We start from the raw sequence: 72,089 nt of genomic DNA, 5'->3' as shown, positions 1-72,089 counted from the left end.
CGTACTTATGCCTCTGAATTCAGCCAGTCAGTAGCAGCCCATGCTTCTTAAAGCCAGACAATACAGACTGCTCTGGTGGTTGTGCCTTCACAGCTAAAAACCAACAAATCCCTAAATGCTTCCTTGGCTGGATGGTAGCTGATCCCTGAGTTCTATGCTTCTCAAATCCTATATAAAATGATTGTTTGGAGACACAGTGCCTTCTAAATTCAGTTTTTATGTTCATATATATGTTTAATAAATTCATTATGTTTATATATATGTTTAATAAATAAATATATATCCATTTTATGTTTATATATATGTTTTATAAATTCAGTTTTTATGTTTATTTGTTTCAGATTATTTAGGGGTTGAAGGTAAGGATTTTCTTTCATACACTGCAATGGAAAAGTCTGATCCCTCAGAGTCTGATCCCTGTTTCCTGATCTGACCTGGTTGTCATATACACAGCCCGTCAATTTGAGGGGAGGCCAGGTCTCCTTGAGTAGGACCTTGTAATGCCACCACAAATTTATATGATGAATACTCTCCAAATATTTCCCCTCAATAAAACCTGCAGTCATTTTTCAAAGTAGGTATACACTGTAAAAAGAAAAATATCCAGACCAGAGAGACTATCAAAGCCCCCAGTAAGAGTGGAGTTTATGAAAGCCATTGTAAATGGAGTCCTAGCCCAGGTTCCTTTCATGGAAAGCCCAGTAGGTTCATGGATTCACTCTGACTTTTAGAGTAAGAATCATTATTGTAGGAAGGGCTGAGTAAAATGTTGGGCCCACCTAAAATCATAAATTGCAATCAATATTCTATCTTGGGTAAATTTCACAGATCAGTTCTCTCTCAAGGAATTAAAGTGTGCATGGGTTAAGATTCCCAGTATTTACCATGTTTCTCTGGGTAGCAGAAACCAGATAGATCACAGAAGATAAGGGTAGACCATAGACTTAATAAATGGTAGCCCAGTAACAGTTGCTGTATAAGATGTGATATCTTTACTAAAGCAGATCAATATAGCACAGGAACTTGGTATGTAACTGTTGATATGGCAAGTGCATTCCCTCCTACCTTGATAAGTAAAGAGTTAAGTAAAGGAGTTTGTTTTCACAAGTGACTTTACAGTTCACTGTCATGTCCCAGGGCCATATTAAGTTTTCTCCTGTTTGTGACATACGATCTGTAAGGACCTCAACTGTCCTGACAGTCTTCAGAAAATCACATTTGTTCACTATACTGATGATGATATGTTCATTAGACCTGGAGAGCAGTGAGTGACAACAAATCTCAACACCCTAGAAAGATATGTTGTGCATCCAGCTGGTAGATAATACACCTCCAAAATATTCAGGGCCTACGATATCAGTGAATTTTTAAGGGTTTAAAGATATGGAGGATGTTCTCTCCATAGACACACCATGTATCCCTATGACTAAAACAGCAGTTCCTGGTATATTTCTGGATTTTAGAGATAACATATACCACACTTAGGACCAGTGCTCTGATTCCTACTCTGTGACTTACCAGGCTTCCAGATTTAGGTGGAGCCCAGAGCAAGAAAGGGCTCAGCATCAGCCTGCAGTACAAGCTGTCCTACCAAATAACCCAGTAGATTCAACTGAGCTAGAGGTACCTAATCATAGAAAAGTGTGACTTGCAGAATATCTAGCAAATCCTGAAATTTGCAGCATAGACTTAGAAGTTTGGGTTTAATTTTTTTTTTTATAGTACTTGAATATCTATCTGGTCCTGTTACGTTCTTGGGGCACAGCAGAGCCTCAGCAACTGACTGAGATGTCAAGAGACTCCAAATGGAGTTGTTCACAGTGAGCTGGTATTGTCATCTCTTCCAACTTACATTGTTGAGCAGGAGTATCACCAATCTGCCATATGCTAGAAATGACACATTTGGCCTGGAACCTGTGCAAGTTCAGAAGCCAAAAGTAAAATTACATGGATAGTTGGCCCAAAGCATCCATGCCATCCACCATTAGTATATTACAATACCACCTTCAACTTACACGTAAGGCTTCAAGGGGTGGGGGTAGTAGGGGTGGTGGTGAGGTGTCTCCAAGCAATGGATGGAGAATAATACAACTCTGCCCTGGTTCATCTCTATATGCTGGTGTGAATAAAATAGACTGCTATTTCATTTAATTTCACTTGTAGGTAGACAGATACTCTAAAGACAGCAGCAGGGAAACTCCTCTCAGGAAGTAGAGAAGTACACTTGTTCATTAGTTTTACGTGGGGGAGAAATAGACCAAAGTAAAACTTTCCGTCTTGTGTGTGTGCATGTGTGTGTTCAGTAGAGATATCTTATATATATCATATATATATATATATATACCGTATATATGATATGATATGATATACATGATATGCCATATATATGTATATATATGATATATATGTGTATATCATATATATATCATATATAATATATACACGGACTAATGCATACATATTTATGTATCTTCATGTATATGTGAAATACATATGTGATACAGATATATACATACATATGAGAAATATATATTTATTTACAAATAAGTTAGTATTCTTCTTAAATAATAGAGGCAAGGAAGAGTACTTCTGGAAGTAAGTAGATTCATTGATGTAATTTTTTCCTTTTTTCCAGTGATAAAAGTAAATGGGCAATCATATCAATGCAATCCGACAAGGTCAAGGCAATCAAGGATCAGCAATAAAAGTTTGGATTTCTTCACCAGGCAAATAACTTCGATCAATTGATGTGGGTTTGGATGAGTGAAATCTGAGTGATGGAAAAGGCAGATGATGAATATCAATTATAGTCACAAGACTATAGCTCGTCCCATTAACCCTCTTAATGTAGGTCTTTTTTCTTAGCAATCACTATGAACCATGAAGACAACTGATTAATGTGTAGAATAGCCTGTTCCAAATGGTTGTTATGCATCACCCCACATCCTCATTACCCACCTGAGTTCAGCACAGTACAGAGCCAGCACTACTCATCAGATGGGTACCATGATCTCAATCTACCTCTCTCTCTCTCTCTCCTTCCCTCCCCCTGTCTCTGTTTCTGTCTATCTCTTTCTGTCTCTCTCTCTCTCTCTCTTTTTCTTTCCTAGGCTTGCATCTTTCTCCGGCTACTCAGGTGGATAAAGGCTTAATCTAGAGGTTCAGAGGAGTTAACATTCATGAGGCAATCCTCAACAATGCCATTATATAAGTATTTTCCAAATAGGATTTTTGGACTGTACAGCCTCAAGGAAGCAAACTATTATTACCAAAATTTCTTACTTTTCTCTTCTTCCTGAACTTTTTCTTCATTTAATGGAGCAATATAATAGCATTCGAATTCCAAGCCAATCAAATAGTAAAATACCATTAGTTTTCTGTATTAGAAAAAAAATTAAGGAGTTACATAGGTAATTCTAGTTGTATAAATGTGGATGGAATACATAATTAGGCAACATAATTAGGTTCAAAAACTATGATTAAACAGAAACTTATGACAAAACTATCACGAGACCATTTGCTTCAGGATGTAACTAACTTCCATAATGCGATCTTTTTCTTTTGGGAAAACCCAATATGTTTCCTTGGATGTGACTCTTATGCGTGAAGTTTTGCAAGGTTTTCCATTTGAGCCAAGATTTAGAAGCCAAAGACTATTACCCAAAGTAAGGTTTCTTCTTCGATTGCATTAAGCCTTTAGATGGCCACATTCAATATTCTGTGGATAAAGGCATCAAGAGTATTGGCAGAATCACAAGCTGTGGAACCCCCAAGATGCATCTCTGAATGCCAATTCCAGTTGTCACCAAGTTTTAGTTTTTATAAAATGTGAATTTTAATACTTACTCAGTAGTGTTCAACCTAGTTGTCTAAGCCTTAGTTTTAAACTTTATTAAAAAAGCAATAATCAGACTTTGTCATATTGTTGTGAGGATTATGTTAAAAACACCACAGGAACATAATATTATATATAAAATAAACATTTTAGAAATATTAGATCATTTATCCCACTATATCTGAGGAAGGGTATGTTCATGGCGAGGCAGGCTGTTGAACTGAATAATGTTAAGAAGTAATTACTTAAAACTAATCATTAGTTAAACAAACTTTAAATATATCTGTAATGATATGGAAGGGGAGGTCCAGAATTTATAAATTTATTTGCTACCCAAAGGAAGGTGCTAGCATGAATATTTTGAATGAGATGAGGAATAAACCATTTTAATTAACTTTTGTTTTTCATATTGTGTCTAACTTCTAACTTCTGAATAATGTCTCACAGAGGTAAGTACTGAAGTATTTAAGAATTTCAACAAATAAAAGCACTGACTCTCACATAATGTTAAAATATACACCTGGAAATTATTTTATCCTGAATAATAAAGACACATTGCTAAGTAAGGGACTTGTTAATGTTTACCAAAGTGACCATTTAGTTATGTAATTAGAATAATTGCCAGATATTTTCTAGTGATTATACTTTAAACATAAGATATTTCTTAGCATCCTTACAAGGTTCCAAATCAGTTTAATTAAATGCTGTTATGATCTAACTATAAATAATCATTACTATTAACAAATACTTACATGAAATAGGATTTCAGAAATATCATGTAACGAAACAAATAGGTATAATTAGATGCCAAGTCTTAAAATCTTTGCTCTAAGTGTCAGTATCAGAGGTCTAAACCAGTGTTACTCAATGATTCACAGACTGCACTTTGAATAGCACATTTCTGAAAAACCCAACTACTTAAATAAAGTAGTTGAAAGTACCTAGATAAGGTTAAAAGTTAAATCTGTTTCTTTTAGACCTGGGCAAGTTCTTATCCAATTACTACAATGTATAAAGTGAAGAAACAAGACAAAACAAAACAAAACAAAACAAAAACCCAATTCCCACTCCTCCTCCCCCAAAAAATAGTGACAGTGACAAGGCAGTGGAAATTTCATAAAAAATCCGAATTATAGCTTCCTATGTGCTAATAATATGAAGCATAAAATTAAAATTAAAACAGTCTGGAGGGGGCGCCTGGGTGGCTCAGTGGGTTAAGCCTCCGCCTTCCGCTCAGGTCATGATCTCAGGGTCCCGGGATCAAGCCTTACATCGGGCTCTCTGCTCACTAGGGAGCCTGCTTCCCCTCTCCACCCAGCTGCCTCTCCGCCTACTTATGATCTCTGTCTGTCAAATAAATAAATAAAAATCTTAAAAAAAAAGAAAAAACAAAAAAAATAAAACTGTGGAAGACCTCAATGGATACATTCCCATGGTGACAGCTAACTTTATGTGTCAATTTGGCTAAACTACAGTGACCAGTTGTTTGGCCAAACAATATCCTGTATGTTTACAGAAGGTATTTTGAAATCAGACTAACATTTAAATCAGTGAGTTGAGTCAAGCAGAATGCTCTCTGTAATATGGGTGGGACTCATCCAATCAATTGAAGGCCTAAATATAACCAAATACTGACCTTCCTCTAGCAAGAAGGAATTCCATGGCAGATGGTCTTTGGACCTGGACTGTCACATCAGCTTTTCCAGCCTGTCAGTCCACACTGCAGATTTCAGATTAATCACATGAGCCAGTTCCTTAAATCTCTCTCTCTCTTCTCTTTTTATCTCTTCCTATATACATCCTATTGCTTCTGTTTCTCAGAAGAACCCTGACTAATATATCTATAATTAAATTTTTCTTCTCTATGTATAATAAACAGATTAATTAGATTCAAAAGTCATTATAATCACCTTCTTGTACCTATTCAGAAAGCAAATGGCAAAAATTAATTAATTTACAGCCAGGGAAAACACAGACATTATCAAAGGAAAGGAAAAATTCTTAAACCTAAAATGAAATATAACTCATCCTTCATGTTGGGTTATATGCTTATTTTCTCAGGTTATTGATAATGAGTGGCTTTTATTGAGGAATAGGATCCAATCAGTGGTGGATCATAAGGCATAGTACTCTCTCGTCCCTTTGGACATCACTGATTCCCTGTATAGACATTCCAATCTATCATAGTACTGATCATTGGCAAAAAATGATGAATAGTCAGTAAAAGGCACCACAGATAGAGGAAGAAAGGCAACCTGAAACTATTCAGTAACGAGATCAGAGTTTTAGAAACTGGAGGCTTTGTCCTTAAAGAATCCTAATAGAATCTTAGATTTTTTAAGGAGTTTTAGCAGTTTTCTGGTTTAGTATCTCATCTGGTACTTGAGTCCTATCTATGACATGTTTCCCATGATTCTGCTTGTCATGCTTAATGAAGGTCACCCTATGGGAAATCTGCTAATATAGTAAAAATCATCTCCTTTTCTCCACTAATCTTACTTCTACTCATTTAAGATACATGAGACAAACATAATTCTTATCTTCAGATGTTCAAGTATTTGAAGACAGTCTGAAGAAGTTTCAGAAGAGATAGGCACCCAAATATTTCCAGATTTCCATTCTCAAAAATGTCCTTCTCAGTGTGATCTTATGGACTTAAGCTTATTTAGGCTTTACAAGACAGAAGCCCTGTGAATGCCTTTTTCATAGTAAATCTTAGGGATCAAACAAAATTTCTAGTATTGAACAGGATGGTGTATACAAAACTTTTGGTATTAGAGTTATTTTACCTGACAGACAATAGTGGCAGATACAGGACGAAGTGTGGGAGAAAGATTGTATAGAGAAAAAAGGTACTTCAGTGGAATCCCAAAAGGGCATCTTTGACAGCACTTAATTCTCCAGAACAAATTTTCTCTCAGTTAAAATGAGTTTTTAAGTAACAGTATATTACATGATCTTTTTACATGGAAGATAACACCTCTGATGGGATTAAATTGTAAATAAATGTTTCTAATATTCTAAAAATTAACTCAGAATGAAACCATGCTTCCCATTGAATGAGCACTGTCCCTTTCTGAAATAACTAAGGGACTATTGTGTGTTTCTCCTATTGGTAGATTTCAACCTGTATCTTCAAGCTAACTATATATCAGAAGAAGAGTATGATTAGAAGTTTAACTAGACTATATCTTACATTACTTTGTTTGAGTACGACTAGGCTTTCTTTTATTTCCTTTTTTATTTAATATTTCAAGTGTGTTCATATTCTGTGATACAAATATAACCAGACAAGTCAAAGATTCAGCAACCGAATGCTAGTATAATACATATTTTTTTTAAAATGTGATTGAGTTATTTGTACATTTACAAAGGAAAAGAAGATAAATAACTAGATTACAGGCCACAGAATCATGGCAACAGCCCGGAAAGCCCGTGGGAACAACTGAACATGTAGTAGAACATCTTCCTGCCTGTCACTGCTAGATAGCCACTCAATTTAGTGCATATGCATGTGCAAAATTTATGGAAAAACTCCACTCAACCAATACACAACAGATTGTACCAAAAGAGAAAATATCTAAAGGAAATAAAATATGATCCTAAAAAAGTTAGTGAATTTAAAAAAAAATAGTAGGGGCATTTCTTTTCTCTCCAAAGCGAATCCATCTTAATGGAACTACTACTTTGCCAGCTACATTATAGGACCCTCATGAAAAACTAACAGCTGTATACATTTGAGGGATGAAGAGAAAAACATTTGATAATGATCATTTTAGATCCAATGTCATATCAAATTCAAAAGATGGAAACTACAGGGAGCAAAAAAGACATTTTGTGAGGATTACGGAAATGGTATTTCTACTGTCATTCAATGGGGCATTTTTATTCCACAAATACTATTTTTGCCTTATTTTTCTTTTAGGCTCAACTTTGCCTATTCTATAGGTGAAGAAACTCATGTAAATTATATGAAAGAAACAGGGATAAAGTGTAATTGGGACAAAGGCTATGGAATATGTGACTGCACCCAGAGGGAATACTGTAACTGAACAACAATAATAAAACATCCTCCACCCCTTAACTCACCAATTAACAATTCTGCTTAGTATTATCTCTATCCTCACCTTTCTTTAAAAAATTAAATACTAAATACCACAAATCTCTTCATCCATTTCTATTGAAATGTTGTGACAAAGTAAAAAAAAAAAAAAAAAAAAAAGTGAGATGGTTATAAAGAAAAGCAATCCCCGTACAATAAAGGTGGTGCATGCGCCAGAAACAGAGTAAACATGTAACAGAAGTTTCAGATCTCCAGTATCAGTTCCCAATGTCTGGCCTGCACTGGACACTGATGGAGCCTGATACAGATGAGCCCAGGGAGAGCTCCAAAAAGACTGACTGTGTAAATACGACAGACCCGCACCTGTTTACTTCAACATGTCTCTCTCCTTTAGAAACATAACTGTAAGTCACTTTATATCTCAATCACAACTGTTATTATATTTTTTAGTCATGAAAAGACACAGATGGAGTGAGATTGTGATTCTTGTGGAAAAATGTTTTATACAGAAGTTAAATCTGAGGTGAAGTTTAAAGCGGTGCGTACTTACAGAGACGAGTGTGGAGGGCATTCCGGAAAGAAGGAATTTGAAAATTAAAGGCATGGAGACTGTGGGCCAGAATGATTATTTGGAAAAGGAAGGAAACTAGAAAAGAAGGGAAATTAACATTTATTAAATGTCTACAATGCTCCAAAAACTGCAGTAAGTGCTTCCATGTGTCATACAATTTAATACTCACAAAAACTTTTCAAGTATCATTATCCCCCATTAGTGTGAAGATAATTGTATACCAGTGAGTTATTTAATATCTGCATTTTACAGATAAGAATCCTGACTATTCAGAGAATATCTTGTGTGACAGGAATTTACAACACACACATGAATATAAGAAGCAGCTAAAAAGATAACTAAATTAAAGAAGCCTTTGATTTCTGTATTAGTTTTGTATGGCTGTGTAATAAATTACCACAATTTTAGTGCTTTAAACAACACACATTTATTATCCCAAAATTTCTGTGAACCAGGAGTCTAGGCACAGCTTAACTAAGTTCTTTGTTAGGGTCTCACAGGCTGCAATCAACATGTGGGTCAGCTGCATTCTCCTCTGGAGGCTTAACTGGGGGATATCCCACTTTCCTGCCCAAAGTAGTGATGGCACAATTTTTCTTGAAACTTTCGGACTGAGGATCAGTTGCTTTTGCTGACTCTTGGGCAGAAGCCAACCTCAGCTCCCAGCTGCTGCCCCCAGTTCCTGGAGACCTACCACAGTTTCTTGCCTGGTGGGTTACCCTGTTATGGCCACTTACTTCAAGGCACCAAGAAGAGTCTCTAGAGTATTACACTAGCAGAGTGTAACATAATCATGGAAATTATACACCATCACCTTTGCCATATACTATTGGTTAACAGCAAGTTACAGACTCCACCCACATTCAAGGTGTACACGGAGGTGAGGATAAGTGGAGACAACCTAGAGTCTGTCCAGCATGATTGCTATGTTAGGAAAATTAAAATTCTGTCTGAAACAATTAGGAATTCATTCAGGACTTCTGAGTAGGAGTGAGAAATGATCAGAGTTGTGCTAAAAAAAAAAAAAAAAAAAAAAAAGAATGAGAAAATTTAGCTTTGCTTCCAAATAAATATAGTCATTAAAGAAATAGAACTTGAAGGTACTGCCTTTATTGCCTCTCTAATGTCAGGCCATAGCTCATGGACTGCTCCAGAAAGCACTGTCCTCTGGTCATTTGCAAATTGAGGAGCCCATGAGTTGCCTACGAGATGCCCATTCCATGTGAAGCATTAACACCATCTCCTCCCTGTGTGTCCTGATGACCATGAATAACAAGTTTAAGAAAAGCAATAAAGGAAACTAGCATGCTCCCTTGAGAGACTCCTGGTTGCTAAGACACATGCAGCCTTGGGAATTCAGCATTGATTGAATTTTGCACAGTGGTACAGTTTGTAAATTGGTCTGTGGGGTCAAACAAGACCCAGAGAAAATAGCAACTTGTAGCGAGGTGACATGGGAAATTTAACCAGGGAACAACCTCAAGTAAAGTCTATGCCTAGGTTCCCAAGCAAGAGAACAGGGTATACTAGAGGAAGACACAGAATGAAATAAGCTAAGGAACCGATTAACCTAATCATAAACCAAGCATGTGGCAACTATACTGATAATTGCACTCTAGTGAGTCACTTATAATGCCATTACAGTGCACATTAGTCACCCTACTGCCCTACTTGCCCAAAATACACTGCAGATTGCCAGTGTAACAGCTGTTCTCTGCTTTGTAGAGGTTATAAATGTTGTGGAAACAAAGAAGAATAAAGTAGATACCTTCTTGCACTCTGCTAGCTTGATTGCTAGGAGTAGCTCTATCTTTTCTACTTAATAAATAAAAATACATCCCATGGCGAGACTCCTTATTTTTACAGATGTTTAGGATTTAAAAAAAGAAAAAAAAAAGAAAAACAAGTTTCCCAGGCACTACTTTTAGTTTCTGTTATCCAGTGTAACTTTTCATTGACAGGACGGGTAGTGAGACTAATGAAAACGACTCCATAATGGGGGTGATGATGTAGGGCATCAGATTCTCTGTCTTAGGGGAGATTTCTTGGTGAAATTGCTGATGTAAAAACAAGGCAAGGACCCAGAATCCTCTGAAAAATTATAAAAGCACCTAGATGACACTGCACAAGGTGTGAAATAATTATAAAATCTAACCTCTTTGGGAGATGGGAACAGAGTTTTGAAAATAAAAATTTGTTCATTCAACCAATGTTTCCTGTGGGCCTGAATTTTTAGACACACTGTATTATACATGGGAGCTCTGAATGAATTAAACATGGTCTTTGCTCTCAGGGATTCATAATTTAGTAGCAATAATAAATATGTAAATAAATAATAAAAATAAATTGTAGTAGTATTTCAATGAAGTATGCACATACTACACCAAAGTTAACTGTTCTTGCTATAGACAGATTTCAGAAAAAAAGGTGGTATCTGAGCTGGATTTGAGGGGAAAGTATGGTTTTGACAGATAGGAAAGGGAGGACAGAAGGTAACATTTCTCATGTATTCATTTTACGGGACACCAAGCAAGATGTTTTTGCTTACATGATCCCACTTAATCCTTGCATCAGATGGTCAGTGCTATTCTTAGTCCTTTCTCAATAACTTCCAACCACCAGTTTCTTTCTTTCTTTCTTTCTTTTTTTTTCATGTCACCATACAGTACATCATCAGCTCTTGATGTAATGTTCCATGATTCGTTGTTTGGGTATAATACCCAGTGCTTCATGCAATATGTGCCCTCCTTAATTACCTATCATCGGGTTAAACCATCCCTCAACAACCTCCCCAAAACCCTCAGTTTATTTCCTGTAGTTCATAGTCTCTCATGGTTCATCTCCCACTCTGATTTCCCTCTTCATTTTTCCCTTCCTTTCCCTAATGTCCTCCATGCTATTCCTTATGTGCCACATATGAGTAAAACCACCGGTTTCTGCACCTCTATACCTGAGGCCTTTATTGCACAACTGTGAAAGGCAGTTCTTTCTCCTTATCTGAAAGGAATAAAGGCTAAAAGGAGTAGCTTTTAACTGAAAATACTTATGAGATGGCATATAAATATCTCAGCTCCTTGCCCTTCAGGTGGTCTAACTAACTTTATCATATATATACACATATATATACACACATATATATACACATACATACATATATACACATATATACACATATATGTATACATATATATGTAACATTACTGTTATAGCAGTAACAAGCACTAGTAGAGATTTTGTGTGATTTTGTGTGTGTGGAAATCATATATATGTACGTATATATACATATATGTACATATGTACATGGGTGGAAATCATATATAGGTATATATGTGATACGTACATATATGTATGATATATATGATATGCATCATATATATGTACACATATATGTACATATATATGTACATATATATACATATGTATATTATTTCCACACACCCAAAATCTCTACTAGTGCTTGTTACATATATATGTACATATGTGTGTATATATGTATACATATATACATACATATATATATCATTTCCACACACAAAATCTCTACTAGTGCTTGTTACTGCTATAATCATATACACCAAATACACCAAACTTAGTAGCTTAAAGCAACGCAGAGTTCTGGAATTCAGAAGTCCAAAATAGATTTCATTGGGGTCAATATGAGGTGTCAGTTGGGTTGCATTCCTTCTGGAAGCTCAAGGGGAGAATTCTTGCCTTGCCCTTTCCAGCATCTAGAGGCTGCCTGCACTTCCTGCCTTGTGGCCACATCACTCCTATACCTCTGTTTCCATCATCACAATGCCAAACAATGCCCCAGGTTTAAGCTCCCACTGCTCAGCATGGTGGCTTGTTCAACAGCGCAGTCCTTATGAGCAGGTAGTCTTTCCTCCCTGTATCACTTCCCCACTTCCCTCTAGTGTTCTTCATACTTCCCCCAAAACAAACTAATTCTAGTTTTACTTCCAGAAAAACCCAAACTAAAATAAAATCTATGTGGTAGGCCACTGCACATTTCTTTGTGATGATGGGGAAATAAAATGTAGAGAGATTAAATATCTTCTTTAAATTTTCATAGCTGGAAGCTGTAAAGCCTATTCCAAGGCCCCTCACTCTATGAGCACATCACTCTGCTGCTTATTGCTAATACAACAGTAGGTGTAGTGGTAGCTTCAGTAGTAATAACAGCAACAGTAATGATACTACTACTAATTAAAATTATTAAGAAGCACAACAGTAATTACAATAAACAACCCCCCCAAATCTAGCATCCTAACATGGCACAGCTCTTCAGAATCCACACAGTCCTTTCATGGGCATCATATCATTTGAGCTTTGCAATAGGTGTATGATATCACCAGGTAAATGTTTCAGGGGGAGGAAACAGCACCTATTCTGATGCTTTAAGTTATGTAGCTTCAAAGCACAGAGGCATGAAAGAGAACTTTGTCTTGTCTTTTTTGTACTATTTGCAGAAACCTGGTTGAAATGCAGAATGTGCAGTAGCTTGTGCAAAGTGATGAGGCTGAAAAAACACATATACAGTGCAGCAGTGCAATTAGTCCACATCTCAGAACACCAACATATTTTTTGGGAACCCACCCCCATATTCTGCCTCAGAACCTCTTGAATATTTTTTTCTAAAGATTTTATTTAAATTCAAGTTAGTTAACATATACTGCCTTATTAGTTTCAAGGATAGAATTTAGTGATTCATCAGCTGCATATAACACCCAGTGCTCGTTACATCAAGTGCCCTCCTTAATGCCCATCACCCATTTAGCCCATCCCCCCATCTACCACCTCTTCAGGAATCTTCAGTTTGTTCCCTATACTTAAGAATCCCTTCCCCTATGTTCACATGTTTTGTTTCTTAAATTCCATATATGAGTGAAATCATATGGCATTTGTCTTTCTCTGATGTATTTCACTTGGCATAATACACTCTAGTTCCATCCATGTAGTTGCAAATGGCAACATTTCATTCCTTTTGATGGCTAATATTCCATTGTATGTATATGCACTACCTCTTCTTTTTTTCATTCATCAAGTGATGGACATTTGGGTTCTTTCCATGTTTTAACTATTGCGGATAGTGCTGCTATAAACATTGGGGTATAGGTGGCCCTTTGAACCACTACTTTTGTATCTTTTGGATAAATACCTAGTAGTGTTATTGCTGGGTTGCAGGGTAGTTCTATTTCTAACTTTTTGATGAACCTCTATACTGTTTTCCACAGTGGCTGCACCAGTTTTCATTCCCACCAACAGTGCAAGAGGGTTCCCCTTTCTCCGCATCCTCACCAATATCTGTTGTTTCCTGGATTGTTAATTTTAGCCATTCTGATTGGTGAGAGATGGTTTCTCATTGCAGTTTTGATTTGTATTTGCCTGATGATGAGTGATGTTGAGCATCATTTCATGTGTCTGCCCATTTTTGGCTGGATTTTTATTTTGGGGGTATTGAGTTTGATAAGTTGTTTACAGATTTTGGATATTAACTCTTTATCAGATAGGTCATTTGCAAATATCTTCTCCCAATCCATGGGTTGACTCTTGGTTTTGTTCATTGTTTCCTTTGCAGTGCAAAAGGTTTTCATCTTGATGAAGTCCCAATAGTTTATGTTTGCTTTTGTTTCCCTTGCCTCTAGAGACATGTCTAGCAAGAAGTTGCTGTGGCTGAGGTCAAAGAGGTTGCTGCCCGTGTTCTCTAGGATTTTGATGGAATCCTGTCTCACATTTAGGTCTTTCATCCGTTTTGATTTTATTTTTGTGTATGGTATAAAAAAGTGGTCCAGCTTTATTCTTCTGCATGTTGTTGTCCAATTTTCCCCAACATCATTTGTTGAAGAAACTTTTTTTTTCTATTGGACATTCTTTCCTGCATTGTCAAAGATTAATTGACTGTACAGTTGAGGGTCCACTTTTGGGTTCTCTATTCTGTTCCATTGGTCTATGTGTCTGTTTCTGTGCCAGTACCATATTGTTTTGATGATTACAGCTTTGTTATAGAGCCTGAAGTCCAGAATTATGATACCTTCAGCTTTGGTTTTCTTTTTCAACATTACTTTAGCTATTTAGGATCTTTTCTGGTTCCATACAAATTTTAGAATTCTTTGTTCCAGCTCTGTGAAAAATGCTGGTGTTATTTTGATGGGGATTGCACTGAATGTGTAGATTGCTTTGGGTAGTTTAGACATTTTAGCAATGCTTGTTCTTCTAATCCATAAGCATGGAAATGTTCCATTTCTTTGTGTTTTCCTCAATTTCTTTCATAAGTGTCCAACAGTTTTCAGGGTATAGATATTTTACCTCTTTAGAACCTCTGGGATATTTGATATCTCTCCTTGAACAAACTTATAATTGTGAGAGCTTAAATTAATAAAGCAAATCAAGTTACACTCTATTCAGATTGGTACAAGAGCATCTCAATTTAAAATATTTCATTAAAAAAATAAAATTTGTATCTTTCGGTTTGTTATAACAGTTCCTATGGAAGCTTCCATGGATTCCAGTTTAAATCCAGAAGTTAGATCACATGATCACTAAAAAGCTTCTCTCATTCTAACATTGTAAAATAGAGACATACCTAATACACTCAATTTGGTTCCAAATTCCCAGGCCCAGGAAATGACTTATGTGAACATAAACTGTATCTTCCAGAGGCCATAAGACACCGTTTCTCAAACTTTAATGTACATTGGAATCACCTGGGGATCTGTTAAAATGCATATTCCAATTCAGTAAAACTCTGGTGGTCACTCAATTCTACACTGGTGATGTCCATTGTTGCTCAGATCCGAGTTTATCTAGATCTCCAAACTCGACTCCCCTCAACTTAAATATCTAAATGTCTTCCCTCTCCTTTACTTATACTCTTTCTACATTAATTCTTCACTGTTATTTAACCAAGCGGGTTTATATTCAGGCAATGGTAAGGAAAAAAATATCATTTTACAACTTAACAATGGGCACAGTAAATATTCATTTAGTCAGCACTTCATCCAATTTATTTAAAGTATACTATGTCCAAAACACTGTTAAAGGTTCTGTGAGGAATAAAAATATGAAGATGATGTAGCCCATGTAATCAATACATATTATCTGTTAGGCAGTCAAAAGGAAATACTGTGGAAACATGTTATTCTAACATTTGGGAGTTTCTTTGCTTCAGATGTTTATTTTTATCTGCCATGATGCAGAAAATAAATAATAAAATGGGAAAAAATAAATACTTGGCAATGGAAACTGTTCCAGGTAAGAGTGATAGCTGCATTAGTAATTCTAGCCAAGTCTTAGGGGAGCCATTTTTCACTGCAGTGACTTTTCTTTTTTCTTTTTTCTTTTTTAATTATATATTTTTTTAAAATTTCTTTTCAATGTAACAGAATTCATTGTTTTTGCACCACACCCAGTGCTCCATGCAATACGTGCCCTCCATAATACCCACCACCTGGCTCCCCCAACCTCCCACCCCCCCACCCCTTCAAAACCCTCAGATTGTTTTTCAGAGTCCATAGTCTCTCATGGTTCACCTCCCTTTCCAATTTCCCTCAACTCCCTTTTCCTCTCCATCTCCCCATGTCCTCCATGTTATTTGTTATGCTCCACAAATAAGTGAAACCATTTGATAGTTGACTCTCTCTGCTTGACTTATTTCACTCAGCATAATCTCTTCCAGTTCCGTCCATGTTGCTACAAAAATTGGGTATTCATCCTTTCTGATGGAGGCATAATTCTCCAAAGTGTATATGGACCACATCTTCCTTATCCATTCGTCCATTGAAGGGCATCTTGGTTCTTTCCACAGTTTAACCATGGCCATTGCTGCTATAAACATTGGGGTACAGATGGTCCTTCTTTTCACTACATCTGTGTCTTTGGGGTAAATACCCAGTAGTGCAATTGCAGGGTCATAGGGAAACTCTATTTTTAGTTTCTTGAGGAATCTCCGCACTGTTCTCCAAACTGGCTGCACAACTTGCATCCCCACCAACAGTGTAAGAGGGCTCCCCTTTCTCCACATCCTCTCCAACACATGTTATTTCCTGTCTTGCTAATTTTGGCCATTCTAACTGGTGTAAGGTGGTATCTCAATGTGGTTTTGATTTGAACCTCTTTGATGGCTAGTGATGATGAACATTTTTTCATGTGTCTGATAGCCATTTGTATGTCTTCATTGGAGAAGTGTCTGTTCATATCTTCTGCCCATTTTTTGATATGATATAGACCCTCAACTTTATGGTCAAATAATCTTCGACAAAGCAGAAAAAAATATACAGTGGAAAAAAGACAGTCTCTTCAATAAATGGTGCTGGGAAAATTGGACAGCTATATGTAGAAGAATGAAACTCGACCATTCTCTGACACCGTACACAAAGATAAACCCAAAATGGATAAAAGACCTCAATGTGAGACAGGAATCCATCAGAATCCTAGAGGAGAACATAGGCAGTAACCTCTTCTATATCAGCCACAGCAACTTCTTTCAAGATATGTCTCCAAAGGCAAAGGAAACAAAAGCAAAAATGAACCTTTGGGACTTCATCAAGATCAAAAGCTTCTGCACAGCAAAGGAAACAGTCAACAAAACAAAGATGCAACCCACGGAATGGGAGAAGATATTTGCAAATGACAGACAAAAGGTTGATATCCAGGATCTATAAAGAACTTCTCAAACTCAACACACACAAAACAGATAATCATATCAAAAAATGGGCAGTGACTTTTCATATCTCCATCTTCATTTGTTATGTGTTGATTTTATAACATAACATTCAGAGGACAAGCCTTATTCTAAGGTCTTCCCCATTTTTCTTCTTATTTAACAAACTTTTACTGAAAGATAATAGTAGGTAACATTTATGGAGTTCTTTCCATGTTCCAGTCATTATTCCAAGATTTATGTGTATTAACTCATTTATTAATATATCACAGGTATCACCTTAACTTTTCCCTATAAGTAAATGATGACAACTCAGACCAGAATTCTACAACCATATCTAAACTTCTGTCTCCTCAACAGGCATCTCTACAAGATATCCCACAGTCCCTTCAATCATATGATGTCCCCAAGAAGATTCGTCATCTTCTCAGAAAAATTGTCCCTCTTCCTTTAATCCTATCTTGGGGGAGGATTTCACCACTAATAAGCGGACCTCACCATAGTCTTCTTTCTCCCCCTTTAAGTTTGCATTGGATGAATTTATCAGGAAGTTCTATAGCTCCAATTATCAAAAGGCCTCTTCATCGATCCTCCCATCATTCCCCCACCACAATACCTAACTGGATTATTTCAATGGTCTTGTAAAATTTTCCCCTGACTCCTTGTAGAAAACTTTCACTGCCAGAGTAATTTTCTTAACATATTTATTTCACTCTTTTGCTTGAAAATTTTATATATTTCTCCATCACATACCATTCAGGGATTCAAAAAACAAACTTTATATGTAGATATATGCCAATCCATGCCCACCTGGCTCTTGTATAGGGCTACCTTAAATTGTGTGAGTCGTAACTTTAAAACTTGATTTAATTACTGGACCCCAAGCATGAGTCTTTGTTTATTTTTACCTGAGGTTCATGAAAAAAAAAAATCCTTAAAAAAGTTAGGATTTGAAACTAAGTGCTAGGACACACAGTATAAGGGATACTTTCTATAATTCACTCATTGTCAATGGATCTTCTAATGTCCTCATTAGAGTGTAAACAAACTTAATGACTTGATTTTCAGAATTTGATTATTAAAACTAAATTATTTGAGTTAAAAAATTTGTATTTTTAAAATTTAAACATTAAAATGTTAAAACATCAAAACATTAAAATTTGGCATCATGAATAACTCATCATTTAATGCAATATAATCAAGTGACATTTAAGAAAATGGATTGTACTATTCCAAGTATTTTGCTAATATTCTCAATATCCTTATTTGCTTAAAAACAATATTTTAAGTAAAATAATTAAGCTTCATTTGATTTTTTTTTTTTTTTTAAAGATTCCACTCATCCACCTGACAGAGACCACAAGTAGACAGAGAGGCAGGCAGAGAGGAAGGGAAGCAGGCTCCCCGCTGAGCAGAGAGCCTGACCTGGGGCTCGATCCCAGGACCCTGGGACCACGACCCGAGCCGAAGGCAGAGATCTTAACCCAACTGAGCCACCCAGGCGCCCCAAGCTTCATTTGATTTTTTTTCTTTTTAAGATTTTATTTATTTATCTGGCAGACAGAGATCATAAGTAGGCAGAGAGGCAGGCAGAGAGAGGAAGGAAAGCAGGCTCCCCGCTGAGCAGAAAGCCGGATGCGGGGCTCGATCCCCGGACTCTGGGATCATGACCTGAGCTGAAGGCAGTGGCTTAACCCACTGAGCCACCCAGGTGCCCCCACTTCATTTGATTTTTGATGTGGTTCCAAAGAAGCTATAAAAGCAAATGAGACACTACATTATGAAATTTATCTACTTCTCTTTCTACATTGAAAAATACATGCATTGTACTTTCATTGAAAAAATAATAATAACTTTAGATTGAGATATTTTGAAAATGAGGGGTTTTTCTGCATGATGATTATAATGACTTATATAAGATAACATACAGTTTGTTGACTTTATTATATTTTTATACATAGTATTTTCCTGTAATGTGTAAGCAGAACTGCCATGCCCCTCATAAGACTTGATGCAACCTGTGCTTCTCTTGAATTTCTCTCTCTTTTTCTTTATTATAAGCTGTTAAAGTATGTCTCAGTAGAATTTGTGACCCAGTCCTTGACACACAAATTTCAGTTCCAGGTAAGTTCTTGCTTTGTTATGCTTCACAAACATTTCAGTGCAGTTTCTATCAATAAACTGTTACAAACACTAGAGGATCTGAATATTGTTTCTAACAATGCATAACTTGTTCTTTGTGAAATATGTAGAATTTGTCAATAACAAATCTGCTTTAGATACCAAACATAAGAGACTACAGTCACCTGTAGGACCAGAAGCATTGTAAACAGAAATATCAGTATACTAGAGAAGGCAATCCAGTGAGCTCCTGAAGGTACAGTTTCAGTTTTTAGCTACGTAGCTATATAGTCTTACTAGCTCATCTTTACTATATTCTGATCCTCTTTCAGAGGGGTAGTGTCAATGAGGTGAGGGGTAGGAATCTAAGTAGAAGTTTTGCTTCATAATCTCTCTAATGCCCCATAAAGCCTCATCTCCTTCTCTATGAATTTCCATTCTTCATGCTCCCTTTACCCACTGTTGTCCCGTTGTCAGTATTTGAATGTTCTGTGCCAAATAAGGTTGAAAAGGAAATTATTCTGAAACTAATTAGGCTTAAACAACAAGAGAGTTAGGATTGGAAGTCAAGGCACATATTAATATAGCCAGGGTGGAAGGACTATGTGTGTGTGTGTGTGTATCTAATATCTTCCTTATCTCTCTATTTATCAACAAGAGGGACAGAGGGAGAGGAAGAGAGAAAGAGAAAGAGAGAGAGCAAGCAAGTGAGCTATTAAACTATAGGCAACTATCTCAAAAAGGTGATTGAAATGTGGATTCACTTATGATTTACAGATTAAATTATGGGGTAAAGGGAAGAAAAAACATTGTCATATGTTGAACGGAGGACAATGTATTCTTCTTCATTGGTTATTTTGTAGTTTCATCAGTGCAATGTCTGGAACAACCTTACTTCCTTCTCTTGTTAGCACTGGGGTGCTGACTGAGGGGCGAGAGGAGCAGAAATTGTGTTTCTAAACTGCATCTGTCACGGATGTTGAACATTTGGGTGAAGAAGGGATGAGAGTGAGACTTGGACTAAACCTGGTTAACCCAGATTCCAATGTAATGCATAAAAATTAGAATTCTATTATGGAAAAATTTGTGTGTGGGGGAAAATAGTCTATCTTAGCAAAGAAAGGGTAATTTTTTCCACTGTACATAAGGAAATTTATGTTGTCTTGAGTGCTCCATAACTATTGTATTTCTTTTAAATTTTACATTTTGAGGTGATTTCTATAAAAATGTTTTCTGCAAATGTGTTTTTAAATGCAGGATTTAATTTTAACTAAATAAATCTATGTTAAATAACTTTGGTACCCATTTTGACCCAATCTGAACAGGATATGATTTGGGTTTATTCATAACCTCCATTACATCCAGCACAATTATTTGAGAACTAATTGTAATTATTTTTTAAAATAGTGTACTACTACTAAGATATTTATTAATAGTGATTTATAATTTACAGAGCTATTTATATACATGACTTCATTTCATCTTCACTTTTGTTCATTGAGATGAATAAAATTATTGTTTCCCTTTTACAGGAAACAAACCAGAGACAGAAAAATTAAGTAACCAGGGCACATTTTTCAGGATCCGAGTGAGGCTTTAACTGTAGAATTAGTGACAATTAGACAGTGGAAATGTGGTTTTGTGGAAAGGGTCAGAGAAATGTGGATTCAGCACCATCCTTTGAAAGTTACTGTGTGACCTTGGTCATGTGATTAAACCCAATAAGTTTGAACTTTATTGGCTGTCATATAGAGATAATAATAATTACCTCACAGAAATATCATTAATATAAAATTAATTAATATAAAGCCAATTAATATAAATTAATTTTACATTAATTTATATTAATTTTATTAATATAATTTATTAATTTTATAATACTTAATTGATATAAATTAATTAATATAAAATATATTTAAAGCAAAGAGTAGGGGCATGGTGCCTATTATACAACCAATACATTTTTATATTCATATTCATTATTCATATTACTGTTACTACTCTTCCTGTGAACACACAGTAGTGTGTCTTTTCTTCACATTCAAAAACCATGCACATCAGGCTTCACATCGTGGGACCCCACTCTGTCCCAGTGCTGGAATTTAGTCAATTAGGCCTAGAGGAAAAGCTCCTGGCTTTCACACTTTTAAAGAAAAAGCACAACTTTTCTGAAAACCTTCAGCTGAAAAGTCTCTAACTCCATGGGCAGGGGTAAGTTCTCATTTTTTTAAATGATAAAAAGTAAAACAGAGTAAAGAGCCACACTGGGTCTTAGACACCTTAGAGTCTAAGACATCCTTCACTTGCTTGGTTCCAAAGATGCTCATGGAGGCACCCAGAGTAGACCAAATTAAGAGACTTCACGGAGGGGTCCTTAGACCCAAGACCAGCAAAAACAAAGTTGTATAAGCTTAATGGAGAAACAGTCTCACAAACCTGTGAGTTTCAGAGAAGCCATTATACCACCTTGGGGCCAACAAGAGAAGAACCTCTGCCAGGAGATTTAGTGTTGCTGGAGAAAGAGAATGTACTCTGAGTTTCTTTCTTTTTAACAAAATGTCTATAGTAGACATAGTATTCAAAATATTTCAAAGGAAAACTGGTGTCTTTCTCCCTGGCTACAGCATGTTTCTGAAACCTAAAAAAGCTAATAGGTAAGTACCTTGGACACTTAGTGTCACAAATGTTTGTTTTTAATTAATTAATTAATATTGAAAACCCAACAAACAGAAGACCAAAGTAAAGAGAAGTTGGATATCCAGTGAAAGAGAGCCCTCTTTTAACTTTAGTGAATCACACCATGAAAACACAATGAAAAGTTCAAATATTACTAGCCTACCTAGGCATCAGAAACAACAGAATCTAAAAGTAGTGCTGTTTTGATATTCTGAAGAGGTTTCTCAGGTTGAATTGGCAACACCGGACTGAAAGACATTCAATTAACTTTCTCAGGTCTTAGCTTGTATTCATTTATCTTAGAACAGAAATAGAAGGAAAAAAAAAAAAACAAACTTTACTCTTTTGTAACATCTTATTTCCTTACTCTCTATTCCAGATGATGCTTCAGGTATCATCATCCCATAATTCATTTGTATGTTAAGTCTCCTTAATATCTTCACTAGTAGATTACCTGTGTCATTATTTAATTAAAGAATAATTATAGGACGTCGATATAATAAAGCACTCAGATGAATGAGCAATTCACTGTCAAGTGAAAAGCATTTGGACACATCTGTGCAACTGGAAAGTAATCTCTTTGAATGAGAAGAGCACAGGCTTGGGGAATGATAGTGATCTTCAGAAACAACATACACACATTTGACTTTGAAAGGGTAGAAACATTCAGAATCTCTTTCTCATTTACAGAGGAACAGAAATTCCTAATTATAAGCATAACTTAAACGTGCCCTATTGACTTAGATACAGGGATGTTCAAGATCTTTTGCATGTTTTAGAAATGACATAGTAGAGAATACAGAAGCAGATAATAAGATTACAGAGCAAGAAGTGTTCTACTGCAAGAATTAGGTTAGCAGACAGCATATATATATCAGGAATCAGAGACTTATATTTATATATATACTAAACTAAGCCGGTTTATATGGGTTGACAATTTTTGTGTCAGAAGCAGAGATTCCAACATAGTGGAAAGGATTCATGACAAAACATCGAAGCAAATTATACAAGTTCATCAGATTTTAAGTAATGGAGTTTTAAGAGGTCTCTATTGTGCCTTTGGAATTGAAGATAGGATTAGCATTTTTAAGTATGACTATCAGGGATATTCCAGGATAATCACACTCTTTGATGTTAGTTCAGGGCTGGGTCCTAATTAGTAAAATTTGATGTCAAAGAAAGCTATTTAATATAGATTCTTAGTAGCTTCATTTTTAAAATCAAGTGCATGTTGTATTTCAATATGGTTACAAATATGGTCATGATTAATTATATTCCTTACAGTGTAATTGTGAATTTCTGTTTGGGGACAAAAATGCAAAATTTTCCACTGTTGGGGTGCCTGGGTGGCTCAGTCGATTAAGCATCTCCCTTTGGCTCAGGTTATGATCTCAAGGTCCTGGGATCCTGCCCCACAAATCAGGCTCTCTGCTCAGTGTGGAGTCTGTTTTTCCCTCTCCCTCTGCCCTACTCCACTGTTTGTTCTCCCTGTCTCTCTCAAATAAATAAAATCTTTAAAAAAAAATTCCACTGTCTTCACCAATAGGGAATGAATGGACCTAAGAATAACATTATTTTCTATAAATAAGATTCAACTAATAATGTTATAACTATGTAAGTGGTAGAAGTATGATGCATGTCATAATATAGGTTTTCTGGTCATTTTTAAGTAGGCTTCTCTAATTTATACTGTTTGTCATACTGATCAGGAATCAATATTAAAAATCAGGTATAATTATCTTTAAAAATCTACTGCATCTTGATAGAATTTTGAAGGGTCTAAAGTCATGCATCCTATAGGTAGTCACAGGACAAAAACAATTTTGTCGTTTGTGTCCACATAGGAACAGATTCTAGCTGTCTAAATTGCAGTTGACCATTAGCACATCTAAACTTGTGCTTATGAAACGATCAAAGAATGACTAGCACTTTGTAGTCTGATGACCTATCACAAGCCCGGCCATTCTTCATGTCTACTATTCCTTCTACCCCCTACTCCCTCTCTTCTATCACTTTTAGCAAGTAGGAATTAAGGCAACAATGAGCCAAAGAGAAGGACACACATACACACACACACGCACACACACACACCAACCAATGTCAAAAGCAATAATACAATACCAACATTTATAACTTAATTAATCTTATGTACTAGATATTGGATACAAACTTTATATCATAGTATTGTTTGGTAAATTAAATGTTATAAAGAATGTAAATGGTTTATTATTTACTCTCCCCATTTATCAGAAGAGGATACTGAATATAGAGGTATTGAATGACTTGCCAAGATCCCACAAGTTGATAAGCTAAAATCAAATGTTGCTATTTTCACTCCAAAATTCAGATTACACCACTATGCTTGAATTTGAAAATATCACAATCAATTTTTTAAACTGCCTGAAAATAGGTAGAATGGTTAAATGAATTATCAAGGCCTAAAATGTTTTTGGTCCTCTCAATTATGTGGTGTACTTAAACGGAGAACTAAAATAAATCTGTTAAGTTTCCTCCTTAAAAAAAAAAAAAATGCTGTGTATTTTTCACTCAGTCCAATGAAAATATATTCATGTATTCAACAAACACAGTTTTAGAACCTATTACACAGTGTCCCATGTACTACTTGAAGTACTTCAGATAGTAGTTGAATATTCCCCACCTTTGTAAAGTGACATTCTTTTAGGAACTCAGCCTTCTCAATGTTAATACTTTGCTAAGGGCAAAAGCCAATCTTAGCCTGACTCCCATAAAGTACATATACTTTAAGAAATAAAAAAAATTCCTCTGGAAACTTCCTTTATCTCTACCCCCTAAGATATATGTTGGGAATCATCCCCCAAGCATATAACCCACCAATATACATCTGAAGGGTCTCATGACTAAGGTTTTATTAGACAGTAATAAATGATGTTTTCCTAACAGTAGCTAGCCCCCCTCAAGGTCCTGGAAATCTTACTTCCAAAATTCCTTAGATTTACACTATCCCTAACTCCCTCCCAACTTGAAAGTATATCATTGGCCATTCTTACTAATCCCAGTGCAGCTCTTTCTGCATCCCCATGCTTTAATAAAACTGATGAAGTTCTAGAATCTAAGTGAGGTTCAGTGGGTTGAGGTCCAGAGCTGATGACCAAGAAAGAATTCTTGAGACATCTTTGATGCAAAATGGTTGTTTATTAAAGCAGGGGGACAGGACCTGTGGGCAGGAAGAGCTGCTGCCCCAGGGTTGTGAGGGGTAGCAGGTTATGTACCCTGGAGTTGGGGGGAGGTAAGGAAAAGGGAGGCTTCAATAGATCTTTCATATGCTAAAGAGGACCTATAAGACACCGGATACCAGAGGCCTTGCCATGGCCAAGGTTGTTTTGCCCTCTAGCAAGGTATTAACATTAAAACAGGTGGGAGATTCCTAAAGAATGTCACATATGTCCCACCCAGGAGTGGGGGTGGGGGAAAGTTGGAGGGTGTCAGCTTTTGCTTTGTCCTCAGCCAGCCTTCTGTCCTCTCATCAAAACCACCTCTTTGCACCAAAGACGTAATAACTATAATGGGCTTGAAATCAAAAGAATATTTTTAAGATATAAATGTTAGCATATTCGAATGTTTGATGGGCTTGACCCAGGAAAGAAAACAATTTGCTGATATAGAAGAGACAGAGGAAAATTGCTTGAACAACATCTCTGAGTAAGAGAGAGGGGCAGGACCTAGTGAAGAATTTACCCTTAAGAGCAATAGAGTTGATAACACAAGTGAAGCCAGAATGAATAGGTAGGAATGCTGGTAGGAGAAATGTGCTGGTGGGCATTCAGTGGCTTGATTTTTTCCCAGCAATGCAGAAAACTAAGACATCCCTGAAAGGAAAAGGACTATAGGACCTCATGAATTAGGCAACATTTTTGGTTTTCCTTTTGTCCTCACCCCATTGTGGCACTGCTTTTATTGCTGTACAGGTTGTATGTGGTTTGGTTTTGTTTTTGTTTTTGTTTTTCCCCTCATCCACTTCAGTTTTAAATGCCTTTAACATTGTTCTAAATGACTTGAATGCATTAGGTCTTTTGGTAGTAAATACCCTCATTGAGAATTGCAGCACCAGAGAAGCCTCAGCCAAACTGGAATTCAGCCAGAGGCACCAGGAAACCCTCTTAAATCTCTGACTTTGCATTATTTTTAGCAGTAGCAACTTCCCACAGGGGGTGAACACTGGGGTTCCTGGCAATAGCTGCTTAAGGTGAACATAACAAAGAAGACAGAAAAATAACATTAGGGGAGGCACTGTTGCACAACAGGAGGTGTCCCTTCAAAAAAGCCCTCTTCTTTTCAGTGTTAGTCAAGTTGGGAGAAGTACCCAAAAAATCCATTATAACCTGAGATGGATGCTGTGCTATTTTATTTATTCCCACTATTAACAGTGCAGAATTTAATTCCTCTGACCCAAGAGGTAACTGTAGCCAACACTGAAAATTATCCAGTTTTAGCCTTGTTCAAGAAGTGAGGATACAGGCAGAATTTATTGAATTTATTTATATTCAAAATAAATTTCAGAAGCAAATGTAGCCACTATTTCCTATGAAATAACTTAAATGACTCTTCCCTTGTTTATGTAAATCTTTCATGTTACTAGAGAGTTTGAAATAGTGGCGGACTCCTTGTCCTTAATTTAAGAAAAATAAATACCTCTTCTGGGTTTACAAAACCCATTTGCTGTTTTGCTAAGGGCAAAATGAAAAGTTGATCTCCTATACATTTTTTAAAATTTTTCTTTAAGCTTTTTTTGGGTGAAGGATATTGTCTCTGACACAAGATTCTTACTGCAAACCGTTCTTATGTTCAGATTCTGCTAACAATTTGGTCTAAGGAGAGAAATAATATGCATCCTCACCACTGACAGCTATAAAGAAGTGAAATGTATCTGTTAAATTCCCCTCCATTACCTCTATACATTTGCATATTCTTAAATGATTGGCCTAATAATAGGAGCATGGGAAATACTCTAATTCTATCACTAATAATTTTTCATCAATTTTTTAGCTTAATCATTGCATGTAGATGTGGACGACTGAATATGACATAGAATTAAGCATTCAATCTACAGTTATTAATAACAAAGAAGGTACGACTTGACTTATACTGGCCCATTACTTATCTTTAACTTTACTCTACTGATATTTTTTTAAAGTTCAAATAAGTAATATAAAAAAACACTGAAGTTCAAATAAAGATTTAAAGAAATTTTACACCACAGTGAGTTGAGTCAAAAGGAGAAAAACACTTTTACATTTACATAAAACACCTATGAATCATCAGTGACCTTTCAAAAATTGTGTCTTAAATATCTGCTCCAAGACTCTTTTGCCTAAGCCATGATCAAATAGCAATAAATGGTCTGCATGAACCTAACTATAATTTGAAGAATTTTAATAATTCCATCTAGATGGTAATCTGCCATCTCAATAAATTCATCATTATTTAGATGTACCACATCAATATATCACCCGAGGAACCACCAGAAATTATTTATTGGGTGTGTGTTGTTTTTCCCAAATGGGTTCTAGAACAGGGATTAGAACCTTTCAGTATAAATCTTGTTTGTGACACGTAACCTACAATTTCAATCTCTTTTTATATACCTGTTTTTAAAAATACTGGATTTACCTCAATCACCAGTGAGTTTACTCTTTTTTTTTTTTTTTCCCCCTGAGACTCCTTTTTGTTTGTTTTCGGTTTTTCTTTCAGACTTTCTGGTGTAGTGTCTAACTTCGGGAGATGTGCTATGCCTGTTACACTCCAAGCTTCTAGGAGGATTTAATCAAAAGAGAGAAAAATGTTATTTTCAAATGACTTAATGTAACTCTCTTAGTAGTATCCTATGCAGTGCTGCCATATTCTTAGCAAACTAACGGGCACTTGTTTTTTAATACACTGTGATTTCTCATGACGGTTCTTTTATAATCCTTGTATATTTAGCAAATTTTTCCTGTTTTAATTACTTTTTTCTACCATCAGTCAGCTATTCCCTTCTCAACTCTGTTTCCAGTGTCATTACATTAGGCAATATATGGGTTCAATGACTCATCCCTGTCTCTCAATCATCCCTTTTTTTCATGTAGATCATGTTCTCTTGTTCATTTTTTTCATTTAGACTCCCTTTCTATCTACTATTCACCTTATGGCTCTTCTCTTTGGTTCTTAGTCAATACAAAGAAGAGAGAAAGGCAAGAAAGAGAACTAACATTTTGAACTCATTCAACCAGGAAGGTACCATGCTAGGTGCTTCCTGTCTACTGTGCAATTTGATTTACAGGCAAACATATAGAGCATGCAGTATACAACTGTATATATGTTATATATGTGTGTGTGTGTGTGTATATATATATATATACACAAGGAGTAAAAAACTCACTCAAAATTATAATTTATCCAAGTTACCCATTTATTAAGTGGATAGAACAGAATTCAAACCCAGGTCACTTGTCAAAATTTGTTCACCTTACTTTGCCATTGTCCTACCACTATCACTAGGAAAAATTTAGATACAAACCAGTTCTTTGTCTATTCCCAGCAGGGTCCCTCTGCCTACTGGAGTGCCACTAGGACTTCCTCTTTTAGACATGGCTACTACTAGGCAGTTGATACTCGGAGGCTCTAGGTGTCAGAAAGTGATATGCTCTTTGAAACCCTCCACATGATTGTAACCATGTTTACTCTGTCTTGTGCTAAAGAAATGCTTTTCTCCATTTTATTATTTTACTTTTCCATATGGATTACAAAGAGTGTTGTTTGTGCCCTAATATTTACACATAATTTTTGTTTTAGTAAAACTTTTTTTAGCACATAAGACTAAAACATAAGCCCAAAGAGATATGGGTCTGGCAACAGATCTAAATGACCATCACTGAACTAGAAACTAAGAATTTATAGGGGTCATATTTGTTCACTTGACTCTCCCTTCTCTTATGGCACCACCCATCCTGGTGTAAAATTTCTTTAAATCTTTATTTGAACATCAATGTTTTTTATATTATTTATTTCAACTTTTTAAAAATGGTGTATTTCCTTCTAGAAGACACCTCAGTTCCTCAAGTAAATGTGCTTCTGTTAAGACAATCTCATATCTATCATTTAGAAGAAAAATTACTAATGGTAATTTATTTAAGTAATAATCTATGATAATTATTGTTTTAAATCATAAAGTGGGGAAATACAGTTCTTAGCTATGACAAATCTCTCGTATATCTAGAAACAGGCTGCAGGAATATAAATATAATGATGCTAAGAGGTCACAAGAATCAAAGGCATTCAAACACAACTGTACTTAAAGAAAAGCACTGTGACCCTGAATTTGGTTCATTGATCTGGTGTCTTGATAAACCATAATTCACATACTTTCATACCACTTTTCCATGACACTTCCTACTGTTCTGTGCAAGTAAGGACTAAGCTTTTGTATTCTATTCACGAACCCCAGGACATGAGCACACAACCACTCCTTACATCTGAAATCAATACATATTGGTCCATATGGAGAACTCAGCAGGAAAGATGGTGGGGATGGATAGTATCATGGCTCCGTATGTGTTCATAGAACCAAAAATGTGTTACTGTCTTATTAAATTTGTTAGACATTTCTCATACATTTTAAACCAACTTTTCAGGTACTATCCTGTGAAATAAGTATCCTAAAAAATGTTTCCACATTCTTACCTTAGGATTGTCAGAACTAGTTGTGCCCATTAGAATGAATGCAACGTTATAGGAATTAATAAATAGAGAGGATAAGGTCACTACCAACCTCTCATAGAATGTCCCAGAATGGCGTGATGGTGGAGGGAACTCATCCTAAAGAAGGAAAGAATCAAGGTGCTTTGACTCCATCCTGGCAGAATTTATGAGGAATAGCATTGATGTGAGAGTATCACTCAAATATCCTCATACCCAGATACAGGAAAACTTTCATAGGTTCATTAACTTTTTCATTAACAAATTCAATCATTTATTCATTCACTCATTCATTTTTATTGTGAACCCACTGTCTCAGTAAATCACAAAACAGACCATGTAGTTGCTCAAACTAAAAAACTACTTACCATTCCTGATTCCTCTCTTTCTCTCACTCTTTCCCTACATTCAATTTTCTGGTTTCTACACCTACATGCCTCAAACATCACTACCTCCTGAAGGGATCTGCAATCACCACCCTGACCTAAAATAGCCTCCCATGTCCAATTTATTTCCATCCCATCTCTTTGTTTATATATATTTCCTTCTAATTGTTATCACCATCTGTCAGTATCACGTTTGTTTTCCTTCATGTTCAATATTCCCTAAAAGTGACCTAAAAACAACTTTCAGTATTATGGGTATTGTATACATACTTTTTGACTGGATGTTTTTTCTAGATGTCTCAAGTTATCAAATTATTTAAGAGGCTATAAGGCTGAAGTGTTGCTGTTCATTTGGGAGACAAAAAAAAAAAGTGAACAAATCTATTAAGGAGAAAGCCCTCTGTCTCCTTGGTGGAAACAATACCTGGGTCAATGTAAAGAAAGACGATACCACATCAAATCCCAGTAGCAATGTCTTGTTTACTTTGGAATGGTAGTAGCAAAGTCAGTCACAGTTGCATACTGAAATACCACCTCATGAATTTAGAGTGTTATGCATGATGGAAAAGGTGAAAGACAATGGCAGTCAAGAACCCTAAAGAGGAAGGACAGGCTCAGAAGTTCAAGATGATTTCACCAGAAGGCGACTTAGAGGGAAAGACATTTCCTCACCTTGTGATCTAAGGGTCACCCTTGAGCATAGTCATTTATTCAACATATATTTATTTAGAATCCACAATGTATTGCTTGTTGTCATATTCCTAGCATTTAGCTGATATATCATGAGGCATATCCTTCCCTGAAGGAATGCATAGATTTGCTTGTGGTCTGCATTTTCTCTTGCTCGAGTTTTAGCTAATTATAGTGTCTGGCATAAAGTAAAGGATGTTGGCTTTACCTATGTTACAATCTGTAGAGAATACACTATATAATCCTTCAACCAAAAGGCTTATTTCTTAAAAAAAAAAAAAAAAAAAAGTCTTGTGTCTTAACTTTAACTGAGGGTACTTGTTTAAAATCAAACATATCAGAGGGGATGGGTAAAATAGGTGAAGGGGATTAAAAGTACACTTATCAAGATGAACACTGAGTAATGATGTACAGAATTGTTGAATCACTGTATTGTACACCTGAAACGAAAATAATACCGTGTGTTAACTACACTGGAATTAAAATAAAAATATTAATTTAAAAAGGCTTATTTCTGACAACAGGAAATCCCTGATAATTTTTACACACTAATATTTGTAAAAAAATTAAAATATGATTGGGGTGCCTGAGTGGCTTAGTTGCTTAAGTGTCCCACTCTTGATTTCAGCTCAAGTCATGATCTCAGAGTCATGAGATCAAGCCCCACGATGGGCTCCTGGTTCAGCACAGTCTGTGTGGGATTCTCTCCCTCTACCCCTCCCATGGCTCTCTTTCTCTCTCAAATAAATAAATAAAATACTTAAAAAAATTAAAGTATGATTTGTACACATCCAATTGGAGCCTTAACTTTTATATAGGTAACCCTGGTATGTTTCTAAATTATAAACCTTAGGAACACAGCTATACATATACATATATAATATACATAATTACTCAGCTTCCAATTGGTCAGAATTGGAGCACAATTATAATTACCAACTGTGAAGTGAAAAGCAGATATCTGCCAATCTAATAAAATAAGGCAATGCTTCTAAACTTTAATGTACAAGAGATTACTTCAGGATCTTACTAAAATGCTGACTCGGTAGCGCTGGAGTGGGGCCTGGGACAGAATTTCTTACAAACTCAGAGATTTCATTGGTGCTGCTGGTCCACGACCACACAGTGATTTGATATTTGAGTTACTGGCTACTGATGTGAAAACTAAGAAGTTCAAATGTGAGGTTATTATTATATTTTTTGCTAATTTAGATAAAGAAATTGCTAGATCTTACTGAAAACTGTGGAGGCCGAGAAAATTAAGGCCATCCCACCTCAAGTTTAGCTGATGTGGGAAACAAGAGGCAGAAGAAAATCATTAAAATTCCTCACCTACCGACAAGCCCTTGAAACAGACAGAGTGGCTGTCCCCTGGGGACTCAATTGCCCTCACCTTGAGGTTTTGCTAAGGACAATCCTAGCCTGACCGGCCCCCTACCCCTACAGGTCTGTCCAGGATCCTGTAAGTCTACTTTAACAATTCCTTTAGGAAACTTTATCTCTAAACCTCCAAGATAATGTCGAGAATCATTCCCAAGCTTATGGCCCACTGATACACATCTAAAGGGTCTCATGAGAAGATTTTTACTACTGGTAATAAATAAACTTTCTCCCAACAATAGCTAGGCCCTCAAGGTCCTGGAGACCTTGCTTCCAAAATTCCTTAGAGACTTACACCATCCCTAATCCCCTTTGTCCTCACCTACTGCTGAGTCCACCCCTACTCTGCCTTTAAAAACTCTGACTGTAATCTGGTTTGGGGTTCAGGTCCCTACTCTGCTGTGCCGGGTATACTTGGGCCCAAGCTTAAGCTTGTCAAATAAACCCTCGTGTGACTGCATTGGTGCTTGGCTCCTTGGTGGTCTCTCGGACACAAAAACTCGGGCATAACAAAAACATGTTAAGAAAGAAGACAAAAAGAAACAACAGGTGAATCTGCTCTTACAGGAGAGAGCTCCTTTCCAATACAAGAAAAGTGGTCACAAGTAAGTTTGCATCCAGAAAACGGATGCTTCTAAAAATTTACCTTGTGACTTACTTGAGTGATTTCCCTGTAGATCCCCTACTTGGAATTCAATTCTGATACAGAAAATTGGGTCGGCATGAGAGACAGAGAAGGCCCACAAATGTATCAAACAACCTGAGCTTCATCCAGTTCTCACTGAATGACTGCTTGTTTCTACAGAACAGTAACTTGTCACTAGTAGTCACTTCCCTACCTAAGTTTGTGTTTGTTGACATTCTTCCCCCACAAAGGGATTTTGTTCAGAGACCCTTGTTTAATGACAAATCTCCTGTGACATCACAGGAAGAGGTAACTTACTGAAGTAGAAAAAAAAAAGACTACTAGTGAACTTGACTAATATTTTAATACTAAGAAAACTCAGGGTATTATGTTTTCATGAAGTTACACGGGGTGAAATCTCTTCCAGAACTAATAACTGTTCAACTAAAATATATGAAGATGTATATTCATTGGATTTGGGGATGTATTCTATTTCATATTTTTTTAATATTTTATTAAAGATTTTATTTATTTATTTGACAGACAGAGAGAGATCACAAATAGGCAGAGAGACAGGCAGAGAGAGAGGCTCCCTGCTGAGCAAAGAGCCTGATGCGGGGCTCAATCCCAGGACCCTAAGATCATGACCCGAGCTGAAGGCAGAGGCTTAACCCACTGAGCCACCCAGGTGCCCCTGTATTCCATTTCAGAAGCCATCAGTAAACTTATGTTGTGGCTTAAGCACTGCCCTCACACTGGAAAGTTAACATGGTTTAAAACATGATTTGACAAGAGATTTCCATTTTGTTTCTGCCTCACTCGAAGACCAGACTCCTCCCTAGAGAGAAAAACATAACAACCCAAGAGATCCTGAGTGTAATCAGCCTCTTTGTAAAAAATCTTCTTCTATGAAAGGCCATGTTTTCTATGTCCTCTAGGACCATTCTTGCGCTCTTGCAATTCTTCCACTTACTGTTTTAATAATGTTATTGCGGGACAAAAGCACACACAGATATTGCTTATGAATTCACAAGGACTATCATGGTTTAAAGGTATTCAGAGTGCATATGAGTATTTTCAGCTTGGCCATTTTACTTACAAAGGATCTCTGAGACCAAAGACAGGAATTCTGGGCAAGGAATTCATACCCTCACTTTCCATTTATTTTATCATTTTATTATTGATAAGAGGAAGTATGTGAGGGAATTCTAGTCTTCCAATTTGGTATCCTGAAGAGTTGTCAGGATTCTTTTTTTACCTGGCAGACTCAAAGCTCAAACACAGTGCATATATATATATATATATTTTTTTTTTTTTTTCCCCAGCTAACCAAAAAGCTTCTTTCTATGCAGAATGGTGACTAAGAAAATATCTATGCCTTGCTTCCAAGGACTTAAAATGTTTCCACACATTAACCATTGACCCAAAACTCTCATAATGTAAAATAATAATAACAATATTTAAAGGTGAATATCCCACTTTTAGGCATTCGGGGACTAAGACAATTAATTGCCCAAGGTTGTAGAGGCAAATTGGTATCAATGTTGAAGCAAAACAGAATGCTTGGCTTGTAACAAATTTCAAAAATATTTATGGCCTAGATTATTTGTGAACTGACTTGAGCCCAAATTCATGCCTTAATAGTTTTTGTTGGTGGTAGTATTAATTTACCTCCCTCTTACTTAAGAAGGTTTTTATTTTTTAGATGTCATTAGATACTCAATATAGAAGTTTCTAAGCCTCAGGCTATGTCTCATTTAGACTTTTCTTTGAGAAAACCTCGTTCCATGTCTACTTTCATCTTAATCCATGGATTTATATATAGGTTTAGTCGAATTTGACACTTTCCCACAATTTGTCTCCTTTGGTTGTTGCACATTAGGGATTTTTTTTAAACGGTATTTTTAACACCAAATATGCCTTGTTGCCTTGATAGAACATGGTCAATAACTCAATTGTATTGGATATACCTAATCCAAATTTATATATGAGTTCTCTTCCTGATTCAATGAATTGACTGGTAGTATTTCTAAAGAACAATTTGATTGGTTGATTTCATTTAATTCATTACTTGTTTAGGGATTCTTTTCTGCATATACTCCATTAATATTAAAATATTAAGATTAGGACATTTATTGAAGCAAGTTGCAAATATTTCAGGATAATATAAAACAAAATATAAAACCTTACTTGCTTTGTTAACTAAGGGGGAGAATATCCCCTTTGAAGGGGATGTAGTGTGCTGTAGGGAAAGAAAACTAGGAACTTTGGTTCCAATCGAAACTTTTCTACTATTCAAATTATGGAGCTAGGAAAAGTTAACAAGTTCTTTAAACTTTATATTTTAATTTAATTTAGACTTAGAGAAAAGTTGCAAAATAGTACAGAGAATTCTTGTATATCCTCATTTAGCTTTCCTTAATGTTAGTACCATATGTAACCATTATACAACTATAAAACCAGGAAATTAACATTGGTACTACACTATTAACTACATTGCAGATTTTATTCAAATTCCACCTGTTTCTTTTTACTATGCCTTTTTTCTCCTACTGTATTTTTCCACATCTTCTTGGTCAAGGATCATATCTTAGGTCCTATGTTGTATCTGTTATTTCTCTTAGCTCCTCTCCAATGTGTGACTTTTTCTCCCCTTTCCTTTCATGAACTTGACATTTTGAAAGAGTACTCATTACTGATTTTGTACAATGTTCCTCAATTTAGCTTTTTCTGATGTTTTGTCATAATTAAAATCAGGTTATGGTATTTGGTGGAAGCACAGCACAGAAATGATGTTTAGTGTCATTTACTCCATTGTTAAAATAAGATAAATCTGGGGCATCCACACAGCTCAGTCTGCTGAGCATCTGCCTTGGCTCAAGTCATAATCCCAGGGTCCTGAGATTTAGCCCTGCAAGGGGCTCCCAGCTCAGCATGGAGTCTGATTCTCCCTCTCCCTTTGCCTCACCCTCTCCACTTGTGCTTGTTCTCTCTCTTTCTCTCTCAAATAAATAAATAAAACCTTTTTTAAAAAATCTCCAAAAAAGTAAGGTAAATTAAAGGTTTTTTTAAATATCTTTTATTATTTTGTTCTGTTTTGCTTTTTTTTTTTTTTGTATTGTTAATCTCTTTAAGAGAAATTGACATTTAAAGAAAAACAGGGGTGCCTGGGTGGCACATTCAGTTAAGCACCCGAGTCTTGGTTTTAGCTCAGGTCATGATCTCAGGGCTGTGAGATGGAGCCCCACATAAGTCTCCCTGCTCAGCGCAATCTACGTGAGAATCTCTCTCCCTCTCCCTCTGCCCCTCCTCCTTGTGTTCTCTCTTTCTCCCTCTAAAATAAAATAAATAAACCTTAAGAAAAAGAAAAACATATTTTAGTATTATTGTCCCCTTGGGATGGAGATACTACTTTATTAATCAATTGCACCTAGGATTAACACACTATTGGCATTTTTTTTTAACAAAAATGCATAGCTTTTTCAAGAAAGCCATCTTTTAAGAAAACATATCCAGAGATCTTAGGAGACATGCCATAAAACTAAATTAGCTAAGTTCACCCAAACTATAGCATGACTATGTATTTTTTTTTCTCTTTAAGCAGCCTATTATATTAACAGGTTTCTTCTAATTATTGGTCGTCAACTTCCTAGTCATTGCCAACTTGGCTTTATATCACTTAATTTAGTATATTTGAAATGATTATTATTTACAATTATATCTCATGAAATGCCTTATCGTTTGGACAGAGATACAGATATTGTTAGCATTCCATTAATCAAGAATTGCCAATAACTTGTAAGGATTGAGCATACATCAAAAGTTAAGAATAATGCATATAAATAATTATAGGCATTACCAATGCTTGCAACATAAATAACACTTTTAAAAAAATAGAGAAAGTCTTAGTATAAATCCAAAAACTTCCAAACACCTATCTAAATTTAAGAGAATAAATATTCTATATTTTAGTGGAAGGATAATTCTAAACATCTGCAAAAAATCACAGGAAAATATAAAGTGTTTCTGAATCTGATCTTGCTATTCTTTCCTTTCTCCCTCCCATCCTTCCTTCCATCTCTTATTCCTTCCAGTCTTATTGAAAGAGACGTTACAAAACAATTACAGTGTAAAAAGTATTATAGAGCTCTACAGAAGACACTATGAGAACATTAAAAAAAAATAAAAAGGAATATTTTTGGGATGCCTGGGTGGCTCAGTCAGTTAAGTGTCTGCCTTTGGCTCAGGTCCTGATTCAGGAGTCCTGGGATCGAGCCCTACATCAGGCTCCTTGCTCAGAGGGGAGTCAGCTTCTCCCCTGTCTGCTCTTTAGGAAAAAAAAAAAAAAAAAAAAGAATATTTTATTTTACCTGAAACTTTGAACTGTCACTGCTGGAATATTAAGGGGAGAGAAGGTTATAGCAGGGATGAAGCAAGTAGTTTTCATAGAATTCTTCACTGAAATGTGTAGACTAATGCCTACTCTTTGTGGCATGGCAAACTTCCAGGATCCATAGACACAAATGATTATAGCAAAAAGTCTTATGGACAATCTTTACCTATTCTGCATGTGTGTTATCCAGAAGTGGTAGGATAATCTGATTATGTAACCAGTTTACAAACTACATCCATCCTGGCTTTACTGTAAAAGTGAACTGCCTGCTCATTAATAGTTTTAGTAGATACTTTCTTAAACACTTGCTATGTAACATAACAAAGCTGAGAACTTTATATTATCTCAATTAAATCTTACAAAACCACCCTGAGATGAATATCATTACGATGGCAATTTTACAAATGAGGGATTGAATTTGGAAAGGTAGGATAAATTGCACAGAGTTGCATAGTATGTATCAGGGTTGATATGTGACTGAAGACAATCTGACTTCAAAGACAAAGATTGTCTTCATAATAACCATACGTTATAGACACATTTCATCTCCAAGAAAGCCAGTGTACTTATAATAGGTACAATCATGGTATCTAAACTCATGAGTTTTTTGATTCACTAGATTCATAATGTTCAAATTTGGGACTTGATAGAAGAAAGATAATTTTTTTAAAAAAAATTTTGTTAGTTCATTCAGGCTAAATAAAGATAAAAAATCAATGTAATGGATGAAAAAATCATTTATAAGAAATAAAGGGGAGAAATAAATTTGCATTAGAGAATTCTAAAGTCAAAATCTCTCTTTAGTCTGATTAATTTACTTTCCATTCTTTAAACTCTCAAAATGGAGGCTGTTCAGGATTTGGTCTCTGTAATTTTTAGAAGGGATTTCACAATCATGATAAATAGAGGATCACTCTATTTTGATATACGTATATGATTTTCATGTGAATGCATGAAATCACGCTGTATTTCTTATTCAAATACTTAAGTATTATGGTGAAAATTTTTCTTTGCCCAGAATTCAACATAAAGTATGTATGTTAAGTAAAGCCACACTTCCTCACTATCAGCTTGCTAACGGCACTGTGTTCAAAGATGAGTCAGGGTTCCTTACTCCATCTCACTGGGAGAAGACTGTGTTTCCATTATTTGCATATTATACCTGTATTAGTGAGGAAGGACTAGTCTGAACTTTTCTAAAGTATATGAGCAACTCTATGAATAGCTTCTTTGAAAAGATAATTCAGGATTCATGATGCATTTAATCCCCAGACTTTGTACTTGGTCCTGTAAATTGAAAGACTTAACATTTTTCAAGAACTATTTTTGCTGGGTATCTGTCCAAATTATCCAATATCCTGTGCCCTTAAACAGTAAAACTTTCTTGGGGAAAAAAAATAAAAAACTTAAGGAGAAATAAGTTGATTAAAAACTGCAATAAATAATGATTATTATAGTTAGAAGAAGACTTGTGTCCCATGTCAAATATAAACCTTGCTCTAATTCCCTATCTTATGGCAAATTCAGCCTGTACATTCCCCACACAGTTATATTTAAGTCATTGCACATTTATGATCTATTCCATAACTTTGTTATGCAGAGATTAAAAAGACAAGTGAAATATGGTATCTGCTAGGACTCTTAGAATTTGATAATGGAAAGAACAGTAAGATAGATACACAAAATACAAAAAAGGTAAGTGCTTAAGAAAAATACAGATAAAGAGCATAAAGAGAGAAGAGACAGAGAGAGAAATAGTAAGTTTGGGGTAGCTATAAGAAGCTTTCTGGATGAGAACTGTTAATTAAGAAGGTTAATGTGAAGGTAAGTAGGGAAGAAAGGAAGACATTCTAGAGAGCAGGAGGGGAAGGTTAGGAAGGAGGAAGTTCAGAGTACAGGTGTTTTCACGTCCTTTGAAGACTAGAACGCATCGGTGAGGTAGGTGATGAAGTCAACAAAGTAATAGTAAGAATTTATAGGACTTGGTAGCTGAAAGTGTAGAAGGGAAAATTAAAGATAAACTTGTGATTTAAAATCGACATGCATAATGGTGTCTTTATTTAAAGAAAAAAGCAAGGCAGGATCATGCACTGATTTTAGGAGTAGGAAAGTGATACACGCTGTTATCAAAATGTTGAGATTATACGCAACGGATGAATTACTGAACTCTACATCTGACAGTAATGATGTACTATATGTTGGCTAATTGAACTTAAATAAAAAAATAAAGTACCTGCTTGAACATTTGGGCTTTTGAATTATGATTAAGAGACAATGTTGAGAGAATTGGAGCTGGAGTTATAAGATTTGATATCAAACTGTCTGGATCTTCTTAACTGTATGACCTTCGGCATGTCACAAACTCTTTGAGCATCATTTTATTTACTGTTAGGAATGGAGATTAAAAGTGTATTTCAGTCCACTGCAGGCGCCAGGAGAAGCAGCTGCCATGGCTCTGTGCTACCCCATGGCCGTGGGCCTCAACAAAGGCCACAGAGTGACCACAAACAGGAGGAAGCTGAGCCACAGCCACCAGCACCTCACCAAGAAGACCAAGTTTGTGCAGGACATGATCCAAGAAGTGTGCAGCTTCACCCCATAGGATCAGCATACTATGGCTACTCAAGATCTCCAAGGATAATCAGGCCCTCGGGTTCATCAAGAAAAGGGTGGGGACATACATCAGTGCCAAAAGGAAGAGAGAGGGGCTAATGTCCTGACTGCCAAGAGGAAAGCAGCAGCAAAGAAGGACAGAACCCCTCCCCTCTGCATGTAATAAAGCCTTTTTTGGTGGGGGGAGGAGTTTTTTTCAATCTATAAAATTCAACAAATCCAAGATGTTATTGTTGATAAGTTCTGCATAAAAGAAACAGTTGAAGCCATTATTAAAGCAGAAGATTAGAAGAGGTCTGAAGAGGGGTTAAGGCAACTGATAAATGGAAAAGGGAATTCCAGCTATCATATGGAATTTTATTTTTTGATACTTGTTTTTATAGTTTCATGACCCACACATACATACCTACACAATATATGGCTTGACTTTGTTTTTGAACTTCATAAAAGAGTACCATAGAGTAGGCTGTCTTCTAAGATTTGCTGTATTGCCTTACTCATCTCAGACTATGATGCTAAGATTCATCCATGATGTTTAATTACAGATCAATATTTACTGCTGCATGCTATTCCATTTTATAAAAATTCCATAATATAGTTATTCATTCCACTACATATGGATGCTTTTGTTGTCTCCAGTTTTTTGCTATTATGAATAGTGACACGATGAACAGTTTTCTTAAGTCTTCCAGCACGTATGTATAAGAACTTCTTCTGGATATATACCTGGAAGGATGGTATATATCCAGAAATATTCAACTTTATAAAACAATGCCCAAATTGTTTTCCAAAGTGGTTGTATCATTTTATACTCTTACCAGCAATGTGTAAAAAATCCATGTTCTCTCCAAATGTCGGTTCCATAAGATTTCTTAAATTCTATTGGCAAGTGATGAAGAATGACATCTCATCATGTTCTTTATCAACATTCTCCCAAATACAAGTAAAGTTGGGTGATTTTTCAGAAGTTTATTGGCTATATATATCTTCTGTGATGTGTCTATTAACATTTTTGTCTATTTATTAATTTTCTATATTATTTTAATTTATATGATCTATGTATACTTGATTATAGTTTGTTGACTATAAGAATTTCAAATAATTTCTCACACTCTCCTCACGCTCTTTAAAGTGCATCATGAAAAACCAAGGCTCTTAATTCTCACGTCATCTGATTGTTCAGATTTTCTAAGTTCTATGCTTTTGAAGGTTTTTATAAAATATTCTCTGACTCAATGTCAGAAAGGCATGCAACAATATTTTCTTTGAGAAGTTTTAAAGTTTCTTATTTTGTTTTTTAAAGTTCTTAATCGAGGGATGCCTGGGTGGCTCCGTTCATTAAGCCTCTCTACCTTTATCTGAGGTCATGATCCTAGGATCCTGGGATCAAGTTTGGCATCAGGCTCCTTGCTCAGCAGGGAGCCTGCCTCTCCCTATGCCTTTGCCTGCCACTCCCCCTGTTTGTGCTCTTTCTCTCTCTGACAAATAAATAAATAATATCTTTTTAAAAATAAAAATAAAGTTCTTAATCTATATAAAGCCGATTTTTATATAGTTTTTGTGATATATACAATCTCATTTTTTTCCTTATTAATGACCCATTTTTAGCTCTATTTATCAAATATTTCTTCCCTTCTTCAGGAATCTGAAATAAACCTCAGTGATATATCAAAGTTTTATCTAAATAAAACTACCATATGATCCAGCAATTTCACTTCTGGGTATTTATACAAAGAAAATGAAAACATTAATTAAAAAATATCTATGCACCCCTACGTTCATTGCAGCATTATTTACAATAGCCAAGGTATGGAAACAATCCAAGTATCCCCTGATAGATGAGTGAATGAGGAACACACACACACACACACACACACACACACACACACACTCTAGACTATTACTCAGCCATAGAAAAGAATGAAATCTTGCCATTTAAGACAACATGAATGGACCTAGAGAGTATTATGCTAAGTAAAATAAGTCAGACCAAAAAAAGACAAGTATTATTTCATTTACATACACAATCTAAAAACAAAACAAATGAACTGAACAAAATAGAAACAGACTCATAGATATAGGAAATAATCTGGTGGTTGCCAAAACAGGGGAAGAGGACTAAGAGGTATAAACTTGCAGTTGTGAAATAAGTAAGTCACAGCAATGTAGCAAAAACAAAACCGAAGTTTGATCTAAGAATGAGTCTTTTCTTGGATCTCTGTTTAGTTCCTGTAGTTGGTTTTGTCCTCTTCCCACAGCAGTATCATTCTGCCTTAATTAATATGTGACACAGAGCAATTTCCCCCAACCTTCTTCTTTTTCTTAATTAACATATATGAACCTACTTTGTGTCAGCTCTTATTCAGATAAGGAAACCATGGCATAGTGAGGTTAAGTAACCTATTTAAGTTACAGTGTGTAGTTACAGTCCCATACGTGGGATTGTAAACCAGGCAGGCTGGCTCCAGAGAACATTATTACCATTAACATGCTATACTGCTTCTTTGTCTCCAGAAATGCTTGCTTATTTTTGGACTTTTGCTTTCATATAGATTTTATAATCAACTTACTAAGTGCTAAGAACAACCCTTCCATGATTTTGTGATTCTTACCGAAGTCCCATTTTACACACACACACACACACACACACACACACACACACAGTTATTTGGGTATAATCAACCATATTAACATTTCTGCTGCAAAAACATACTTAGGAATATTATCGGGAAAAGCAGGATAAGTAGTATCATGAATTTCTTCTGATCAGTTCAGGTTCAGTTTTGCTGCCAAATCTTGCTGTTTAGTCCTCTTCAGATCTTTGGAATTACGGAATGTGTCATTGTTGTTTAATAAATGATGGGAAAAATTCTCTGGGAAGTTAAATAATTAGATCAAATCAATCTACATTCTTTGTTGATAAACTGCCTGTAGTTTGCTCCAGGCTTTTTTTTTTTCCCTAAAGAAATATTTTTATATGAATTTTAAACCTCAAAGTAAGAATATAGCATTTCCTTTGGATCTGGATCTATGATTCCAGATCTCTGCCCAATTTACCTTGTTGACTAACGTTTCCCTGATCACCTGTTCTTTTTTTAATTCACCAACATCCAAGCATTCTCTGCTGGCTAGTCTGTTAGAAACCAATGAAACAAAACACAATTGATAAGTAAGTAATGAGAATGCCTTTGAAGCGTGAATCTAAGACAAAAGATGACTAGATGTAAAGACCCCACAGAATTTTATTTAATCTACAATTCCAATTCTAGATTTTGTAACTTAAGTAAAGGCTATTTTAGGTAGATTGTTTACCCTAATCTGTTCACATTTCCAAATAAGTGATGTACCTTTTTTCCATATTGAAATTCTGTTTTCTTTCCCATTCTGTCATTCCCTGGCTTTTAAATGATTTTTCTGTGTTAAGTTATTAAAGTTTTCCCCTTTTAAAACAGTAACTTATTTTTCCATTAAGGTGAGCCAATTTTGTAGCCTCTTACATTAGAAAAAGAGCATTATTCACGAGTCACTGTTCATTTGTCTAGTCCCTGGCACATTGGAGGTATTCAATAAATGCTTGATAAATGAATAAAATAGAATGGCTTCTTAAAATGTTGATGTCTGTTCATACCAAATTGAAGTTTAATTTAACAATAGCTTCAGGATTACATATTAAAGGTCTTAGGAAAAAGTAATAAATGGAAATACTTGTTATCCTGCTACAGACTGAAATATAGGTACTGAATTTTTCATTGAGATACAAGTGAAGCCTGAAACACAAATGGTGCAAGGGCAGAAATATAACAGACATTCAATAACATTGTTCATTTAAATTGAATACCTGAAAGTGTTCAAGTTTGAAACTTTAGCACTCACTCATACAGCACTCTATAACTGTAACTGATAATGCTTGAATGTAACTGATAATGCTGAATTATCATTCAGTTTTATGTTCTTGCTTATATTTTCTTATATCTTATATTTTGTTATATCATTCTTTTATCTTTAATCTTTCTTATATCTTACCTGTGTTTTCATATATCTTACAAGAAAATTGTAAAAAATAAATTTACACTCCTTATTGTAAAAAATAAATTTACACCCCTTAGGCCCGTGTGCATTGAAGGGTACAAAGCTATACAGCATAACTTAGATCAGCAATTTCCAAACCACCCTCTACTGGGGAAAAAAGAAAAATATGGATCTCTGTGCCCTATTCTCATCTATTGTAACATAACTGTGAATGTGGGGTTTGGGATTCTGTAGTTTTTTGGTTTTGTTTTTGTTTTAAGATTAATTGATTGATTGATTTTAGAGAAAGAGAGGTGAGCCCGCAAGTCAGGGGAGGAGCAGAAGGAGAAGAAGGAAGCAGACTCTCCGCTGAATTGGGAGCCCCAAGTGAGGCCCCACAGGGTGCTCCACACAGAGCTGATCACATGACCCCAAGAGCATGACCTGAGGTGAAATCAGGAGTCCGTCTCTCAAATGACTGAGCCACCCAGGCACCCCTGGTATTCTACGTTTTCTTAAAGCTTCCTCAAATAATCACTAAGTGCCAGCTGGCATTGGCCCGTGGAATAATGTTTGGGAATAACAAACATTGTGCCTTAAGTTGAAAATCTATCTCCAATCACTCCACAGAATGTTAACAGATCTATTCACTTGTACAGAGGGTTATAAGATGCCTGGTTTGGATCATCCTTTTTAATCATAGAGGGAAAAAAATCAGTTTGCAAATGACATAAGATCATGGAGATATTCAAGGTCTGTTCACATCCTAGGGCAGTAGAGTAACGACATATGCTCCAAAGATCTCTTTTGACTTTGACCCGTGTCACTTGTAAGACCCTTCCAATCATTTGGGAAGATCAGTGGGAAAGAAAGTTTTGTTCAGACAGGAGTTCATCTAAGTACAATCCTGAATCTGGTCCTGTTAGAAATATTTGGGGCTCCTTTTAACACTGGAGTCATAAAATGCAATGTTTACTACAGAATTGGACCCCATCTGTCAAACACACTTGTGGAAATTCACTTAAGTCACAAGAGAAAACTGAGAAGAAAATCAGTTGAATGTTTTTGAAAAATTCAGAATCACACTATCGGTAGATACCTTTGTTAACAAACTAGACAGAATATTCTGGAAACATGATATTCACTCCCCATCTGTTGTCTCCTGACATTGTTTAGCCATGAGTGTCAGAGCGAACAGTATGAGCTGGTCTCATTTCACCCCTTCATTTGCCATGAAGTCACAGCCTGTAGATAGATCCAAAGAAGGAACTTCCAGTCCCAGGATGAGATCATTACCTGCACTTCGTTCAGGTGATTCAGTTCTGCCAGGGGATGCTACGAGAACAAGCTATAGTGCTTCTTCCCTCATCCGAATCGTATACCGTCTGCCCTAGAACTGACACAGCTCACTGTAAATCAGAGAAAATTTGATGCCTCTTTCACAACACTTTTTTCTCTTTGTCTGATTTTTATTAAATCCTAGAGCCATTTTTTCCTTTTGGAACACCATTTTAAAAATTGGTAGAAGCCAATGAGAAAATGATCCAAATGATAGATATTCTCTTTATATCCTTTCTTCTTGGGATATGCCCACTTCATAAAGCACCTGTATCAACTGCTGAAAGAACTATATTCATCTATCTGACAAAAATGTAGTCTACTGCTTGGCCATAATCTCAAAGGTATTTTCCGAGTGAGTTAAAATATTGATGTTAAGATTACAGTATTGAGAAAATCAGATTATTACCTAGTCTGTAATATCCAGGTATGAGTTTACATTATTCCTATGTCTTACCTATTGAATTTCAAGTACAATCTAACATGTCACATGATATTCTAGGCCTTGTTAAATTTATTATCATCTTTAATAATCACAGTAACTCCATTTGTATGCATACTTGAGTGGGCAGAGAAGATAGATATAACTGTCTCTATATTGTGGATGAGTAAACTGAGGTTCAGGAAAGGTTAGTGATTTACCTAAAATCACTAAATCAGTCAGAGACAGACTGACAATTTAAATACCCATTTTCTCACCCTGAGTTTACAACTTCTTCCTTTACCTTCTACCCTCATTTCTCTTGTGATGTTAATAAATAATCACATGTGAATTTGTCTTTGCCTTTCTAAAATGCATGCTTCTGCCCATTGGCTTTTTTCTTCAATTAAAGAAATAAATTGACTTAGCTATTTTCTGTGTCCATTCTTCTTTGAACTCAAACGTTAACATTTAGATCATAGTTCTTTCCCCATCCTTTGCTTCGCAACATGGCAAAGCCCCAAGCTTTGAGGTAGTGACCTGAAAATGTAATGTTAGCAGCTTTATGGAAGAAAGAATAAAAAAAAGTTGAACTGAACAAGGTAAGACGTTTAGTCATTGTTTTAAAAAGTCATCTTTTTAAAAGTGGGAATCCTGGCCCCCTTATATAAAAACTAAGTGAGAATTTAGATTTTAATTATAGACTTCTGCAAAGTTCACTCTTTGTACTAACCCAATAGGAAGTAGCTTTTTATAGATACCAATTTATTCAACTTTCTTTAACACTCCAAACTGAACAATCACTTTCATGGGCTTTTTTTATTATTATTATTAAAAGAAGCTTCTTTTTGAACGGCTGCTATAATAAATAAGGTAATGCTTCCATTCAGTTGAAAGTTCTAGAACAATACAAACCCCCCCCCCCCCCCCCCCCCCCCCCCCCGGGCTCAGGATTTAACTTACGGTGAATAGTGTCAGAGTGACAAAGAGGAATAAACAAAGAATGGGTAACCATGGAGCCCAGAACACCAGCAATTCCATTGGTCTTAACCAAGTAATTGGTACATAATAGTTTGGAAGTCATCTGCAGAGGTTCTACTGCCAGTTCTCCTACAAATCACTGTGCAGCCTTTTCAAAGTCGTTTTTCTCTGGGTGTTGGCTTCCCTCAGCTATGAAGTGAAAGTTGATCTATATGTACTCAAAGATGCCTTGCAGTGTTAATATTCTAAGATTCCAAATGTTTATGAAGAGAATGATTTAAGAATCACTCAGCAATGATTAAATAAGGTGGAAAAAAAAAATACCATGGAGGCTGGAAGCATTCAACCTCAGATGTGAAGTCCTCTAAAAATTTATTCCCACCCCCCGCCCAGTAGGCTGGTGTTGTTAATAAGAGGATATTTGTCAGACTCAAGATATAATTTTACCTTGATTGAATGTTTGTGATGCTGCTTCAAATCATGTTACTCATGTTGCCTGATTTGATTGTCTGGTTTCTGGTTTCACTTTCTACTCCTAGGAAAGTGTATCTTGGTGCTATTTCATAGCTATTTCAACTAAAAAAGCTAATTTTTAAAACAATGCAGAAATTCCATACATGAATTATTCTGCAAGAATATTATATTTTTCAGAGTTCAGTACCCAGTGTAATGTGATGAATGTGCTAAAAATACTGACAAAGTAAATGATGTCATATGTGATTTCTTGCATTGATGAGAGCAATAATACATGGGTGTCTTTATTTATTACAATGATTTGGTGATTATTCATGTTGTACATATTATGATAACTTAATAAACCATTACTACATATTGTTACCATCCTCCTGAAAGTCAGCAATGCTAATAACTCCTTTTAAGCTATCAGCTATTCACTGAGAAGGTTAAAGAGTGGAGGCTACAGATAAAAAAAAATCCTCTATGTTGTTTTCCAGTATAAGAGGCATATAAATTTTACCAGACACCGTTGTTTTTGAATTTATGCTTCTAGAAATCACAATACCTGGGTTCTAATTCATGCTTTCTGCCAAATTGGATGTGTGGAACATGTCATTTAGAGCCTCTGAAATTCAATTCCTCTTCTGTAAATTAGGTGATTCATTCTGTAATTTTAAAAATTCACTTCTTTATATTCTATAATTATCTTGAATCTCTAGGTTTCTATGAACCAAAACAAAAAACATCATTTTATAAGTGATACTTAGTATGTGACAGTTGACTCTAACTTGCTTTCTCAATAATTCTAAAATTAATGGAAATTAAAATAGTCATTTTTGGAAAGGTAAAAAAGTCATATAATCACTATCATTAAGATTGCCTTTGGAAAACAAAGGTTTAAATACATGTCATTGTGTATTTATGGGATGTGAAAGGAACTGTCATTGTATGATTGATATTCTTCATGCCTAACGGTTGAACTCAAAAAAACATCAAATGTCCCATAAAACTAAGCCTTATTTATTTCCTGTATGTGATACAGAGGAAATCACATGCCTTATCACTCTACTTTATGTGAATTTAGGGCATTTTACAGTATATTATATTTATAACTCTAAGTACTACATAAATACAGTGATATTATTATGATTAAATAATGTATGTGTGCCACATACACATTATATTGTCTGTGTGTGCCACATACACGTGTGTGTGTGTTAGGAAGGAGAAGACAAGAAAGAAAGAAAGGAATGGCAAGAAGTCTAAATTAGCATATAATTGGAATGTGTTAAAAAAAGTGATCTTTTAAAAAGTTGTGTTTTGATGAAAAGACTTTAATTAATCTGCATTTAAATTTACTTCCATTTAGTAGTGGAAAATAGTACATCATGATTTATGTGTGAAAGAAAGGCACATGGTGTGAAAATGTTAGAATGTATTGTAGAGAAAAGGGGAAAAAGAAGTTATTGGTACACTATGCGGTTGAACTGAATTCCTGACTTATAGCACTCTAAATTATATATCACAGTGCAGGCATGTATTCAGGGCAAATTCATAAATCAGACCCGGTCTGACAAGGAAAACAAACAGACATAAAACTTGTATTCAAATACAAAAGCTTGGGCTTTTTTGGAATAAAGAACCTCTTGTGGAAAGAATTATAATAGATGTAAACTGCATCATCCCAACAAATATCATTGTTACAAGTACAGAAATTAAAATACTTAAACATAATAGAAAAGCAGTATTTGTAATTCATTTTCAAGGGCAGGCAGTTAGCCAAGTTAGCAAATATATTTACCACTTATGAAATAGTCTGCCTGAAGAACCTGTTCTGTTCTGATAATACGGTTTCCTGAAGCAGTACTGCTCCCAACACCACCATCCTAACTTGAGAACATCTTAGAAATGCAAATTCCCTGGCCTTAACCCAGACAAAATGAATCAGGAAATCTGAGAGAAAGTCCACCTTCTAGGTGATTCTCGTAGACATGGAAATTTAAGAAACACTAGCTTAGTGGTACAGTAAAGAGACTGGAAACTAACTCTTTTTTGTCATCATGAAACCACTACATACTGGATTTCATACCATTTCTGAAGTACCTTCAAAAAATTCTGAGATTGCTAGACAAATAAAGATGCTTCTTTAGATTATTATATTTTATTATTGTATAAGTCATCAGATGGTTAAGAAGCTTTTACCTGCTAAACAACAGTCAATGGTTCAGTGAAATAAAATACATGCAGATAACTTCCATGTACTGGGCATTGACCTTGCTTGCAGCCAATATCCCACCTTCCCTGATTTTTTACATAAACCCCATTAAGCTGGCCAAGGAAAAGAGGAAGGAATGTGGGCAAAGAGGGCAGTGAACTGGAGTTCATCCAGATTTATTTATCCTGCTAAATAAAGTGAAAGTTAAGTAACCTTAAACTTCCTTCAAACACTTTCTTGTGTGTCTAGCTGTAATAATACTGAATAGGAAAAATTTGACCAATAATCTTGTGAAAGAATCCAGTGAGAGAATCTAGAAGTGACATCAATTTCTGTGTGATGGTTAAATTTCTCATTCAAAATTCTTAGCAATCTATATAATTTTTATAATAATGATTACATGGTATATAAAAAAGCCTTCATCACCACAGTCAGAGTTCAGTAACATATGGTACTTCTACTAGATAAAGAGAAGGTAAGAAATCCACAGTGGACAATTTTTATGGTCCAAAAATACCGTGACTTATAACCTTTTTTTTAAAAAGCTGTTTAAAAAGTGTGGGGGGAAATGGAGTAAGTTTAAAATGTTTCATAGAAGCAAAAGTTCATTTTTTTGAAGATGAGTTTATTCCTTGCACTTTAAATTATTACACTTCAACACATCTTCGAATTTTATGAACATGAGGGTTGCTCAGCATTATAGGCTAAGGCGCTCAAGTCATTTACTAGATCCTTTAAGGGCATTATGTACTTCTATTTGTCATGGAGACCCTCCTACATATTTTGTATATATATTTTGTATATAAGTAGTTAATATCATGATACCTGAAGGTATATTAAAGTGTTTGTTCCATTTGCTTGTATTCTGGTTACCATATGCTCAGAGACAATATTTTGACTGGAGAAAAACCTGACTTAGAACTCTCACCAGAGCTGTCCAGTGCTTGGTAGGATTTTTAAGAGTATACTTTAGAGCTTCATGCATTCAGGGATTTAATTTTATAAGACACAATCACTAAGAAAGAGTGGTATTGCAACTTAATTTTACTTTTTAAATATCTATTTCAAAATTGAATTGATGACCTATTACAGAATTCCACCTGAACCCTGACTTGCCCTCTCACCATAATCACAAACTGGACAAAATATATAGAGCCACTGTTCTGATACACTGGGCAACATTCAGCATACAGTTGCGATCCCTCAGAGAGAGGAAATCAATTAGGTGAACCCAAAACTCACCCAGACTGTCTTTGTGGAGACACTTCCTGCACTGACTCTAAGCAGACTATTAAAGACTCACAGTGAATATACTACAGGGTTCAGACATGGTAGAGCACCATGTCAGTAACTTACATCAAGTGATTTAGGAACTTAAAAAAAAAAAGTCTTGAAGAGTTAAAGACTGGAGTTCTGGAAGGCAGAAGCAGATGGAATTTATAGGGCAGAGCCCTGCAGATCACAGAAGAGCATAGAGAAAAAGCTCCAGAACTCTACCTTGGACTCCCACTAAGGTTGTTGTTGAATACACAAGGATCTTTCAGTAAGAGCACACACAGGAAAAAAAAAAAAAAAAATTTTAATTGAATTGGACCTCATCAAATAAAAAAATTTGCTTTCCCATAAACACCTATAAGAAAATTAAAGACAGGGACACCTGGGTGGCTCAGTGGGTTAAAGCCTCTGCCTTCAGCTCAGGTCATGATCTCAGGGTCCTGGGATCGAGCCCCGCATTGGGCTCTCTGCTCAGCAGGGAGCCTGCTTCCCCCCCCCCACCTTTTCTGCCTGCCTTTCTGCCTACTTGTGATCTCTGTCTGTCAATTAAATAAATAAAATCTTTAAAAAAAAAAAAAGAAAAGAAAATTAAAGACAAATGAAGAAACAGGAGAAAATACTTACAATATTTATACACAATGAAGGAATTGATTTCCAAATATAAGAATTCTTACAACTCAGTAAGAAGAAAATGAATATCATGATACAAAATTAACAACATATTTGAATGGACACATCACAAAAGAAGATATATGTATAGCTAATAAACACGTAAAAGCATGCTTGAGTCATCAGGGAAGTACAAATTAAAACCATAATGAGATATCATTGCATACAATCTTGAGTAGTAAAAATTAAGAGGGCTGAAATTATCAACTTGATGAGGATTTGAAATATCTAGAACTCTCAAAAGTTGCAAGTAGAAATATTAAATGATATGTCCACTTTGGAAAATAGTTGGGCAGTTTATCATAAAGTTAAATATATATATATATATATATATATATATATATATGTGTGTGTGTGTGTGTGTGTATATGTGTGTGTGTGTGTGTGTGTGTATGAAGTTAAATATAATCATAAGTATTGGCAACTCTAATCACAAATACATGCCCAAAAGAAAGAACAGTATATATCCAGTCCAGAAAAAGACTTGAAAATGAATGTTCACGGCAGCTTTATTCCCAACTAAAGATAATCAAAATGTCCATCTTTGATGAATGGATAAACAAAGTTTGGTATATAAATAGCAAAATTTACAACAATAAAAAAGAACAAACTGATACACTGAACATCACAGATAAGCATCAAAATCATTGTAAATGAGAAAAACAATCCAGCCACGGGAAAGGGCTCATATAGAGCAGTTCCATTTATATAAAATTCCACAAAGGGCAAACCGTACTTTAGTGACTGAAAACAAAAGAAATTGTCCATGATCATGTTATGTGGGTGGAGAGGTGGACTGCAAAGGAACGAAAAGGAACATTTTAAGGTTAAAGAAGTGGAGATGCCTGGCGTAACTTGATCTCAGGGTCATGAATTTGAGCCCCACATTGGGTGCAGGATTACTAAAAAATAAATAAACCTAACATGAAAGAAATTATCTATATATTGATTGGTTTGGTAGTTACATGGGTGTATATATATTTATCAAAACTCAAAATACACTTAAAATAGTTTCATCTCATATAGGTATGTTATATTCCAAAAAAATTGATTTTAAAGCCAAGTATGTAGTTAAATAAATAACAGTAACAGTAGTCACTAATTTTCACCCATTAAAGAAAACAGAAATCTAAAGTCCACACTGATAATTAATTGAGACTAGTGAAACTGTCACTCATAGTAGAATGCCAATTTCTAAATATAGAAGGAACAGTTCATTTAGAAAATCACCATTTGGGGGGCACCTGGGTGGCTCAGTTGGTTAAGCATCTGCCTTCCACTCAGGTTATGATCTCAGGGTCCTGGAATTGAGCCCAAAAAAAGTCTCCCTTCTTAGCAGGGAGCCTGCTTTTCCCTCTCCCTCTCCCTCTGGCCTTCCCTGCCACTTGTGCTCTCTCTCTCCCTCTCAAATAAATAAATAAAAACTTAAAAAGAAAAAAAAGAAAATCACCATTTGGAAACTTTATTTGAAATAATTAATTCAGCCAAAAAAATCAATAAATGTTAAGATGAGTAGGTAAATATTTGTTGAGCAATGTGATATTTACATGGTTTCCAATGTCTCAAAATAAAATATGTATTGAATACATAGGAAAGAAAGAATGATTTAAAATGGAGAAACATGATAGTACCTTAATAAATTGATTAAGGTTAACAAATTGTGTACTACCTGATAAGATACAATAAAAACAAAGCATCATTTCTGGGATATTCCTGGCAAAAATGTATACCATGAATCTAATGATGAGGAAACATAAAACAAATGCAAATTTTACAAAATTATTGGAGGAATGAATCTAAAGGAATGTGATAAATAAATGAAACATGTGATCATGAATTGGATACTTTGCTATAAAGGATATTAATGGGAGAACTAGCAAAACTTGAGTGGGGGGGTTGCTTATACGCTATCAAGTATCACTGTTAATTTCCTGATTCTGATGGCTGTAGTCTAGTTATGTAAGAGATCCTGTTTGTAGGAAATATATTCTAGAGTATTCTGAAATGTTGAGGTACATTGTCAGTAACTTACCCTCAAGAGATTCAAAATAAAAGGGAAAAAAAAAACCCTCAGTACTATTTTGGTTATATTTTACTAGCTTCCTAGAGGGTTCATAAGAGCCATAAAAATAAAGAAATGAATACTTTTCCACAATGAGAAAAAAGCATGTTTTTATTTTATTAGATGTAAGAAAAATATATTTCTATTTTTACTAGATATAGCATAGAGTTATCCTTACAAATGCACAGGAAGGTAAGTTATGCATGTCGATGTAAAACTAAGAGTAATTATTAGCCATGATTGGAAAGATAATATGACATATATACTACACAAAAATAGTTACTGAAACATTATTCACCAGGATGTTCAAAACCTGAAACTGAAAGTAATCATTGCGAATTATTATTTTCTTAGGTTACATTTAGCCAATTTTTAAATTTAGCCACTTCCACAAAGTACTTAAGCAGTTTTCACCCCCTTCTCCAGACCAGTTTAACAGTTTAAATAGTAGGTTGTGAAAACCGCTGAATTATTACTGTCTTGTGAGATTATATGCTTGTCTTGGACCACTCAACTCTGATTTTTATTCTGAAATTTTACAATTCAGTCCCTTTTACTGTATTAATACCTCCAACTTTCCAGAACCTTGATCTAGTTCAAATCCAGATATCACAATTTATGACATTGTTATATTTCCAACGTAATGTATTAAAACTATTTAAAGTGGGCAGATGCATGTGTTCATGCTTTTCAAAGTGAATAAACTATAATCAGGGCAGATCTTCATCAGTATACACCAGTACATTCAGGCCAGTTGTTGAAATACTGAGATATTTCCATTTCAAATAATATTCACTGGGTGCTCTGAACACAAGTATCTCACTGTGGGAAAAAAAAAAAAAAGTATCTCACTGTGGTGTCTTTGCCACCCAATGCTACCACCTGTCCTTCCTCCTATCTCTCATCATCTAGAAACCAAAGAGGCAAGACTTGGAACACCAAACAACATTTAGAATTTAGTTTCAGCACCATGGTCAGTGTCTCCAAAGATGTGCCCATGTTTAACAATATCATATTGTATATGTGAAAGCTGATAAGTAGTAGATCTTATGAGTTTTTATCTCAAGAAAAATGTAATGTAACTATGTGAGGTGATGGATGCTAAGCTTATTTGGAAATCATTTCACAGTACATACATACACCAAACCATTATGTCATACACTTTAAATATACAATACTCTATATCAACTAAATCACTGTATCTCAGTAAAACTAGGAGAAAAAATATTTTGAAAAGCACCCTATGGGAATGTCCATTTGTCCACATAAAACAATCTGTATAACTTCTTTACATTATTTGCAGTGATCACTATCTTCTAATTTAATTTGCATTATTATTGGCTTAAACAAATTTTTAAAAGGAAATTATTTATTTTATAGATAAGTATCTTATAAGGTAAACATAAAACAATATTGAACACTTTTTAAATTCCTACATTATACTAATTTTATTCATTTTACAAAAAAAATGACTACACTATGAATTTTATTTTTAGTGGGGACCAGAGATTACCCAATATTAATCCAGATTCTGGTTTTTCCTATTAAGTAGGGTGAATAAAACACTAGATGAATTTTTTTTGACGCTCTCATGTTATAATGATACTGCTAATTCAGGGACACCTTGAGAAGCATTGGTATGGACAGGTACAATTATTCAAAACTCTGGTTGTAACACTACAATCATCTGGCATGACTTTTTTCCTTGGTTTGTATTTACTTATAATTGTGGCAAAATGTACATAACATAAAATTTATCACCTTATCCATTTTTAAGTGTGCAATTCAGTGGTGTTAAGTACATTCACATTATTGTGCTAATCAACAGAAGATTTTTTTCATCTTGCAAAACTGAAAATGTATCAAATAAACAACTCCCCATGCTCCCCTACCCCTAGCCCCTGGCAATAATCATTCTACTTTCTGTCTCTATGAATTTGACTACTCTATATAATTCATCTAAGCAAAATTGTAAGTACTTATTTTTTGTGACTGGCTTATTTCCCTTAGCATAAATTTCTCTAGGTTCATCTGTTATAGCATGTGTCAGGATTTTCTTCCTTATCAAAGTTACCTAATACGGGGGCACCTGGATGGCTCAGTTGGTTGAGCGACTGCCTTCGGCTCAGGTCATGATCCCGGACTTCCAGGATCAAGTCCTGCATAGGGCTCCCAGCTCCTAGGGGAGTCTGCTTCTCCCTCTGACCTCCTCCTCTCTCATGCTCTCTCTCACTCATTCTCTCTCAAATAAATAAACAAAATCTTTAAAAAAAAAAAAAAGTTACCTAATACGCCAGTGTACATATATAACACATTCTGTTTATCCACTTATCCACTGACAGACACAGGGGTTGCTTCCACTTTTGGCCATTGTGACTAACACTGCTAAAAACATGGGTGTACAATTACCTTTGAGGGCTTGCTTTCAACTCTTTTGAAATGGAAAAAACTGGGTCATCTGGTAAATCTATTTTTAATTTTTGAGAAACCACTATATTGTTTTCCATAGTGACTACACCATTTTATAACTCTCTCAACAGTGCACAAGCATTCAAATTTCTCTAAATCCTATCCAACACTTTTTTTTAAAAATAACATTCTAATGGGTGTGAAGTAACATGGAATATTTTTTATGAAACCAAAGAATATAAAAATTAAATGAAAAATGAAAAAATTACTATAAAATTTTTATAAAATTGAAAAATGTCTTTTCTCTCACAAAAAATAGCTAAAAAATAGTCCTTGCTGTCTTTGGTCCTTTCTTATTTCCTAATTTAAATATTTAAAGTTAGAATTTTATTTTAGCCATATAGTTATTTGGGGAAATTACGCGATTCCATAAATACAATCTTTAGTTTAGCACAAAAAAATCAGCATTGAATAAATAAGGCTTTTACAATATTAGTAAAATAGTGACGGTTATTAAGGTAACTAATAATGCTCCAAGTAGTAAAAACAAAAGAAACATAAAAATGAGAGACTTCCTCACACCTCATTTTTACAAAATCTTCATGTAGTTATCAAATGGTATTTCCCAAGTAAATTTTATAATCCCACTTCCGTTACTAACTAGCTGTGTGACTTGGGGGCAAGACTTTCATTCCCCTGTTTTGGCTTCTCAAGAATCTCCCAAGAAAACTCCACTGTGTGTGTGTGTGTGTGTGTGTGTGTGCGCGCGCACACGCAGGTGTGTGTTAGTACAGCACTTTCTTGCTTTCTCTTTCTTTTTTTCCTAAAGATTTTATTTATTTATTTGACAGAGAGAGAGAGAGGGAACACAAGCAGGGGGAGTGGGAGAGGGAGAAGCAGGCTCCCCGCTGATCAAAGAGCCCGATGTGGGGCTCGATCTCAGGACCCTGAGATCATGACCTGAGCCGAAGGCAGAGGCTTTAACCCACTGAGACACCCAGGCGCCCCTCCCATCTAATTTGTAAACCAACATTGTATTTCTCTTCTTGATATATTTAAGAACCAATTTTTAAAAGTCAAAATATTTCTAAATAATATAAAGTATACACATGTTGCTGGAGAATTCACTTTGGAGATCACTATTGTAAAATTATTTTTTTTTAATAATGGCCCTGGTTGAAGACAAAGGGGAAGATGGAGAAGTAGGAGGATCCTGAGTCCACCGCCTCCATGGACACAGAAAGGTTGCAATTACATATTTAGTACAACTCAGTCTGAGAACAACCAACAGAACAGCACTTCCACACTTAAAGATATAAAGAAAAAGGCCACACTGAGACGGGTAGTAGGAACAGAGAAACAGGAATCAATCCCCTAGCATAACAACCCCCATGTTGGAGGGATCTCGCAGCCATAGGGCTCCTTCCTGAGCAGTGAAAGTTTGAAGTCCCACACTGGCCCCTCCTGCCCTAGGGATCTGCACCAGGAAGATAAACCCCCATAATGTCTGACTTTGAAAGTCAGCAAGACTTAATTAAGTCCAGAAGGGCCTGTGCACAATATTACTCATCCCAAGACCTAGTGCAGATGCAGCAGTTTAAAAAGTGCCTGGGTCATACATGAAAATTTACTGACTAATTTTAGAGCATGTGCTAGAGGTGCAAGGATCTGTAAAAACTTTCTCTGGGAATGGAAGCTGGGGCCATTTTGCTTGTGTCCCTTTAGCCTAGCTGGCTTGGTGCTGGTGGGCGCCAGTTCTGTTACTTTCTATCTATTTTGCCACCCCTGTTTGTCCTGTCCTACCTCCCCCTCAAATCTTTCTTTAAAGTTTTAATTTGGAATTTTAGAGAATGAATTCCCATTCCATTCTTTTGTTCTATTCAGCTCTAGAAGTATTTTTGTGTTTGTGAGTTCTTATGCAGATTTGGATGAAGTTTTTAATGGCTGATAATTCATATAAAAATAGTAATAAAGATAAAAATAATGTAAATTAACATTAAGCCCTTAAAATATGCCAGATACTGAGTTCTTTTATATATGTTTAATTTACAAATATTACAATTTACATATTTTATCTCTTTTTGCCATTACAAGAACTCTTTGAGATAAGTACTATTATTATTCTCATTTTTTATAAATAATGAAACTGAGGCCTAAAGAAACAAGTAGACTATACAGTAAGTAAGTGGTGGGGCCAGGATTTAAATCTGTTTAGCATGACTCAAGAATCTAGGGTCTTAACTGCCACATAATACTTCGTGCTTGGATTCCTTACTTTTCAAGTGGCAAAATACCATATTCAAATGGCTAAAGAATAAAAACTAAAGTTTGTGGCAAATGTGTCTTCAATCACAAATAAATCCATTGTTCAAACAATATTCTTGAGACTTGATCAAACCTTCTCCATATCTCACAATTGTTTTTATTTTGGGTCCATTCTTTTTTTTTCCATTTTATTTTATTTTATTTTATTTTATTTTATTTCTTTTCAGTGTTCCAGCATTCATTGTTTATGCACCACACCCAGTGCTTCAAGCAATACTTGCTCTCCATAATACCCACTAACAGGCTAACCCAACCCCCCCCCACTCCCCTCCCCTCCAAAACCCTGTTTGTTTGGCTCCATTCTTAAGCAAACTCTTCTCTTGAACTGGTGATGTCTGTGATTTTATCCTCTTAAAACATCCCTCAGAGATGGGGGGGAATCTTCCTAACAGAGTCAGAGATATATTCAATCACATGCTCACATTTTAAGCAATTGCTGTTACCCTATAACCAGTGGATTTGAGTCACCAAGTCTTGGTCATCTGCTCATGCAGAGTTTCATAGAACACACTAAAAAATGTGCACACTAAAATACCTGTGATGGAAAAGGAGTCACATAGTTCACTGTGTCCTTCAACTCTGAATCAAGATCTATTGATGACTGCCAGCCTTCTCCATAAATAAAGGATATGTGAATTATCGTTTAGCTGTAATCTTTCAAAAATGTGTCATTACTGTCAAGTCTTGCTGTATAGATAGCTGGTGTTCTGTTAATTTGATGCCACCGCAACTGTTCTAGTCCACCCGATGACTCACAAAATAATCACTAAATGGATAAAATAAGAGAAAACCTTTCTCGTGTTTCATAGATTTTCAGTGATAAACAGAAGAAAAAGTGGTTAAGCAATTTTCACTCCTGTAAACAAATGTAATGAGCTGATTCATTTTCAGGAAGTCAATAGTTCTATTCAAATTAAGCAAAATATATATAGTACTTACCCTTTTATACTTTATATTATATATTGATATTATGTGATTTCCAACATTATCATCTAAAAAAAAGGACTGTTTTTTTTTTTTATCATATTAACTGTGTATTCCACTTTTTAATATTCTCAGCAGTTATGTGACTTGTGACCACTTTTGCCCTCAGGAGCATATCTTAGAATGATGCATTTGTATTTTTTATCTTTTCTCTCCCTTTTACATCCAATTTTTAATTTCCACTATTTTTTGAAAACTTATTATTTTGCCAAAGAGCTTACTCTGCTACATTTGAAAAAGACGTGCCACTAATTGACAGCATTTTATATTAGGCAGTAAATACACTGAGGAGCAAGATCAAAAAGATTAGAAGCCAAAAAAATTTCAGTTTTCGGGTATTCATAAGGTTTTCCTATAACCATTTTCCTTTTATTTTATGCTTACAGATTTATTTGCCCCTGTACATAAAAATTCATCTACCTTATTTAAACTGGAACACCAAACACTATCACCTTTTATAATATTATTCCAAGTTATAATATTTATGTAATCATTTTCATCAGGCAGTCAGTCAACCAGTAAAATTAAACTCCTACAAAAGTAACTATTCCAGGGCGCCTGGGTGGCTCAGTGGGTTAAAGCCTCTGCCTTCAGCTCAGGTCATGATCCCGGGGTCCTGGGATCGAGCCCCACATCGGGCTCTCTGCTCCGTGGAGAGCCTGCTTTCTCCTTTCTCTCTGCCTGCCTCTCTGCCTACTTGTGATCTCTGTCTCTCAAATAAATAAATAAAATCTTAAAAAAAAAAGTAACTATTCCAGTGTAAATGGACAGCATAAATGTAATCAAATCATGCAATGGGACACTGACACATTGACCACTAGGAATCACACATCTGGAAAGTACCATTTGGAGCAACTTATGCACCTAGGAGCTGTGGAATGCATGGATCCCTCATTCTCTTGTCATCTCTGTGGAAGTGTCTTCTTTGGTCAAGCTTAGCTGGATACACCACAGAAAATGTCTAAAAAGTGTGTTGGGAGCCCTGTAACTTGTGTATTAAATTAAGAACATGCAGATTCTTAACCACTGAATGAGGAGACACAAACCAGCCATGCAGAATCAGCAGGTAGCTCCCTCAGCATCTGAACATGGATTTTGAGGAAAGGAAAACATTGAGGTTGATTTAATTGAAGGCACAGTTTCAGTATACTCACACAAAGGAAATAAAGTCACAATTTTATTACTTACAAATTTTAGAAACAGGGTGATTTGAGGCTCAATGAGCCTGGGGAGGGACAGTCCTCTATCCCAGGTAACGAGAGGCAGAGAGAAAGAGAGCAGGATAGCCAGCCCCTAGTACTTTTAAGGTGGTTGTGGTGGAAGTCATTAACTTTACATGGGCTCAATTCTTAAGTGGTTATTTTAAAAGGTGACCCAGGAAAAGCAAAGCAGCAACTTGTGGCTGCTTGTGACCAAGCCAAGGTCCTTATCCAAATGTCCAGACTTGGTGTGATCAGGGTTGTCATAGGCAGCAACTCAAAATAGCTCTTTTCTCATCTTATGAAGTGAAGAGGGAAAGAAGCTATGATGTATTTCTTACCCAATTACTAGTGGGGTAAGAAGGAGTATTCCTGGGGGAAAATAAGGCAGATGATCCAGTATAATTTCCTTGTAAACAAAACTGGATCTCCAGGCAAATAGACTGATAGTGTATTTTAGGAAAAGAATCTTTATCTTAGGAATGCCTTGAGTAGAATGCCCATGACTGGAGATTGCCTAATGTAAACACACCTAAAATCTAAAGATTTATGAGCCATGTCTCTCTGGAGAACATCACATACACCTTGAGGTGAGCCTTGAACCTCATTAGATTCTTTCTCATACATTATTCTGAGCTAATAAGTGTGTGTCCAATGCAGAAAACAAGTACTGGGGAGTCCTGCTATATATACCAGATTTTTTCCTTATTGTTTCCATCCTCTTTGATTGCTTGTAGTGTTGAAATTACTAGTAAAGTTTGGTATTTAGTAAGTTTTTATATTTGAGTTTGATATGACAATCTATTCCTTTATTCTACCTCTGAGCCTTTTTAATTTAACATCCAAATACACACACACACACACACACACACACACACACACACACATTTTAGTAATACATAGTGATGAAATGAAACTACAAAATTTAGGGACACTTGGGTGGCTCAGCCAGTTAAGTGTCTGACTTCTACTCAGGTCCTGCATCGGGTTCCTTGCTCAGTGGGGAGCCTACTTCTCCCTCTGCCTGTTGCTTGCCCTGCTTGTGTGGGTTCCCTCTCTCTCTCTCTGACAAATAAATAAATAAAATATTTTTTAAAAACTACAAAATTTAAAGAAGGAATAAAGAACAGAGAATTCAGGATAATGGTTAGCTTGGTTAGGGGAGGTAAAGGGATGGGTCGATAGAAGGGCAAAACCAGGTGTTCAGAAATAGATTATTATCAATATCTTACTTTTTCTTTGGAGTGTTGATTTCACAGGTGCTTACTGTATTATCAAAAATAACAAGTTAAAATCACAATGAGATATCACCTATTGAAATGGCTATCATCAAAAAGATGAGATAACAAATGTTGGCAAGAAGATGGAAAAAAGGGAGGAGCCCTTGTGCACTTTGGTGAGGATTTAAATTGGTGCAGCCACAATGAAAAACAGTATGCAAGTTCCTCAAAAAATTAAAACTAAAACTATCATATGATCCAGCATTCCCATTTCTGGCTATATAGCCAAAGGAAATGAAAACAGGATCTCAAAGAGTTATTGTACTGCCATGTTTATTACATTATTTACGATAGTCAAGATATGGAAACAACCTAAGTGTCTGGAAACAGATGAATGGGTAAAGATGACGTGGTATACGTATACAACAGAATATTATTCAACTATGAGAAAGAAGGAAATACTGCCATTTGCAACAACATGGATGGACCCCGAGGGTGTCAGTTGGTATGACAAAAAGACAAACAAAGACAAATACTATACGGTATTACCTATATGTGGAATCTTAAAAGAAAAAATCCATAGTCAGAAGCAAGAGAGTTGAAGGTGGTTATTTTCAGGAGCTGGAGATGTGAGGAAAATAGGAAGGTGGTAAAAGATTAAAACTTTCAGCTATAAGATTGAATAAGGTCTGAGGATCCAATGTAAAACATGGTGACAGTAGTTGATAACACTGTATCATTAAATTTGCTAACACAGAACTTAAATATTCTCAACAAAAAAGACAAATATGTGAGGTGATGAATGTGTTCATTAGCTAAATGGGGGAAATTTTTTCACAATGTATACATAATCAAATCACCACGATGTACACTTTATATATTTTATAATTTTATATGTCAATGAGTCCTCAATAAAGCTGAAATAAAATGAAATAAAATAAAAAGAGTGGAAAGAGAAAATAGCTACTTACACAAAGAAAGAAAAAGAAAGAAAGTATCAAAAGTCGACCCACACCCGTACCATTATATAGTCACAGCCTAATAAATCAATGAAGTAACTAAGTGGAAACAGACATTTCCAGAATTAACTACAAAAGCTATGATGAGATATAAGACAATATGTTAATTAAATTTTAATTCTTAATATTTAGTATAGTAGCTACTATTTGGTATGAATTCCTTTTATTAGTGATTTAATTTAATGGAAATGAACATTTAAGAAGAAACTATCATATTATAGGAAAAAATCAGGGGCATCTGGGTGGCTCAGTCATTGGGCATCTGCCTTCAGCTCGGTTCATGGTCCCAGGGTCCTGAGATCAGGCCTTGTCTCGGGCTTGCCTGCAGCCTGCTTCTCCCTCTCCCTCTACCTGCTGCTCCTACTTGTGCTCACTCTCCCTCTGTCAAATGAATGGACAGAATTTTTAAAAAAGAGAGAGAGAGAGAGAGAGAAGAAAAAAAAAATCAGAGGATGGGGGGAATATGAACAATGTTCCTCCATCTTCACTCAAGTTCGTACAATAAAGTAACATGTAACAATAAAAAACATTTAGATTGAAGCAGTAGACTTCAAGTTAAATAGGGTACACTGACTAAACATATTCACTTTTGTCCTCTCTGGAGCCATCACTGAAATATAGTAATAATCTGGCATAATTTATAGCACTCAGTGTTGGCACCTCAGAAAAAAAGACCACTGTATCTGGCACTTGGGATTACCCTCATGAACATCCTTTTTGGTAATGTACGTAGATATCTGAATATAATATTGCCCCAGTCTGGGGGAAAGAAACACACATAAACAAATATATGTTTAAATAGTAGATTCTGTAATAAAAGTGTGATCATGGTGACAGAAAATTTTTGAGATAAATTAACCAATAAATTCAAGACTGCTGCATAGACACTAAAAACTACTAGCCTCAAATAAATTGTTCATCTCATAATGAGATGATTACATAATGGTAATTAAATAGGTAAACTGGAAAAAAACCCTCACTCATAAAGATGTTGGGCAATGTATAAAAGATATCAACAATAAAGAACAACTTTACAAAACAGAATTAACATAAAAAAACTACATACATAAATAATCACAATACTCAACATTTGCCACAAATGTGAAAAATGTATATTTATGGGTTGCCAATGGCAGAATACAGTCATACAACTTTTTGGATGAAAATTTAGCAGTATATTTAGCAGTATATTTTTTAAAGCCATGAAATCACTCATATCCCTTGATTGCAGAATCTTACTTTAGGAATCTTATTTTATAAATATAAATTAACTATTTCTAATGTTAAGTTAAATAAACCTGTTGAAATTTCTAAAGTAACCACTAAAAGAATAGAAATCAACTACATAACTTCCAAAGTACTGGAGGAACAAGAAAACAAAATTAAATATAATTCAAAAGTCAATTCAAAAGAAGGCAAGACAGCAGGGGGTAATGAATATTGAAAAAGCTGGGCAAAAGGAAGGAAGGATGGAAGGAAAGAAGAGAGAAAGAGAGAGAGAGGAAGGGAGAGAAAAAAAGAAAGAGAGAAAGAAAGGAGGAGGGAAGGAAGGATAGAACAAAATAGGATGGTAAGATGGCAGAACAAATCCAAGTGTATCAGTAATCAAAGTAAACAAATTTCCACTTTAAAGTAGTATCACAAAGGTCTTATTAAAACAAAATCCAGTCACATGCTGTATACAAGAGGTATACTTAAAACAAGAGCAAAGAGAGATGAGAAAAAAAGGTAAATATACAAAGGAAAATTCTTAGAGTAAGCTTAAGCTGGTACAGCTACATAAAAAGCTTAAAGATGAGTTATGTGAAAAAAATGTCTAGCTGGAGATTTAAAAAGGTTAGTGTATAAAGAAATATACCTTTCTAAATTTGTAATTATGTAATATGTCCATGTAAATAAAATTATAAAGAAACATGAGAGAAGGATAATCAGAAATTTCAGCACAGTAACCAATTCTAGAATGAAAGGTGGGACATCACTAATGGTTACACTGAAATTGAAGGTAAGTAATGACACCTCAGATATTATTTATTATCCCTTATAAAGTGAACATATAATTTATTTGATATTTCATAAAAACAGTATTGTAAAGGAATAACAGTTATATGGACAAATGTGAAGATACAACCAATAGTTACACATAGTTTTAACTGTATAAAATAAGTGTGTAAGAATGTAGGATGTCTGTCTTTACATATAACTGGAAAATAATTTCAACCTACACCTTATTCCATAGAAATTATCAAAACAATATAAGCTGAACACTAGACATGGGAATATAGATGAGGGATGTCTCCATTATTAAATAGTTAGTGAACAGAAAGCTTTTAGAGTATGAGAATAAATTTTGTTATTAACTTGTTTGGCAGTTGGATTTTATGTCACACAGTTGTAGTCACTACAAAACAAAAGAGACCTAGAATTTCCAAAAGCAGAAAATGACAGCCCAAAGTTTAATAATCTCCACAAGTTTGAGTCATAAATTTTCTGGCATAACAAATATTGATACAGCGTTTACCAAAGCTTAAGTTTAAAATTCCCAGCATAAATAGTCCAAATTGAACCAGACCAACTTAGACATAGAGGACACAAAACAGAGACTGACCTTTTAGAAAAGAAATGAAGTGTTGAAATACAGACACTTAATTTTTTCATCATTAGTATTTTAAATTAAATTTTTAATTTTTAAAATTTTTCCTGAAAGCTTTTACTTAAATATAATTAATTCCTTATAATGGAATTTCCTCTTTTTGGTGGATGGCAAAGAGCTCTTTTTACTTGAGGTATATAATCAACTGTATTTTAATACTAACCATGCATCTATTCAACTACAAATTCTTAGACAGGATAAGTATGTTTATTCACTTTGCTTATACTAAAAATGCTAGGGAATATAAAGGCCCAAAAGATTCTGTGAACCTATAACTAAAAATAAATACTTTCTAATGGGAGTATGTTGTTTTGTGGTGTCCATTACTGAATACTTTATCTAATCGAATCTTGGATGGGTTAGGTGATGAATTAGCATAACTAAATTTAGGATTCGGGGTGGTACTGCATTATTCTGTGGAATGTAGTTGCAAGCATTTTCCATTCAGTATTATTACTTTTGTACTTATTTGTCAAATATGTGGACCATGACCCCTGTTCTAAGTTCACTGTAGTAAAATCTTCTAAAGGATAAAAAATATTAGAAAGTTCTAGCAGAATAGTATAAAATATATAAAGGCCCTTCAGTAATTATGCTATAATTCTGTTGGGAAATGCAATTCTATTACAGGCTCAGTTTTCAGACAGTTGCTTTACCTTTCTGGGAAAAAAAGAAAACTATTCCTTTCAGTTAGGATCTTTTTTGTTTTTGCATATGCTCAAAAATGACTAAGATATCCTGACATGTTTTAAAGAAGAGAGGGCACATTACATGCACACATACACATACCTACATGCACACTGCATAGACACATACATATCTTTATGCTCTGACAACATACTTTGAAACACATCAATCTTGCCATTTTCATTCACAGAAGTGAAGGTTCAACAGCTTACTAAGGCTCATGGAAGCATAAGGTTCAACAGCTTACTAAGTCTGAAAAGGGATCTCTAGAGCTCAACTGAGCTTCCAAATGAAAGTGTGAAGGTTAGTAGGGTTCTCATTTTATTGTCTGAGAAAGATTCATGACCGCATAGTACAAGTCAATCTCACCCGGATAAAAATAATTTCTCTGTATTTACTCGCTGAGTAACAGCACAGAATCAGTTCACATACTTCCTCACCAGCAGGAGAATCTTCCAAGAATCCTGATGGGCCTAAACATCCTGTAAATAATGAGAATCTTCACTTGGACTATGACAATTATATTTGACTTCCATTTGGGGGGAGGGGGGAGGTCAAGATTACTAAATAGTACTTGGATGCTCCTAATCAAAATATAGTATCAAGGATTCATTTATTCATCTGCCAGAAGTTTCCCCTCCCAGTCCTTTGCCGATTACCTTTAGAAGACAAATAAAATTCCCACTTTACATTTGACGTAAGCTGTGTTCTTTCAGAAGACAGGGATGACATGTATGAGCTTTGAAGATCTTTTTCAGTGTGATAAGTCTACATAGTACCTATAATTCCCCAAGATTGTATCCTACCGGGGCTACCCCTTATGAGGATGTAATAACAGGGCATCCTGTCTGATAACTAACTTATGCTATAAATAAACATTTTGAATTTTTTTTTAATCTAACAGTATTGCCATTTCCTAAGTTCTGGATTCACTAATGACATTCTGATAGCTAATTCTGTTAATTTCCCAGACATTCTGCATGACCAAGACCAACTATTCAGAGATAATGCCCATCATATTTCAACTGCATGGTCAAACACATCAAAAGGCTGAAACTACTAAAAAACCCTCAATATATCTTTTAAATATTTATCTTTCATAAGAGTTAATATATAACAACTGTAAGTCAAACTTATTAAACTTGGTGAAGAGTCTTGTCAAACGTTTAAGAACTACATATATCTGTAAGCATTATGAGATACTGAGATAATATAAAGGGCAGGAGATTTTGGAACCAAACCTGGGAAGAATCTGGCTGCCTTACCTAAGACAGTTTATGTCATTTTCCTGAGCCTTGCTTTTACTCATTTATTAAATTAGATAACCTCAGATTAAATGAAACACTGCATAGAAATCAAGGGGCAAACAGTAGGCCCTTGACAAAATGGTACCTTTATTGACAACAAAGACAAATAATTCGTTCCTTTAAGAATGGATAAAGACAATTATGATATGATTTCACTGATATGAGGAATTGGAGAAACAAGACAGAAGGTCATAGGGGAAGAGAGGGAAAAATGAAACAAGATGAAACTAGAGAGGGAGACAAACTATAAGAGACTCTTTCTTAATCTCAGGAAACAAACTGAGGGTTGCTGGAGGGGAAGGGGATAGGGATGGGGTGGCTGGGTGATAGACATTGGGGAAGGTTTGTGCTATGGTGAGAAAAAAAAATAAAAAAAAAAAGAATGGATGAAATCAAATACTAAAGTATTGTACAATCTTAAATTTGGAAACCCTTTACTTACAATTACTGGAGAAAAGCACCTGCCTTCCAAAAAAAAAAAAAAAAAAATCCTAAACTGGGAAAGAAAATTATAGAGGGAAACCATAATTACAAGTATATAGTAGATTAAAAAAAAAAAAAAACAAGATTAAAATGGCACAAATCAGTTCCATTTGGGGGACAAGGGGAACAAAATAAAACAGAATTCAGAGCAAGTTACTGTCACAGAAAAATTGGACAATACCCTGATTCAAATTAATTTTCCAAATATAGGCACAGATGTTACATACCTCTCATAATTTTACCTCATATATTGTTTCCATACATTAAGGAAATGAAATTCATTCTATAGTTATATGCAAAATTGTTCCTCATTTCTTCTCACTTGTGTTTTATATTTTAAGAGAAGTATTTAACATATTGGAGCAAAAAGATGAGTGTGATTAATGCAGATATCAGTGAGTGAGATTTGAGTTGACACACTGCAGGTACTGGGGGTATGTACAAAATGAAATCCACAGATACAAGTACCACTTGAAATAAATGCTGTCTTGATAAATATGTACTGTGTAATTCAGCTGGACAATTAAGAAAGGGTATTGCATACAGTACAACCAATGGCTCAGGACTAAGCTGGCTATAATTCTCAGCAATGGAATTAATAACAGTGAGGGATACCATTGCAGGTTAGAAGAAATTCCTCCACAAAGATGACTCTTGTGGCTTTAAAAGCCAACATGATACCCACCACATAGAGGTGGTATAGTTAATCCCAATGGCCAGTCCTATGAAGACAACACAATCCTTAAAATATTAGGGATATTACCCTTAGATGTTTTTGTGAAACTAATGACAGTGAACTTTCCTACTAACATAGATAAGAAAGGTTCATTTATTCTTGAGTGAATCTTTCTGACTGAATTAAACTCCAGAAACTCAAACACAATTGGGAAAATTACAATATTATTAATTTGTTGAAGAACGTCAGTTCTACTTACTCTGAATATCTGAATTGAATTTGAGTTTCTTCGTTCATTTGCTCATTTATTCAACAAACTTTGATTGAGTTCCTATCGTATGTCAGGCCTTTAGAAAAATGCTAGTGATCAGAAGAAGAAGAAGAAGAAGCCCCAGCAGCAGCAAGTTAACTCTTATTAGGAATTGAGCAAAAACTCAATTCTCAAAAAGACAAACTGGCAAAATATTGCTTTGACACTTTTATCGCAAGATGCAGGACCATTTCTCTGTTAAACATGTCAAAAAGATAAACTACACATGACAAATAGATAAACTAGCAATAATATTCAATTCCTATTGATTAACTTGTAAGATATATAAAACACGAGAAAATTTTCAAAATTTGCTAGAATGTAAAATGCATAAAATATCTAACCAAAGTAGTTACCACACTAAATTTAATCACCAGATCACATAGCATCAATGAGATTTAATATTTAGTTAATTATACTTTGAGACCAGTCCAACTCAAGAATATAAAGAAAGCCTGGGGCTAATAATACATTATATGTTTATACAAAAATTTAAAAATTTAAAATAAATAAATAAATAGAATATAAAGAAAGGTGGTGTATATCTTCAGTGTGTGAGGAGCAGCAGTAAATGCCCTGTTCTGGAAGCAGGGTGTCACCAGATTTGAGAAACCTCAGTGTATCACATAGTTAATAATGTCGTGCGGAGTTTGGAGTTCTCCAGTTTTAGAGAACAGGAATATAAAAAGCGTGACAATATTAAACAGTATCTTTTAAAAAACAGAATGAGTTCTGTGGCTAATTGCTAAATAGGTTTGGATGAACAGAAAGTCCAAGAAGAGGTAAATATGGTAATTTAGCCTTAATAATTGAGATACTGAACTTTTAATCCTAGGAAGGTATTTGATGTAAGATTCAAAAATTAGATACGGCAGAATCACTCTAACATAAGCCTCCAAGTTTTTCAGGTACTGACTAATGCTGTTAAAAAAAAAAAAATTTAAAAACCAGACATTTTTGTGACTGTTACAGAAAAGAAACAGATTAGAAATTATAAGGGCATTGCAATGAGTTGAACTTGGTTTCATATTTGAAAAATGTGAAATGCCTGGCATGCAGCTAGGGTTATAGGTATAACAATTGGAAGTATGGGTATAACTTAAGGCTCAAATAAGTGGACAAGTCATGAGAGATTTATAAGTTAAGGCTTTAAAAAAAAAAAAAAGTACGCTAAAACTTTGTAGTAATAGGATGTCTACATTCAGACACCAAGAGCAGAAAGAGCGAGCAAGTGTTACAGAAAGATGTCAGAGGAAAAGAGGGCTAGAATGTTAGTTTTTCAGGGAGCGGTAGAGCAATCATTACGTAGGAAGGAGGTGGATGGCAGTGGGTTAGCAATAGGATTAAAGAGCACCGAAAATTCTAAGTTGGTTTAAGTCAGCATCTGATGGACACAAAAAGGTGTGCAAAATCATGATAATTTACAGCAGCTTGTGTCAGTTTCCATGTGTTTAATTAAAATAAAATGACATATATACACGTGCATATGCATACATTTTTACGTATGGGCACACAGTATCTTTCCAGGAATCTTAAGAGCAGAGAAAATAAGACAACACAACAAAAATATTGTGCACCGTACTTGTTAATCAGAATGCTTCAGAACTCAGTGAGGCAGCCACATCCCTCTACCTCCAATACAAATATTTATTGCATAAATGGATCACAGAAACAGCTCATTGTGACTCAGCTAAAACTTCACTTGGAGAAAAGAAAGAAATCACTGCCGGTAGGAGCCAGGAAAGGGAGTGTTCTTCAACCGGGGCACTCACATTTCTTTGTAAACTCTACTCTGGACCCACTTCCCTGTAGCAAGAGTGAAACCTCCACTCTTGTGTATAGAGGGAAAAGGGAAGTCAGAGGATGCTTTACAGATTATATATAAATACAGAGAGAAGGAACACTCCATGGAACACTTTTTACAGTTGCTGTGTACTAAACCTGGGTTGTGCCATTTCATCCCTGCTACCATACTGTGCAGTAACTAGGATGAGAGAAGGAAATGGAGTTTAGAGAGGTTCTATGAAATGAACAACAGAACCAGCTAAAGGCAGAACTATAATGCAAACCCAAGTCTTTCTGTCTTATTAAATGTCCTTCTCTTCACAACCTCATCTCAGTGACATGAATTCCAGAGCCCCTTCCAGGCAAGGGCTAAAATAGCAATGAAGGATTAACCATGTATAAACTGCACCGTTTGCCTATCTCCTTCCCCAGCCCCAGTCTAGCACTCGATTAGCCTTATAACTTAGTGTCACTGACTTATTTACTTCCTTTCATTAAAAAAAAAAAAAAAACCCTTATACTCTTACCTTCAGTGAGATAAAATTATCTTTCCTAACAACAAGCTAAAACAGCTGCATACATATAAGAGTTTACACAGTCCTATGAGGTCTGAGATGAGTGAACACCACCTTTCCTGGGCGGGGGAGAGGGTGGAGAGTCTAATACGCTAGCAACCTAGAACTGCTTGCATATAAGTATACCTGAAGGGAAACAGAGATAACAAAACCTAGATAATGCCTCAATCATCCTAGGATAAAAAAGCAACACATATCCAAATGACATTTTAAATTTTAGAATTCTCCCCAGATGAATTAAAAACTCAGATCTGAATACCGTTTTCATAAAGCTAAGGGTAGCTAGATGTTGGAACATCGATATAAACAGCGACACACATCTTGTTACTGAGATACCTGAAATTTGCTAACTGAAAAAAATAGACAAGCAATCCAGTAGCTACTAGCTAGACACCACCAGTCAATAAGCCTATTATAACACCATGAAGCAATTGTACCCAGGGATCCAGATTATCAGTCATGATATGCTCCATCCATCCCACTTGGGAAAATTGGTACCCACTCAACAACTTAGCAGTGTTTTTTCATGCTAAAGAAAAGCAGTAGCCTATAAATGGAATATAACAACCTCCAGGCTACCAAAGCTCTAGCATTTTGGACAAGGGTAGTATGTTTGCTGACACACAATGCCTTATTAATTTATTTATTGGTTTGTTTGTCTGATTGCTTATTTATTTTTGCTAATTCAAGTAAGTGATTTATGCCATCTGGAACTAGGCAAATAGTGAAGGTCTTATGCTTGGTGCCTTGCTCTGGATTCTGAACAGATCCAACACACTGTAAAATCTGAAACATAAACTTGGAGCCCTATCATTCAGGTGATATAGCCTCGTTTAAAAAAAAAATTCAAAAAGAACTACTTAAAATTAGACAGCATTGATGGATTTGAAATTCCAAATGATTCAGCCTGCCACAGCTGACAAAGGACTGTATTCTTCAGATACAATGACATACTAAGGGATAACAAAGGCATTACTTAAAGAAGGAAATGAAAAGTCCTGCACTTCTGAGTGACCTCCTCTTTATTATTCCTTTATTAATCAATTCGGAAGATATAGATGAGTGGTTTTTTTTTTAATAGTTGGTAGATGCACCTAAATTAGAGCTAAAGTTATCTATGAATTTCTATGATTTTATGGCATAACATTGCTATTTCAGTTTCAAGATGCTCCTGTGGTTTCTTTGACCCCAATTTATAGATTCTATAAAATCTTCCTCTTTGAGTTTGTCAAATTATATTTTTCTCATTATTTCCCACTTTCTAATAAGAGTTTTAATGATAGTTCTAGAAAATATTTTAGTTTTTGATT

General features: G+C 35.3%; 1 pseudogene across 1 annotated transcript; it reads left to right on the top strand.

The window, feature by feature from the left end:
• Window positions 1-39,561: 39,561 nt before the first annotated feature.
• On the top strand, window positions 39,562-39,888 carry LOC308340448 (large ribosomal subunit protein eL36-like; annotated as a pseudogene). The gene has a single exon. The product of its transcript is annotated as a large ribosomal subunit protein eL36-like (transcript).
• The last annotated feature ends 32,201 nt before the right edge of the window (window positions 39,889-72,089 follow it).

This window comes from Martes martes (genome assembly GCF_963455335.1).
Source record: "Martes martes genome assembly, chromosome: 1".
In the NCBI taxonomy this organism is placed as follows: Eukaryota; Metazoa; Chordata; class Mammalia; order Carnivora; family Mustelidae; genus Martes; species Martes martes.
This window is presented reverse-complemented; position numbering and strand designations above follow the sequence as displayed.